This window comes from Quercus lobata, chromosome 2 (genome assembly GCF_001633185.2).
Source record: "Quercus lobata isolate SW786 chromosome 2, ValleyOak3.0 Primary Assembly, whole genome shotgun sequence".
Lineage (NCBI taxonomy): Eukaryota > Viridiplantae > Streptophyta > Magnoliopsida > Fagales > Fagaceae > Quercus > Quercus lobata.
In genome coordinates, this window is record NC_044905.1 from 359,436 (window position 1) to 413,375 (window position 53,940).

At 36.3% G+C, this 53,940-nt stretch overlaps 6 protein-coding genes across 8 annotated transcripts; 4 read left to right on the forward strand and 2 right to left on the reverse strand.

Annotated features, from left to right (window-relative positions):
• Positions 1 to 3,956: 3,956 nt before the first annotated feature.
• Positions 3,957 to 8,163, forward strand: LOC115968800 (PHD finger protein ALFIN-LIKE 4). The gene is made up of 5 exons (XM_031088309.1): positions 3,957 to 4,222; positions 4,309 to 4,341; positions 5,149 to 5,377; positions 7,292 to 7,424; positions 7,652 to 8,163. Exons 1-5 carry the CDS (start codon positions 4,126 to 4,128, stop codon positions 7,919 to 7,921), a joined length of 762 nt encoding a protein of 253 aa, XP_030944169.1. The 5' UTR covers positions 3,957 to 4,125; the 3' UTR covers positions 7,922 to 8,163.
• A 2,438-nt stretch (positions 8,164 to 10,601) lies between these two features.
• On the reverse strand, positions 10,602 to 12,780 carry LOC115968810 (solute carrier family 25 member 44-like). Its single transcript, XM_031088318.1, has one exon. It carries the CDS (start codon positions 11,942 to 11,944, stop codon positions 10,880 to 10,882), a length of 1,065 nt encoding a protein of 354 aa, XP_030944178.1. The 5' UTR covers positions 11,945 to 12,780; the 3' UTR covers positions 10,602 to 10,879.
• A 6,169-nt stretch (positions 12,781 to 18,949) lies between these two features.
• LOC115968844 (ankyrin repeat-containing protein BDA1-like) lies at positions 18,950 to 22,296 on the forward strand. Its single transcript, XM_031088364.1, has 2 exons — positions 18,950 to 19,813; positions 21,072 to 22,296. Exons 1-2 carry the CDS (start codon positions 19,181 to 19,183, stop codon positions 21,906 to 21,908), a joined length of 1,470 nt encoding a protein of 489 aa, XP_030944224.1. The 5' UTR covers positions 18,950 to 19,180; the 3' UTR covers positions 21,909 to 22,296.
• A 4,369-nt stretch (positions 22,297 to 26,665) lies between these two features.
• Positions 26,666 to 27,636, forward strand: LOC115968877 (17.3 kDa class II heat shock protein-like). Its single transcript, XM_031088411.1, has one exon. It carries the CDS (start codon positions 26,898 to 26,900, stop codon positions 27,375 to 27,377), a length of 480 nt encoding a protein of 159 aa, XP_030944271.1. The 5' UTR covers positions 26,666 to 26,897; the 3' UTR covers positions 27,378 to 27,636.
• Positions 27,564 to 33,364, reverse strand: LOC115968861 (probable 28S rRNA (cytosine-C(5))-methyltransferase). Of its 3 annotated transcripts, none has more exons than XM_031088382.1 (13): positions 33,037 to 33,363; positions 32,892 to 32,950; positions 32,763 to 32,813; positions 32,536 to 32,671; positions 32,239 to 32,324; positions 31,866 to 31,964; positions 31,618 to 31,671; positions 30,792 to 30,936; positions 30,478 to 30,539; positions 29,902 to 29,989; positions 29,022 to 29,105; positions 28,501 to 28,662; positions 27,564 to 28,343 (listed from the first exon to the last, which is right to left on the reverse strand). In XM_031088382.1, the coding sequence occupies exons 1-13, from the start codon at positions 33,242 to 33,244 to the stop codon at positions 28,045 to 28,047; spliced, it is 1,533 nt and encodes a 510-aa protein (XP_030944242.1). In that variant the 5' UTR covers positions 33,245 to 33,363; the 3' UTR covers positions 27,564 to 28,044. The 3 variants fall into 3 exon arrangements, with proteins under 3 accessions (XP_030944242.1, XP_030944249.1, XP_030944259.1); XM_031088399.1 differs by having other exon boundaries at positions 28,302 to 28,393; positions 33,037 to 33,364; XM_031088389.1 differs by lacking the exons at positions 30,478 to 30,539; positions 30,792 to 30,936 and having other exon boundaries at positions 33,037 to 33,364.
• Positions 33,365 to 43,633: 10,269 nt separating this feature from the next.
• LOC115977937 (probable WRKY transcription factor 50) lies at positions 43,634 to 45,363 on the forward strand. Its single transcript, XM_031099971.1, has 3 exons — positions 43,634 to 43,925; positions 44,100 to 44,241; positions 44,921 to 45,363. Exons 1-3 carry the CDS (start codon positions 43,700 to 43,702, stop codon positions 45,042 to 45,044), a joined length of 492 nt encoding a protein of 163 aa, XP_030955831.1. The 5' UTR covers positions 43,634 to 43,699; the 3' UTR covers positions 45,045 to 45,363.
• Positions 45,364 to 53,940: the final 8,577 nt, after the last annotated feature.

Sequence of the window (53,940 nt, forward strand, 5' to 3'; positions counted from 1 at the left end):
CTTCCCGACTGTCTTAATAATAGAATTCCCCATGAGCATCCAGAACCTTTGATAGAACCCTGCATGAATCTCATCTGAGCTAGGGGCTTTAAAGGATTTTAAGGCCCAAAGACCATCCTTTATCTCTTGGGTTGAAACCGAGATAGCCAAACTTTGAGCTTCCTCATCCAAGAGCTTAACTTGCCAATTTGGGATATCCTAAGTCCTTTTCTAAGACTCCTCCATCTCCGTGGTGTACCAATTCACATACCAATTCTTAATGTGATCAGCCACCTCTCTCTCTTCATCAATAAGATTTCCCACATTATCTCTGACGCGGGTGATTCTATTCCTTCTTCTACGATTAATGACAGAGGCATGAAAGAAAGTAGTATTACACTTACCCAACACCAGCCAGTTCAGCCTAGACTTCATAGCCCAAAATTCATTAATAAGCTCTTTAACTTTCCCATGTTCTAATCTCAAGGCTCTCTCCAGCTCTAGGAAGGACTCACTAAGTCTTTCAGCTAAAGCTTTCTGAACCCCTTTTAGTCTCGCTTCAATTCTCTTCCTTCTATTAAACAAGTTCCCAAAAACTTCCTTATTCCACCTTTTCGCAAAAGCCGTGAAGGAGGTGACTACTATGTCTAAAGCCTGATCGTTCCTCCAGGCATCTCTAACAAGATTAGGGAAGTCAGGGTGAGAGAGCCATCCAGGTTGGAATCTGAACAATCTTACTAAACCTAACCCCATAGGTCTCTCTAAATTAAGAAGAATGAGGTTATGGTATGAGTTTACATGAGTAAGGTGCTCAATAGTAGCCTCTGAGTATAGAAGTCTCCAACCCACATTACAAAATCCTCGGTCCAATCTTTATTGGATAAGGTCTGAAAAATTCCTTAAATTAGACCAAGTAAAATTTGGCCCAACAAATCCCATATCCATCATGCCACACTCATTAAGGCACTCCTGAAAAAGCCTGGCTCTATAAGCATTAACTGGTCTTCCACCCAACTTCTCCGCACTACTGAGGACTTCGTTAAAGCCCCCAGCATGATCTAAGGTAGGTTATGAAGATCATTGACCAAGGTTAGATTATGCCATAACATCCATCTCTCAGCTAACCTAGGACTAGCATATATAGCATAAATAATCCAAGAGAGATTAGAAGAACTCACCTTGACAAGGGCATGAACTTCTTGTTCAGTAGAGGCAAGTTGTGTAATTTCCATTGCGTCAAAATTCCAAAGCAACCAGATTCCTCCAGCATAGCCTATTGTATCAGCATGGATTGCACCATCAAAAGGAAATCTATCCATTATCACTTTCGCCCTATCGCCTCCAACCCTGGTTTTAGTAATAATCAATATTGTTAGTGAGTAATCTCGAACCAAATCCATCACAGAGCTAACAAAATTTGGGCTGATGGCCCCGCAGTTCCACACTATAATATTCATTGTAACAGATTGATTAGGGGCGGGGCATCTATCTTGATAAGGCATTGTTCTCCCTTACGAGATCAAGCTCTATCCTATCTCTTTCAAACTGGCCTAAGTTTGCCCTTTCGATGTTGTAAGCACAGCGCCGTGTTTTTGGACACCCATCTCCCTCACTTGCGAGCTTATTAGGATCCAAAACTCCCTGACTGGCATACACATTTGGATCAATCTCGTGGTCCACATATTCTCGAACCAATTGGTTGCAATTGGTTACCCCTCCATTATTTTCCTCTCCTCTAAGTTCACTGGTTTGTCCAATGCGAACAAGACTAGCGTTGAAAAATCTTCCTGGTAGGTCCTCCATAGCATCATCTTTTCTTCCCACTCCATTGGTAAATCCATTTTGAATCTCCACTAGGGATTCGGCCATAAGTGCCACGCTGGATTCGTGAAAAGGAGGAATCCCAGCTCTTGACTCGTTGGAGTGAGGGGAAAGATATTCCTCTACTCTTCCTTCTAATCCTCGTCGAACCATCCCCGGACCTCTGTTGGCTTTGGCCTTATCTGATCTATCACCACATTAGGTATTACGACGACCTCCCCTTGGCATTTGATCACCCAACATTACGAGTTCATCCACATTACTAATCTGTAGTGTTCTTCCATACCCGCCTCCACTCTAGATCTTCAAGATAACTTGCTTAGATTTCGGTTGGGCTACACCCTGAGACAAGATTTTGATTTTTTTTCTTCTTTTGAGGTTGAATAGACTTGACCCTGCTGTGTTTGGTAAGCCCTGTCGTTTGCAGATTTGACATATCATTGAGCACATTATCCTTCAGAACGTCGTGGTCACTAACCTTCAAACTCGTGTTACTGTTAAACCTACTCTCACCATTCCCAATCTGCCTTCCAACTGTGATTAAATCTCTAGTCTTTTCCTCATTGCCCTCAAGCCCCACATTATTCCCATTATACGAAAGTCTTGGGTCCCCAATGTGGCATGGCCTCCTAACTTTCCCATATTTGTTCTGGTTGGACTAACCAAACTGGAGGAACTATTCCCACCAACTCTAGTTGGTTCAACTGGCTTCATTCGTCTTGGACCTGCCTTCTTCTTGCAACAATGGAAGGGAATCTATTATTCATGTCCTGTGCGACTGTAGCTTTTCCAAATCGGTTTGGGACAAATTTATGATAGCTTTGGACATGCAAGATTTCTTTAGGCTTGACCTTGATGCGTGGCTAAAGCAAAACTTGAACTCTAAAACTCACAGAATAGATCTGATTCCTTCGAATGTTCTGTTTTCATTTGTGGTGTGGAATTTATGGATTCATAGAAATAATATTGCTTTCAAGGGAGTTAGGCCTAACCAGAATTTATGGTCTTCCACTACTTATGCTACTATTGAATGCATATTTTGTGTCGGTAAACCAGGCAAGGCAATGACGAGGGAAGTTAGGAGGGTCCATTGGATGAGGTCGAGTAATGGATGGGTGAAGTTAAATACGGATGGCTTGTCCTTGGGCAACCTGAGTAGAGCCGGTGGAGGTGGTCTGATCCATGATGCTAATAGAGGTTGGATAAAGGGCTTCACCCATAATATTGGGGTCTTTTCTAGCATGGAGGCCGAGCTTTGGGACCTTAGGGATGACCTATCATTGTGTTTATCTCTGAACATCCCTGTTGTTGAGATTGAGATAGATGCAAATGTTGTGTTTGAATGGATTACTAATGGTAATAGAACTAATCTTAACCTCTCCTCCCTTATTGTGGATTACAGGACTCTCTTCAGTCGCATTCCTCAAGTCAAGCTGCTTCATTGCTTCCGTGAAGCCAACAAGTACGCCGATGCGCTAGCTAGGAAAGGGCCTTTTAGCTAGCAGGACTTTGTGATTTTTGATAGTCTACCTGTGGACATTTCGATGTTTTTGTATTATGATAGTATTGGCATGTATTATAAGAGGATTCGTCCTCAAACTTCTCTCCTCAGTTAAGGGTTCTTAGGTTATGTTTGGATGCCGCTTATTTTGCTGAAAACTAAAAACTGAAAACATTATAGCAAAATAATTTTTAAATATGTGAATAGTACCATGGAACCTATTTTGATAAAAGTTTTGTTAAAAAAAGAGGTTTGTGGGTCCCGTGCACAGGACCCACTGGACAACCATAGAATGCGCTTCACAACCAAAAAAAGAAAAGAAAAACATAAGACACAAGACGCTGGCGTTATAAGCTGTATCCAAATGCTGCTTTAATATTATTCCTGGTTTACCCAAAAAAAAAAAAATCTACATATCCATTCATAATCATCATCAGGGTCCCACAAACCCACTATGTTACTATTATCTGTGGTGGGTCCTCCCTCTGCCGTGGCGAAATCTGAAGCTCAACCATTTGATTTGATAATCTGATCGAGCCCTTTATTACTAAAAAAAAGCCCAATTTCAATTTTCTAACTCCAAAAATAAAATATGCAAAAATATCCGGATCCACCCCAAGTATTATGAAATCCGGTTAAGTAGATAATTTCAAATCCGTAAGAGAGAGAGAGAGAGAGAGAGAGGTCAAATATTTTCACACCTTTCCCTCCTTTTTGGTACTCTCTCTCCTCTTTCTCAGTCTGATAAATTTTCGATCTTTTCTTTCTTTCTTTCCCTCTTCTCTTTCTGAAAGAAAAGAACGAAGGAAGTGTTTGGAAATTCGATGGACGGCGGTGCAGCTTACAACCCACGTACGGTAGAGGAAGTGTTTAGGGATTTCAAGGGCCGCAGAGCTGGCATGATTAAAGCCCTTACCACTGGTCTCTCTCTCTCTCTCTCTCTCAAATGTTTTCTCTTTTTCTTATTTCTCATATTGAATTCGTTTCTACTTTATTTGTTGGTGCAGATGTTGATGACTTTTATCAGCAGTGTGATCCTGGTTAGTTAGGGTTCTCTCTCTCTCTCTCTGAAATTTTGTAAATTTATAGTAGCACTCATAATTTAATTATAGATCTACTCCCTCCTCATTCAACCAAATCTTTTCTTTTGATAATTCAATAGTTACAATGGATTTGAACCTTTAAAGTACCAAGGCTACATAATTTTCTTCTTTTTTATACCAACCAACCAACCAACAATACCTTCCTTCATTTTCTACTATTCAATTTATGTTTTTCACACAATTATCTATCAATCATATACATACTATATTAGTATTACTAAGATTAAGACTAAGAGATGCTTTACTTGTTCAACCCTCTAAATTTAAATTACCATTATGTTATTTAAAATTAATTTGGAGGATTGTCGAATTATATGGCACTCCAACTTTAAAGTTAATCAAACTCTGTCTTTAATTATATTTTCAACTTCAACAACTATGTTTATACAAATAAATATAGCCACTCTGGATTTTTATCCAACCATAGCTTTGAAGTTTAATGGAAGTTGGATAAAATAAAATATGTTTACTTGAATTTCTTTGGGTACTGAGGATGAATCTTTGGAACTCCACTCCTCCCATATTAATGAATGATAGTCATATGTTACTTTTAACTAATAAGACTCTTACAAAGCAATGCTGCATACTGTAGGTATTTTGAGTGCCATACAGATACAGTACACCCATGCTGTGCACACCGCCCTGGTTACCTATATATATATATTTTAGCAATCATTTCATTCTCTGGCTCTGGCTGGTAACATAATAATAAGTGAATATATGAAAAACCTTGTTTCTTTACAGAGAAAGAAAATCTTTGCCTCTATGGATATCCTGGTGAGCAGTGGGAAGTCAATTTACCTGCTGAAGAGGTGCCTCCAGAGCTTCCAGAGCCTGCACTAGGTATTAACTTTGCCAGAGATGGGATGCAAGAGAAGGACTGGTTATCCTTGGTTGCTGTCCACAGTGATGCTTGGTTACTTTCTGTGGCCTTTTATTTTGGTGCTAGGTTTGGATTTGATAAAGCCGATAGGTATGTGTTTCTCTTCATCCTCTTTCAGATGCTTTTTTTGACTTTAAAAGACAACTTTTATTTGTTAATAAGTTATTAGGATGTTTAATTTGGAAGTAAAATCTAGTCAGTCCCCCAAGGAACTTGAAACCTTGTTCTCACCTTTTATCCCACTCCCCAAGTAAGCTACCAAAAATTTAAAAAAAAAAAAAAAAATGTCGGTCTTTATTTTTATTCAATTTTTTACTTCATACTATTGAGTCGTAACGTGTGTTTGGATTGGGATGAAAAATTAAAATTATTTTACTATTCAGTTTATTTTTGCTACTATTCATAGTTTCCACTGCACATTTTAGTACTATTCATAGGTCCTACTGTACTATTTCAACTAATTTTTATCTTTATCTACAGTACTTTTACCAATAAGTTTTCAATTTCAGCAAAATAAACGATATCCAAACACACCTGTAGTTTTATTATTTTTGTAATATATATATATATATATATATTTGAACGTTCATTAATGCGTCCTTTAATAGTTGATTTTATGATTTAATCTCTTGTTTTGTGTCACATAGAATGGTTAACTAGGGATTATGCTGTTTTAGTAATGTAGTATGTAAGCATTATAATCTGACAAATATCTGTACTTTGTGAATCTCAAATGCTATAATTGGACAAGAAAACTACTTACTGTAGCCCTCAAAACACTTGATTTTGCTGCTTCTTAAGTCCCCAAAAAAAAAAAAAAAAAAAAAATTTGCTGCATCTAGGTTATCTATACTACTATTTTAGGGGCTTCTCTTGTTTGGGACCCTTATTTCCTTGGTTCAAAAAAAACCTTATACCCCTATGTTTAAGTAGAGACAAAATTAAAATATAATCCGGTCAAAATACAGCTATAATTTTCACTAAAACATTGCCTAAAAAATAAGGCTACTCTCATTTTGATTTTCAAATTGCTTTATCCACTTATAAATTAGATTCTCAAAAAATATATATATATATATATATAAAATAAAAACAGAGGTTTTTTTTTTTTGGCTAAAAAAAAGCCTCATCGCACACGTGAAGTGTGTATGATGAGGCTAGTTACCTTGAAAGATTAGTCACAGCTTGTTGCAACTGATTGATCTAGTTCTGTTTGGAAAGAGTAAAGCCGGTTAAGACCTCATACAATTAGTCCCTTTCTTTTCCATTTTTTATTAAACATGTTTGATTTATTTTTCTGCCTGAATTTTTGCTCTGAAAATGTTGCAATAAGTGTTAACAAGATCTATAATGTTAAATGTTTTTCCTAAAACTAATTTAGGGAAGGTAGATGCTGATTGGAAAATAAATTGCAAATACAATGTAGCAATATCTGCTCTAATTTGTTTTTCAGCTCATTGGGACCCACCTTTTGATTATCCTTTATGTTCAAGTAGGATTACCTTTTAATTAAAAAATAAAATAACATAAATTTTTATTCTTGTCCTTTGCTTTCTACATTGCCTGACTGAATTTCCTTATTCACTTGAATTTAGTGAAGTTATTTACCTGCATATATCTTATGAGAAAGAAATTTATTTTTGCTGAAAATTTAATGCAGTTTTTTTTTCCTCCTCCTTTCTTTAACATAAACTATAAAGAGAGTCAATGTCTAGATTCGATTTAATGAATCTCTAGTCATGCTTGCAGCAGTTGTATCATGTTGACGGCAATACTGTATTTCATCAAGGTTGAAGGCCAGAAAAGGGGGACTGGTCTTATAAATTTCTCTATGCTCCAGGATGGGGAGCTTAGTCTTGCTAACATTGGTTTGCTCTGAAGTTCGCTAACTATGGCCCCAACTGCATTTTCTTGTGACCTTTTTTGGTTTCACCATTTTAGTGGTTGCTGCCTTTGAGGCTTTGTTATTTCATTATATAATAGATTGTTGTTATTTTGGTGCAGGAAACGCCTTTTTAATATGATAAATGATCTACCAACAATATTTGAGGTTGTGACAGGGACAGTCAAGAAACAAGTGAAGGAGAAGTCGTCAGTTTCAAATCACAGCAGCAACAAATCTAAATCGAACTCTAAGGTATGACACAACTTTGACATGCCCATTTTTTCATTGTCATTATGTAAGCCAAATAACGGGATGGGCGAATACTGTTTGGTGTGCTTCTATTTATCTGGAAAATTTCACATACATTATTGCAAGGAAAATAATAATTAATTTCCATATGCATACAGATTTTGCAGAACAATTACCTAGCAGCCTTCCTGTTCTAATTTATAATTCTTTTGTTGCTTTGGCATATGCAGCGAGGTTCTGAATCTCAGGCCAAGTATTCAAAGACAGTTCAGTCAAAGGATGAGGACGAGGAAGGTTTGGAAGAGGAAGATGATGAGGAGCATGGAGAGACATTGTGCGGGGCTTGTGGAGAGAATTATGCAGCTGATGAGTTCTGGATTTGCTGTGATATCTGTGAGAAGTGGTTCCATGGGAAGTGTGTTAAGATCACCCCAGCAAGGGCTGAGCATATTAAGCAGTATAAATGCCCATCTTGCAGCAATAAGAGAGCCCGACCTTGATGCTGGGTGTATCTTCACTACTAGTTTACTGTTAATTTAGTAGGTCAGGTTAATTCTTAGTCTTCTGTTTTAGGAAAGCTATCTTGAATATGATGTGTAGGCTGCGAATGTGCTGTTTAATTGATTATAAATTAGGGTATTTTTACTCGGTTGGGATTTAATTTTCCCCATGCCACCATGGAAAGACTTTGTTATGTATTTGCTTGAATTTACTTATGTTTATTGGATAATTAAGTTCTTTACTTTCTTTTTTTTTTTTATGTGAAAACACAAGGCAGACACAAAGAACAGAACAGAGCAACACCAAGAACAGAACAACAGCAGGCAGAAAAACAAATAACAGCAGCTACGCACAACCCTCCTTCAAGATAATATGCTCCACAAAGCTTGGACACACACCTTTCCAAACTTGCGTAACACTTTCATTTAGCTTATGTTGTGACTTGTAAATGTAATGTAGGATATTATTCTGTTTCTTAAAACCTAGCAGAAGGGGGAGGAAAGAAAAACTCAATCTCATGGATATGGCAAAGGTATAAGTCTATTCAGATCCTTTGTGCGGTTCTATTGGGAACCTCGGCTCCAATTCCAAGTCGTAGCCCGGCCCCACAAATGACAAATGGTCCTCTCTCACGTTTTCCGCATAAAGTTAGGAGCATCCGGCTTTAGAATAGCACACTGTTTCTGTTAGCAAAACGGCCCATAGAAATTCATAATAATGGCTGAGGCGTAAGTAATAAGACGTAAATCATTGCTCTCTAATTTTATATACTTTTGTCCGCCTATGTGACTTGCTTTCTCTCTCTCTCTCTCTCTCTCTCATCCACATCCAAGAGTCAACAAGGATGCTAGAATCACTTCTCTGAGGGCTATGAATTTTACTGGTCTTGAGGAGCTAAATTTGACTAAAACCTCAAGTCAATATATAAACTTGGTATAAGATTTTGATAGGAAAAATGCACACACTCTATGGGCTCTAGTTTAGCAGCTTTTATTTGATGTCAAAGCCAAATCAATCTCATTAATCTACATCTCTCAGCAAATAAAAAAAATAAAAAGTTTGTAATGCTGATGCACAAATTTGTAAGTTCTCTTTATACATGCTTGCACATGCAGGCTGCAACAGTGCGCCTCACGCACTAGAATATCTGTAGTTTGATGCCGAAATTAATTCCCCCAACAAAGAGAAGAGTATACAATATGTTACAAAGAGCTGTTTAATATGCTTTTGTCAAATACCTAAAGTTCAAGTAATTGAGATTTTACATTCTATTGATCTAATATCATGTATGTTTGTGAGAGTTAATGCCTTATGAGGTGGCTTGTTATTCTCTAGTAGCACATGCAAGAACTTGCTGTGCTGTCATGAGATGTGCTACACACTTGTACCTATATCAACAAAGTTTTACTAAATATCATACTAGAGAAAAAAATACAAAGAGATAATATTAAATTGGACACATTGACACTTACTAATTTTTTTTCAATGGAAGATACACAGCACTTAATCTTTTACACCAATTGAAATTCAATTTTCATCACACTTTGTAAGTTTAAATAAAAATTGTCTACTAAATTGTGTTCAAAAAATATTTCATGGCTCCAACTCTAAGTAGTAGATCCATACTTTCAAATAATGTCTTATTTTTTCATGACACTAAATCTCTAATGCTTACATCGTTCCACTAATCTTTTTTTTTCCCCCCTAATCGCTTTGACTCTTTCATTGTTTCAAATTCTATGTTTTGATAATGAACTTTGAGGCTTTTTAGCAATGAAGTGTTAAAAATTAATTAAAAAATTGAATGGGAGATCAATAGATGAACGATTGTGCTTCCAAAGCTCCTTATAATTTTGCCCCCCCTGAATTGAAATCCTGGCTCCGCCACTGGTTACTAAAGAGAGAGAGAGAGAGAGAGAGAGAGAGAGAGAGAGAGAAACCAAAAGTGTAATACATCCATGGATTCCTTAATGCTACATGACAAGAATATGCCCCTTTTTTGTAGATCAAAGGAAATGCTTTTCACATTTTTTAGCAAAGCAAAATATCTGAAATTGGTGCCTGAGAAGTTGAGCTTTAGAAAGGATTTCATTTTTTTCTCCTGTAAGCTAAATTGAGAAAAATAAAATCTTTTTTTTTTTTTTTTTTTTAATGATCCAAACTGAAATTTAAATTAAGTGTTAGTTTTGATACTTTGTGATTGTGAATGGGCTGCGTTTTTTGTGAGAGTTTCGTGCAATGTTTACAGAACCTGCAAATTATTATTTCAGCAAATTTTTCTTTAAAACTGAATTCTATGACACTATTTACATATTTAAAAATTATTTTACTATAATATTTTCAGTAATAAGTACTATCTAAACATTCATAAGACAATCTCAAAGAAAGCAAAATGTGAAACAACAAGGGCTGAGCCACAGCCTATTTATGTACAAAAGATCCAATCTACTGTTATTAATAATATGTCCGAATGAAGTTTGTCTTTTGTTAGTTGTAAATATTGTGTTGGGGGAGTAGAGCTCTGAATGCAGCAGCTCATTCTGCTGCTCTTAAAGCTGGTTCCTGTTGTAATAACTGTAATCTGCCCCTTGCTATCCTGGAAGCTTGTAGGCTAGATTGTTATTCTGTTTCGGTTAATGAAGTTCCAGTTTACCTTAAAAAACAAAAAAAGCAATCATCTTTTTTAACAAAGTTGGTTCTTGGATTGGAGAGATAAAGAGGAAACGATTCCATTTACACTATTCATAGGAGGAATTTGGGGAATTAGAAAAGCTTACAGTGAACAGGAATAATTTCCAATCTCCACCCTAATGAAGAAAGCCCTAAAACAGAGTGGCAAAAAAGAGGAGAGAGAGGAATTTACATATAATCAGCATATTGGGAAGCAGCCAATCTTAGCTTAACTATAGCCAACGGAAAAAAAAATCCATTTGTAAAATTCAATCTAACAGCTGTATCTAGTCACGAAGTAAATCTCTGTTCTCTTCTTGCCTCTTGGTAGACATCCGTTTCAAAAACTCATAGGTAGTGATCATAGTTGTTGCAGACAAAGACATTGAAGCCCACCTTGGAGCCAAACCCCTATAGCAAGCTCTAAACCCACCTTCCTTGACCAAGTTCCTAACTGTTTGCACAACTGTAAGTGGCCTTCTCCGCCCATTTTCCTCTCCATCCAAAACCTGCAATCTTGTCTTAACTGTATCAAGCGGCATAGTAATTATAGCCGAAACCCCACTAGCCATAACAGCACACAACCCTTGCACTGCCACCGTTGCTCTTGAATCCGGCCTAAAATTACACCCATTCCCATTGACCAAAGCATCCTCCTTTTTACCCATGTAGCAACCAAAACCACCCCAAATTAGCCTATGTGCCACAGAGTAAGAAGCCCACCAAACCGCATTGGAAGGTGCATAAGTCAGTATGGAAATCCCAAATCCCCTATACAATCCTTTTAGCCCATCTGCACGCACAATCTTCCGACACGCATCAATACCATTGTTATATTTGTTTGAGACATTGGGGATTATGTTCTTGCTGCTAGAGTCACAACCCTGCACCATTAGTCTTTGGCTCACAACATCAATTGGGGTCCAAACCAATTGAGCAGCCATGGCAGAGCTCAATCCAGCTGCAGCATTAGCAATAGCCGTGGCCGTGGTATCGGAGAAGCCTAATCGAACAGTGGCAGTCCCAACATTACTCTTGGTGACCTCAAGTGCAGTCATGTAAAGCGCTCGAGCTGGGATGGTACCCATCAAGGAGGTACCAAATCCTCTGTAGAAGCCTCTTAAGCCCTCGTGGCGCATGATGGCAAAGGACATCTTAAAGCAAGAAATGGGAGTGGGAGAAACCTGTTGCCGGGTTTTCAAAACGACTATTGGATAAAGAGCAGCCGATACACCAGAAAACAAAGCGGCACCCAGAAAGAAAAACTTTGATTTGTCAAGCATATGCCAATCAATATCAGCTGGAATATGAATTTCTGCAGCTGAATCATCCTCGGTTGCACTCAAGCTCATCTTCGCCACTTTGCTTTTTTTTCCTTTTTTTTTTTTTTTTTAATGAAATATATTTACTCCAAAATCTCTCTCTCTCTCTCTCTCACACACACACCCAAACACAAAGTTTCTTTCTTTTTGGTCAAGACGAATAATTTTCAACTGGGTCTGACAAAAGTTTGATTACACTACTTCAGAGAACATAAACAAGAAGAAAAATTGAAAATAAAGCAGTAAAGTTTGGTTTTTGGAGTGAGGAGGGAAACAGCATACAGATTGGTATAAAAAAAGAAGAAGATTAAAAGATAAGATTAAGGTGGACTTACTATTTATGGTGGGTGTAGTGATCGATCGAGAAGCTACTTATGATAAGGTTATGGGGGTATTTGGGTTTTTTTTCATTTTACGCAAGGAGATTTGAGAACGAGCGTGGATTACCAAAAGTGGGTCGAACATTTGAAGCTAGAAGAAGTCGACTCCGAAGTGGTAGTTGTTCTTAATAGAGATTGATGGGCTCTGATCATGTTTTCTTACGCTTCAACACTGAGAAAATCACACTCTTTGATGAAAGGAAACCCTTCAGATCCAAGGTAAATGAGAGAAAGAGAGAGCAGGGTATATGAATTATCTATCAAAAAGACAAAGAGGGAAGAAAGACAAAGTGAAGCAGATGAATATTAAATAGAGAGAATAGAGCAGAGAGTAGAGAGTAGAGAGTAGAGAGACCTTTAAAAAGATATTAGTGACAGAAAGAGAAAGATAGGACAGGAAGATTATGGATTTTAGCGAGGGTTTTGCGGATCGAGGTGATCAACACGTGGCATAATCATGTTGATCACTTTTTCATTGTTCTGATCCTCTTTTTATTCCTATGGACTGCGTTGTTGTTCTTGTACTTTGCTCCCTCTGTTTTTCGGCACAAAGTTTTCTTTTTGATGAACACTCATAGTCGTGTTCGTTTGGCTTGCGTTTTGGATTCACGCGTCTGCGACTGGTTTTTTTTTTTTCACTGGTGTCTCTTGCACGGTTTATATGACATAAACCATGTATTTAGATAAATAAATAGTAAGAAATTATTATTTTTAGTTTTCAGTAAAATAAAAGGTATTTAAATAAATAGTTTGCATCATGTTTGCATGTTTATATTTTTGCTTTTTTTTTACGAGCATCTTTTGCACTGTTCATAAGATATGAAAAATTACTGTGTTTTTAACAGTAAACAGTAATTTAGAAATTATTTTTTTATTATTTTCAGTAATAAGTTTTTAGTTTTTAGCAAAATAAGTTGTATCCAAACACACACATATTCTTTTTTTTTTTGTAGAATATTTAAGACATATGATTATATATGATTTAAAATATACACTAATATTTATCTTTAAGTTGTTACTATGGATGAGGGGTGGCTCTATTGTTGCATTTTGTGTTGATTGTGCTTTCTTTCTCATTCTCAAAGTCTCATTCTAAAATAAATTACTACTTTTCAAAAAGTAAAAATAAAAATAAAATTTTAATGTTAAAATAGCCTCTTCCTTTTTTTTAATAAAACTAATATGTTTGGCTTTTAGAATTGGTCCATGACTTTGTTTGAATTTGATTCAAATTTGTTGTTGTATTTGCATCAATGTTGAAGAATTGCAAGCTAAAGAAGCTTATTCGAGTGGGATTAAGGCTCACCCAAGCGGGATACTAAAGTTGGCTCTAGTGATAAAGCATGCTCAATAGAATCACTTAAATATTTGAAGGCTCACTTGTCCCTTGCTTGAAGCTCACTCAAGTAAGGTTGCGAAAGACAAAAACCTTGTTTTATCTTTAACCTGAAATTGTACACTTAGAAGGTGTTTGATTAGAAGAAAAAAGTGATGTTTTGTGTATTCATTTTCAATTTTTTGTGGAATCCAAAAAAAAAAAAAAAAAAAAAAGGGTTGGGTATGCAAATTTGTATTCAGTATTCATTTTTAGAATCCAAAAAATGCGGATTTGAATACAAAATATGAAAACAACTTTTAAGCATTTTCATTTTCAGCAAAAATGAACATAATGTAATTTTTGTAATAAACTTGAAATTTGTGACCCCACGCTTAGCTGTATTTCACTCCACCAATGACTCTCTCCCTCCGCCTTTCCCTTCTCTTTGGTCCCGTGCTGCCATACTTGGGTGGGGCCCGCTTACATCTCACTCATGGGCCCCACGCACCTTCATAACTTATACATAATCTTGCCATCAAGGCCTCGGACCCTGATGCATTGGGGTGTGTTATCTGATTTTGCGACAGACGCTTCTTTTCTTTTCTTCTTTCATGCGAGCAACTCTCTTAGATCAGGTTCTGGGTCACTCTAGACATCTTCCCACTTAGGCACGAAGGTACCTCGTGGCTTTGAAACTGAGCTTTCCCCAAATGGAGCCCATTGATCGTAAAACATGGTTTCCACTAGGTGAGCTTCTGCTTGCTTGAATGGCGAGGGGTTTGCAGCTATACGTATCATCCTGCCATTTAATCTTCCTTTCACACATTGGTGATAAGTGAACTGGACCAATCGGTGTTTGTGCAACCAAGGCCTTCCCAAAAGCAAATGATAGGATACTTCTGTTCTAACCACATGGAAACGAGCTAAAGAAGCTATATGACCTACTTTCAACCATAGTTGGATGTGGCCTGCGGTGTACTTGCTTCTTCCACTGAACTCTGTTACTTCCATTGGGCATCCTTGAATCTTTCTTTCTGAAATTCCTGCTGCTTGTAAGGTGTTCAATATAATGAGGTTTACAGAAGCATCTGTATATACCAAGACCCTCTTGATGGGGATTTGGTTTATGGATGCTGCCAAATAGAGAGGCCTCCTATGATCTGGGTGTCCCACCTTCATATTCTCATTGCTAAACATGATCTCAGTTGATTCCTGTAAGAAGGCTTTGTCATCTGGGATTTCTACTGATGAGCACTCTACTCCTACCCTAGAGGCGATACTCACTAGAGCCTCTATGGCTATCTTTCCTTTGCTGTGAGTCCCAACTGGTCAAACAAATTTTTGAATTTGGCACTTTGCTGTAGAATGGTAATCGTTGCAGTAGGCAGGGCCAAGTTCTCCTCCTCGTCCTCCCCTGGGTTTGCGCATATTACCACTGCTGCTACACCCTTTCCCTTGTGATTTGGGAGTGGGTTTCTTTGGACCTCTTGCTAGGTTAACTCCAGTGTCCCTTCTTTAATCCTGCGGTGCACCAATCTGCGGAGTGCCCAGCATTCTGTGATGGGATGTTGTACATAATTGTGTAGGCGGTAGAAACAAGGGTCTTTTCTTTCTTCCTTAGTAAGTTCTCTGGAAACCTGGTTGGGTTTAAAGATTCTGTCTATTATCAATTTGTCTAGCAGCACATCCAGCTCCTTAGGAGTACATGGTATGGATGGGGGCGTATCATATTCCCTCCCTTTGGTTTTCCTTCTCCACTCTCCAATGGACACCGCCATAGCCTGCGATGCGTTTCTTTTGTCTGAACTTAGTTTTACAGACTGGGTCGTCTTCCTGGCTTTCTGCAACAGTTGTGCAAACTGGGAAATTTCTAGATTTTCCAAGACTGCTTTGAATTCCCAAATCATGTTAGTCATACACATTTCTACTAAGGTTCTTTCTTCATAATGGTTATAGCAGTCAAGTGCTATGTCCCTGAACCTCTTAATGTATTCCATCAAATCTTCACCATTCCTTTTCTTGGTCGCTTGCAGGGTTACAAGTATCACTGTTTCCTCTCCGTGGAAGTACTTAGTGCAAAATACATCCACCATGTCATCCCAAGTTGGGATCGATCCTAGTTTTAGGCCAATGTACCAGGTATATGCCCGATCACACAATGACTTTGAAAATTCTTGAAGACATAAGTCTTCGTCTGCGGCGTAAGGACCAAAGGTATCAATAAACTTGCTCACATGCTCAACTGCACTTCCCTTCTTGCCATTATATTGTGCAAAGGCCCTCGGCTCATATCTCTCGGAGTATGGTTTGCTGACTCTCTCTTGTTCCAGGAGAGCTGCTACTTCAGCCATAATAATGAAACGTTATTCTGTATTCTGCGGGACACCTCCTACTAGTGTCTCTTCTCTGTCTGCCGTATGCTCTGGGTCATGCTGACTTCCTTTTTCCTTTGTCTTGTCTGCTTTTAGTTTACGAATTTCTTCCATCATTTGTTGCTGCGAGTGCTGCAGTGATTGCAATACTTCAATAAAAGTACTGACATTGTCCACGGGAATTCTTGGCTGTGGCTGAGGATCAGCCCCCGTTCTGTTGGCACCTTCCGTTTGGTTAGGCTGCTATTGGTGAGGCGTTGTTGGCCTGGACTCTGCTTGCGAGGGCACGACACTCATATTTCATGTCGTTCTGGATTTTGATGGCATTGTTTGCGAGGAGTTCTGTTTTTTCATCCCTATCTGTTTCCCAACTCCTCAGTGGAGTCGCCAATTGTAAAGTGGTGGGGTTGTGCTAGTAGTGTTAGGCTGCTTCCTGCTGCACTAGGCCCAAGTTTTCTGGATAAGGGAGTTGGGACCAATCCAGCTGCAGCTCAATTTGGTCCGGCTTGTGCGTAAACTTTGTCTGGTTTGCCAGGAACGTGCTTGCGACAGACAAAGCTGTTTCAGACAAGTTGTGGCAGACATAATAATAAGTATAATAAAAAATAAAATATTTGGCTACTTAGTAGGAAATGACCAAATGATCCCCAAACACAATCACAGTAATAATAATCACTTTTACCGAAAGAAAAGAATAGAACGAGAGGGAGCAAATAGTAATATGTATGAGTTAATCAGAAGATGAAGAAATCAACTAAAATCTGGTTCGCAGGAGCAAAACCAGAGAGGAAAGAACGTTCCTTCTCAACGCAATTAATTTCTCAGGAAAAATCCTACCGTGGAGATTAATTGCCCTGAGAATAACGGACCTGAATGGTTGATGCACAGAGGCCCCTTTTGGTTTTAATAGAGAGCAGGATTTCGTGAGGGAGAGAAGGAATCAATCTACCGGTGTATGCTTGCCATTCTAATTCTCACTTTTTTTTCTTTCTGGTTGTTTTCTTTCTTTCCTTCCCACTCATTTCTTTTATATTTCTTGGTATCTCTTTTCGAATTCCTATTTCTTAGTTATGATTTCCGTTGTTACTCTATTTTTTGTTCACGGCAAGATCCTCTTTTTATAGTGCCTGTCATGACTGGATTTTACTGTTTTAGCCCTTAACCTTTTTTGTCTGGTCTGGGTATACTAGCCGACTACCACTGGTTCGTCTGTGTGCCACCCCCCCATCACCAGACAAAGAATGATATTTTGTTTGTTTGTTTGCCGTGACACTCTTTCCTACTATGGTCTAGGTTCTTTCTCTCTCCCTATCCCTCATGGCATGTACCTAGTGGTTCTAACTCAGCTTACTTCTTTTGAGTAGTAAGTCATCCCAGCAGGACACTTCCCCGAAAGAACCTGAGCCAGAATCTCAAAAATAGATTTTTCCCCTCTCCCCACCACCAAACTATGCCCTCTAAATCTCTGACCCCCGACCTCACCATACCTTGTATTGGTTAGGTACAGGCTGGCGGTGCCTGGGCCTTGCGCGTGCCTTCCTTTCATATGTGTCCAAAAGCTGCCTGTTGGTCATTTGCCTGCCGTGGTCTGGAGGCTTGCCTACATAGCCTGCCGTCTGTTTTCTTTGACCTTTTATGTGAGCTGCTTTTTAATTTCCCGCTCCCCTAAGGAGCTGGGCTTTATTTGATACTGGGTTTTACATTTCTTTCGGCCCATTTCTTGATTACCCTCATTTTTTGCCATATTACTTTGTCACTCCTGCTGCAATGACTCAATCTTGCTGGGCCTCTTTGGGTCAGCCATTTACTCTTTCCCCCAGTGGCTTGGTATGGCCATTGGTTTTCCTACTTATGGGCTCCTGCGTCCCTTTGGGCATCCTTAGCCCACTTGCTTTCTTTGGGCTTCCTTGACCCTTTTACTAACTCTGCATTCCCATGAACTTTTATTAACTTCATTGGGCTTCCCTGGCTCAATTACCTTATTCTCATCCTTGGGGTTCATGGGCCTGCTATTAACCCCTTATTTTCTTTGTTTGCATTACTTTGAGCCTGCGGTAGCCCTTTCTCACTTTTCTACATCATATATTGTCCATGGGCATGCTATTTCTCTCTTTCCGGGTTTCTTTAAGCCCACTTGCCTCTTTAAGGCCCATTTGTTTATCTCATGGGCCTGTGATCCATTATTTCTGCTACTTGAGTCTAATAGTTTTGCCATCTGTTTGCTAATTCTTTGCTGCCCTTGTCGTTGGGCTTTCTTCTTCCTACTTGGGTTCTCACAAATGACCCTCAACAAGGAGAAAATACTTCAATGAGGTACCTTGAGGTTCATTGTATAAAATTTTTAAAAGTTATCATAACTTTTGAATAAAGTTGTGGTGTGCCTTTGTGTTAAAACTTCTTTTCCTCTCTTTTGTGTGTGTTTGTTTTTGAAAAACAAAAAATATTTTGAGGGTGCGCTAGAGGTTTTGGTTCATTAAGCAGACGTGTTGTTCATAAAACGATTTATATCGAAGAAGTTATTGTGGTGACATCAACAAGTTGCCTACTAGGTTGTAGACTATAGTCACAAAGGTTTTGTGAATAATTTGTAAACTAAATCAATTACTAGTTTGATATTTCGGTGGAATAATTAATATATGGGAATCTAAAGCAATAGTTTAATATCATGGCAAGAGGCTGGGTTTGGAAGTGGCACAGTGGGGCATGGAGTGCTCCATTGGTTGGGCCTTGGAGTATATATATTATAGGACTATAGTCCTTTATTATTTTTTTAGGACCTAAACAAAACAAAAGGCTAAAAAATGGAAATTGCCAACGTAAAGCCCATTATCTGGTATTTGGTTTCAGATTCGCTGAAGAACAAGGCCCCATGGCCATGAATTATAGACTACAGCGTGAACTAATTAAACAATTAATGCATCTTATTAAATACATGAATAATAAAGTGATAAACACGTTAACCAAAAAAAACGAAGAAGTGATAAACACGTACGTGGCAGGCCGGACTTTGACCAAAAACTCAACTAAACTGAGAGTCTAAAACGGAGGCCGAGGACTTCACCTACAGACGACAGTTACAGAAAGAAAGAAAGAATTACGTACAAACAAAACAAATGTACTAATTATAATTTGTTTCTGTCCTTTCATTTAATTTCCCCTTGCTTTACCAAAATCCAAAAAAGGAGAAAAGAAGAGAATGAAGCTAGTGAATCTGTTGGACGATGAGATAGAAGTGGAGAAGAAACAAAGGGTCAAAGCAATCCACGATAGCCTTCAAGAAGCTGCCATCAATGGCTCAGCTCCATCTCTCCTTCAAATACTCCAACAACACCCTCAAATCCTCAACACTCTCTCTCACTCTCACTCAGACACACCCTTACACCTCGCTTCTCTTCTGGGTCACTCTGCTTTTGCCAAACTACTACTCAATCACAACCCCGACCTCACATCTCACTTGAACCAACAAGGTTCCTCACCTCTACACTTGGCTGCAGCTAAAGGGTACGTCGATATTGTGAAAGACTTGCTCCTGCTCAACCCGGACATGTGTTTGGTCTGGGATCGTCAGGGCAGGACTCCTTTGCATCTTGCTGCCATCAAGGGACGAATTGGGGTTCTGGCTGAATTTGTCCGAGCCAAACCCGAGGCCACTCGGGTCTTCACCAGTACTGGGGACAGTGCGCTCCACCTGTGTGTCAAGTTTAATAGGCCGTTGGAGGCTTTGAAAGTTTTTGTTGAATGTGTTGGGGGAGATGATGAGTTTGTGAATTGGAGGGATTCTCATGGTAACACTGTCTTACATCTTGCTGTTACTAACAAACAATTACAGGTATGTTTGCTCTTTTTTATTTTTTACATCGTCCTGTACTTTCACTTTGTCATCAAAATTGATTCAATTATTGGTGGGTGTCTCGTAGGCATATGGTACTATCAACTATCAAAAAAAGAAATACAATACTATAGGGTTTATGATTGAACATTATTTTTAGAAGTAGGTGTGAGATTCAAAGATTATTTAGCCATCACAAATTTAAGACGAATGCTCCAGACATAATATTTTTTACAAGTACTGAGTTGGCAAGTTAGCCTATTATTTAAGTATTTAACCATATGGTGTGTCTGTGTGGCAACTAACTGTGTAGGAATGCTTTTGAGAACTTTCTTTGTCACCAAATTCAGAACAAGAAGTTGCCCCCTTCACCTGTAGCGAGTGTACAATGTTTTAAACTTGTGTAATGTGAATGTGCTTAAAAGTTGAGTTCTCTTGGAGTCCTTTTCTCTGGCTCCAACCTGCCTTCATTCATTTTATTTATACTTTAGACCGACCATTCAATGTTTCTAGGTTTTTTTCTTGAAACTCATTTGTTCGAGTTTCACATTCAGCTAGTTTTCCTCTTTCATGACAAATTAGGGAGATTAACTCTAATACCAGACGGACTAATCAAAACAGTTCAGATTAGTCTGACGTACCAATTACCATAAATAGATTCGACTTAGGAGCTGTATGTTAGATCCTCTTCTTATGCTAACCAGAAAGTAATCAATAACACACCACAATCACCTCCATATAAAAATTAACCATGTTGTACCACCACCTGAACTGAGCAGTTGCAGCACAATCACCTATCACACTAACTAGGTTGTGGTTCATCTCACCCCATTTCATAATAATGCCTTGAGTGGAATCTGTCATCATTCATGTATCCTCGCTGCATTCTTATCACTCCTTTCCATGTGGATGCCTTTAGTGCAATTTACTATAATGCTTAGTGGCAGCATTTTTCTCCCACTATTTCATTTCAATGCCTCTTTTGCTCCAGCCTATGTGGAGTTGCTTGATCTTTCTAATCATGGTACTGTCCCAATTCATGGTCATAATATTATGACTTCCAGCAACCACATTTTCTAGATCATGTAAACTCTTTAGTTTTTAACTAACAATGATGTTGTATCAAATTAGTATGTCATGTGGTTTCAAGAGAGGTTGCTATCTTTTACTCAATTGAAAGTAGAAAATAAGAACATTTTATTAAAAAAAAACAATTTACATATTTATATTTGAAAATTGAATGTTTCAATTGTTGCAGATCATAAAATTTTTGCTCAACCGCACAAAGATAGAAGTAAATGCCCAAAATGCAAATGGCTTCACTGCGTTAGACGCCATATTCCATGGGCCAACAGATATAAGAGATATGGAAATTAAGGAGTCCTTAAGAAAAGCTGGTGCTTCAAGGATCAATGAGACACCATCAAGTACCAATGATCCTGATATAGTTGAAGTTTCCCCCTTAACCCGGCCACTAGCCTGGCAAGAAAATGGTGCCAAACAACCAGTTAAGAAGCATAAAAACATCGATTGGTTGGGTAGGAAAAGAAGCGCATTAATGGTTGTGGCGTCACTACTTGCAACAGTGGCCTTTCAAGCATCAATATCCCCACCTGGTGGTGTTTGGCAAGATGACTATTTAGTCGATTCTGATGGCAACCCTGTGGAAAAGCCACATAATGTGGGCAAGGCAGTGATGGCTTATTTCATCGGAGATGGTTATGAACAATTTATGGTTTATAACACCATAGCTTTCCTTGCATCATTGAGCATAATATTGCTGCTTGTTAGTGGATTGCCTATAAAGCGACGCAGATGGATGTGGATTCAGATGGTGACTATGTGGATTGCAATCACTGCACTAACTAGTACATATTTTCTTGGATTGATACACATGACACCAGACCGTGTTAAGGGGACTCTGTATCAAGTGATGAAAGTTTCTGTACTCATGTGGCTGGCTTTGATGGGGCTGGTGTTTATTGGTAATGCCATTCGGATGATCTTATGGTTTCTTAGAAAGTTTGGATACATTAAGGAGAAAGTGAAAGAGGCTTCAATTTATATTGAGGATGATGAGAATGATGAACTTTGATAAGGAGATGATAATACAGATCGAAGCGTAGTTAATATTGTTGTAAAGGTGGCATTTTATGTTTTCAATCAAGGAAATTTTCATGCTGTTTGTTATGAAGAACCCTGTGATCAGAAAATAGTGTTGAACTCTTCAAATCAATATTAGCATTGCCAACACCAATTGGGAGTAACTCCTTTGATGTAGATTTTCGTGTGTGCATCTTTTTTGTTACTATGTACAAGAGAATATTATCATTTATCAGAGTAGTTTGTTTCATGGACCCTGAAAGATGTTTCATATGAAAAAGGAAGGAAGGATAACTCTAGTAGCTAGCACTACATCACCTCGGTCCTTGGAGGAAGCTTGTTCGACAATCAATTGTACAATCCTTAATGGTTGTGGTGTTTTGAGGCAAAAGGGTGGCTTTACACACACACACACACACACATATATATATATATATATATATATTGTTCACTAGTGTTCATTTAGGTGATTATGAAGCGGTCTATTCCATTCCCATATTTCTAGTCGAGTATTAATTAAATTTTGTCATGCGAGAAATTGTGGCAATTAATTAAGAAGTAAGATCTTTCTATTATCCTAGACTAGATTTGGGTTAAGATAATTGATTTATCCCAGGAACTGGGAAAAGAGGAGAGAGGATTAGAATTTTCCATGGCCGGCCCTAGGCCTAGGCCTAGGCCATTGCCAAGACCCCCTACTAGAGAAAGTCCCCAAATTTGGGGGAATTTTTTTTTTTTTTTTTAATAAATACTTTTGGGAGACATTAAAAAAAATTTAGTTTACATTTTTTTTTTCACTATTAAAAAGTCCCAAAGAATTAAGTAATGTTAAAAATAGAGAAAATACTAATTTAAATAAATAGGTCTTACCCCGACCCTTACCCTTACACCCCACAAACATTTATACTTCTGAAGTGATCACTGCGCTAAAGGTGCGTAGTGATCTACATAACTTTATAATTTGATGTGACAATAAATATGATAGGTGAACTTTAATAAACTATTGAATGCATTTTTAAATGAATTTTTGTGATTGGTGACATATTTTTGTAATTCTCATGTTGTAAATTTTATAATATCTCTAACATTTTTTAACCCTCATGTCATTGATCACATCTGTTACAATATCAGTTTGTAGTAAAATTTGTTGTAACTTCATCATTTTCTCCCAAAAAAAAAAAAATATTAAAAAGTAAAAAAATGATTATTTTTTTATAAAAATTATTATATAAAATGTTAGTTAAATATTATTTAAATGATAACATAAATGCCTCAGATTTCGCCTTAGGCCTCCCTGTCTACAACTATAAGGGGATGAGTAGCATCTCTGATTAGGGATGTCAAATGGGTGGGTTTGGAGTGGGCATAGGTGGGTTTGGGGTATGCATAATTGAGTTGGGTATATAAAACTCATTTATCCAATTAAAACCCATTTAACTAATTACTTCTAACCCAAACTCAACCCAACCCAATTATTATCGGTAAACTCCAACCCGCCCAATTACCCAATTATCAAAATTACCAAAATGCCCCTAAAGTGAAAAACTCAAAATTCTACGTTCAATCTTTTCCAACTAATTTTCTTGGCAAACAAATAGCAAAAAGAGATTGTGAATCTCATCCCTGAACGTATCGTCCAGTCGGATCTTTCTCCATAGCCTCACCAACCTCGGCTTCCGATTTTGAAACTACATCGAAATCCATAGCTAAAGTAAAGAGAGAGAGAGAGAGAGAGAGAGAGAGAGAGAGATTGTTTTTAAGAGGGAAAAAGAAAACAAATCGCAAACCCTATCAAAGAAGTTGTTTGATTTTGACGTTGATCAGAGAACGAAGAAGTTGTTCCGAGAAGGCTTCATAGGCAATGGAGTATGAATTGAATGTCGATCGGAACTGGAATCAGCATCCGATGATTAAACGTTGCATTGTGGAGTTGGATTCCATGGTAGAGCGGAGTTGGATTCCATGGTAGAGCGTAGAAGAAGAAGAGGAATTTTTGAGGTTGGAAAAGCTATACGAGATCGATTCGGAGAGGAGAGTGAGGTAGAGGAGTGAGGCGAGTAAGAGTGAGAATGAGAGTTGGGCGGTGGAACCACGCGCAAGTGGGTTTTGTTGGGTTGGTTTGCTTAGGTGGGTTTAGGAATCTAGGTTTTTTATTTTTATTTTGGATGGGAAGGGTTGGGTTGAATTTGGGTTAATTGTTTTTGGGTTAAATGGGACTCAATGAGTTTTTAGTTAAAACTCAATAAGTTGATGCGTATTTAATCAAAATAATAATTAAGTGGGTTTAGGTTCAATTAAAGTAGATAAATTTAGGCGGACCGTGGACAAATAGATTTGGGCTTATTTTACCCCCCTATCTCAGATCCATCTCTCCCTTTTGTTTTAAAGTAGGCGGCTTCTGTTTATGTTTGTACGAGTCCTTTCAAGTTTGTTTTGAAGTAATCTAGATGTGTCCACCACTCATTATCCTACTACTATTATTGTCTTGGTCTCTGTCTCAGTGTGTTTTACTTTAATTCATTCCCTTCCCTTCACGCTAAAAGGAAAAAATAATTTAATAAAAAGTATTAACTTACTGATTCCTCGTTGTGGAGTATGAAGTTCTGAACTTTTCTTTTTCGGCCGGCCAGGGCCCGAGGAGTGGAATGGCAGAGATACAAAGACAAATTTTACTAGTACTGTACTAGTAAATTGTTAACCTTTGTGGGCCTTGCATATGCAGCCCAACAGATTGTGCTCGTTTCGGAAAGAGCATGCGTGCTACTGAATATGTTTATTTGAGCAACTGTATCCGTTCGTGTAAAATTTTTGTTTATTTTGCAAGAAAAAATATATTTTTTTCTATTTTATACACTTACTTTTACAAAATATTCACATCAATGTATCTATTTTATCATCTATTTTATTTAAATAATAATATTTCTTTAATTTTTTATTATATCAAACAAACCATTACTCACATGGCTCCACCCACCTCTTTCTTTCTTTGTTGTGAGAAGAAGACAAATGAGAGAGCAAGATGAAGGGGGGAGAGAAAAAAAGAATAAAAAAATCATTTGCACATGAACAATAACCGTGCATATATGCACGGTTATTATAGCAGTTTTGTATATTTGCACATTTTTACAAGTACTGATGTGAGTGTTTTTTAGGTTAAAATTTGCAAAATTGAGCACTTTTTGTATTTTTCAAATTTTTGGAACCACTGATGTCGTTGCTCTAGTTAGAGCACTCACATATGGAAAAATTGCAAAATTTTACACAATATAGTATAAAATAGACTTGCAATAGTGCTTGCAAACTTTTGCATATATACAAACTTGCAATAATAACCGTGCATATATGCACGATTACTGTAGCTTTCTATATATTATTTTAATATTATCTTATATATTATTTTATGTTATAAAAACCTATTTCACTCTTTTCTCTCTCTCTCCTCTAACATGAGCAACACCTTTTTATTCTTTTCCCTGTGTTCATTCCTGAACTCAAGACTCATTTTCTCTCTTCGTTCCGCCTCTCTCAGCTTTTGCTCTTGCTCATTCTCTTCACCACAGGAAAAAATGTGATCAGTAATGGTAGTATGATGGTTAGAGACACCAATCTGTCGGCGGTCACAGAAGCCATTATTCTGGTCGTTTGGCCATTGGTGCTGGTGGTATGGTAGGTGGTGACACCAATCCGGTGGCGTTTGTCAGAGCCACTATTTCAACAATCCACCCAACGGTGATGGTGGTACAATAATCGGAGACACCAATCCAATGGCAGTCGCCAAAGCCACTATTTTGGCAGTATGGTGGGCGGCAAGACCAATCCGGCAGCGTTTGTCAGAGCTATTATTTCGGCAATTCGTCCATCGGACCTCCAGCACAAGTGGCTCCATTGGCCAAGCCACCGGTGTTGGTAATTTACTTAAAATATATGCTTACATTAAAAAAAAGTATGACCATTAGAGAAAATAATAAAAATTTAAGGAAGAATGAATATTTTATTGAAATATCTTCTAAAATAAATAAATTGATGTGAGTGTTTTGGAAATGTGGTTGTGTAAAATAGAAAAAGTACTTATGCTAAAATAGACAGAAATATTTTATACGAACTGATGCGATTGCTCTTAAATTAGATTAGTAATAGTAAACTTCCATCACAAAATTTCGAATAGGGAATTAACTACCAAGTTGGATTTGCTAGTAACTTGAAGATAATTATCTCATCAAAAAAAAAAAAAAAACTTGAAGATAATTATCTAAGCTGACTTCTTGTTTGTATAATATATTTTTTCCCTAACAACTAAGAAATCAGGCTTGGCGAGTATCACTTTCACTTGATAGTTTTTACTTTTGTATTTAGAGCTCGTACATATTATATATGTGGGTGCATTTTTTATTTTTATTTTATAAAATTTGATTATTTTGCAAGTGAAAGAAATTAACTCGTGACATTTTTATTTTTATTTTTATTTTTGAAATTAAAATCGTGGCATGTTGAGTAGAGTGGATTAACATTAGTTAACACATAAAGGGGAAGCATATTATGTAAGACATTTTTATTTAAAACGTTAATGGCAGCCTTATACTTAAAATTAGGAAGTTTTTTACTATTTGTTTGGGTAATTTAATGACCATCCGTTTCTTTTGAAATTAAAAAATATATATATGGGAGTAATTTTAATGAGTCAATGAAATAAAGACAGCAGTCTGTCTCCTCTCCTACATATATTAATTAATCAGAGAAGAAAATCGAAGTTTCCACAAAGTTCTGGACTGGCGTAGAGCCTAGCTTCTATACATGCGAACCTCCTGGAAGCTACCAGCTATGCTTTTATGCTATATCCCTCTAGAACTTTCTCTCCATTCTTCTTCTTCACCTATAAAAATGCCATCACCACCACCTCCTCTTTCAAACCAAAAAATTAAAATTATCTAGTTCCAAAACACAATTTTAGCATCCTTTTCTTCTTCAATCAAGAAATTAAAATATGGATTTGAGAATCATGGGTTTGGAATCATCCCCACTGTTGTCAACCCTGCAGCAGATGATGGAGCTGAGCGACGACAAGTCTTCTTCGGCATCCTTGAACGGCCCGAGTCGCACGTACGTCCGCGACGCCAAGGCGATGGCGGCCACTCCGGCAGATGTGAAGGAGTACCCCAACTCCTACGTGTTCGTGGTGGACATGCCTGGGTTGAAGTCTGGGGACATTAAGGTGCAGGTGGAGGACGACAATGTGCTTTTGATAAGTGGCGAGAGGAAGAGGGAGGAAGAGAAAGAGGGGACCAAGTACCTGAGGATGGAGAGGAGGATTGGCAAGCTCATGAGGAAGTTTGTGCTCCCTGACAATGCCAACACAGAAGCTATCTCTGCGGTATGCCAGGATGGTGTGCTCACTGTTACTGTCAACAAGTTGCCACCTCCAGAACCCAAGAAGCCCAAGACTATCGAGGTTAAGATTGCTTAATTATTACTCCATCATAATGGGACTTCTTCGTCTGTCTATCATATCATATCATATGGGAGAATAAATCAATCCAGTCTCTGTTTGTTTGCTTTTGTTTAGATGTGTGTCTTGTTATGCTTGTATTTGTGCTTACATTCTGTTGTTAGGAATGAATGAAGCATGTGTGCTATGTTATCTTCTTCTGTATTTTTTTTTTTTTTTTGGCTGAAATATGTACTGTTATCTTCTTGTAATGAGAATTGCATGAGTTTTTCAGCAAGTAAGAGCTTTTCTAGACTCTCCTATTTAATTTCTCTGATGAAGAGCTATACATCTGTTTGTAGCAAACGGTTCCCAATTTTTTTCTTCTTCACAATGGAACCGCCTAACCCCACATTGGTTAGTATGACATGAAATTCTAATCAACAGGCAAAGGAACCCAGTTCTAAAACTAAGAGCAACATAAAATCTTAATCCATTAGGTGCCAGAGCAACATATTTGAGCTAATATTCTTGCTGAGCACAATCACAGCAGATTTGCAGTAGCAAAATGAGTACTACAAATTCAGGAAGCGGGGCTGTGTGTATCAAAAAATTCGCTGGGATAGAAATTCATACTAGTTGTCTGCGACTATACCTCATCTTTAGAAAAGATAATTAAACCAAAAACTTGGATAATTTTCAAAATTCAAAAGCAATCAGTAGTCATTGGTCTATACGAGCCACCAGTATTGAAGTTGTCTCTTTTTCGCCTACTCTGTTTTGCATGCAACCACATCAGAAACAATTTAGTATGGGCAAAGTTTATTACAATTCTTTTCTTCCCATTTCTAAATCTACTGGTGCAGCCGTCTCTGGCAAGAGATTTGGAATTATTTCTGCAGGTTGCTTGCTTTTCGGAGTGATTTTTGTCGTCTCTCTTTGTAAATAAGGCAATGAAAAAGCCTTCTCCATCCTCAACAGGATCGGTTCGCAAAAGATGTTGAACTGCAAACATAAGAACCAAGCAGTGTGAAGATATTGGCCATCTCTGCGCTCTATCAAATACATTATCAGATTTCATTTTCTGGATAGAAGTCAGCTTATAGGGCATTAATATGCCATCTTAGTAAACAAATTGGCATTAAAACAGAACAGCACTTACAGCCTTCAAAAACTGGGAGGCCACGGCGCTGCCATTGGGGGAAGGGAGTTGCCAGTTGAAAACCATATGATGCAGCAAGAGGAAGAACAGATTTTACGACATCTTCATTTTCAATTTGGTGTATGGAACATGTGCTGTAAACCACTCTCTCAACTGCAGGAACTGCCAGCAGAATAATCGTTATTCAGAACGCCTTTTAAAAATACATTTAGAGTACTGTAAAACATGGGTCAAACAGCATTATTGTGCGGAGTATCCTCCTCAAAGGGAGGGAAAAGAAGAAACAAAGAATATTGTTTCATAATCTAGCAGATTTACAAGAATTAATGCTTGTTCACTGATTAAGAGGTCAAATCTCAGGGCTAAGATTTCGTGAGAAAGCAATTTGTTACGAAAACCTCAGAGAGTCCCGACATTTATTTGGATGAGTATATGCAGTGACCTAATGGAGCATATGCAGTGGCCTAACTACAAAACTTTGGGAAAGGAGAGCAAAGATATAAGCTTTGAGTGAAACTTACAAGATAATGCATGCATGAGCACTTTTCTCTGGAAAGCCGCAAGCTTGTTCAATCTTTCAGTATGAGTAACATCAGATGCATGACCTGCAGATTTAAATTAGCAGTTACCGATTAAAAATAGAGGGTAGCAGTGTGCTCCATAGTTTTAACAACCGGATCAAACTGACCAGTTTGACCGGATTGAATGTGAACCAGGACCATATCAGACTCATCCACGTTCAATAGCAAAAATGGTTAAAAAACGATCACAACCGGTCAAGCTGGTGGTTCAACCACCAGAACCAGTTTCGATCATATAAGAAAACACAGTAGAATAATAGATTATCTTTGAAAATGTAAATATCACTTATTTTAAAATCATTATTGCCACATAAAGGATATATTGACACATTTAACAAATCGGTTATATGAATGAATAACTAAAGCTGTAAAAAGTCATTTAAATAAATTAAAAAAACCAAATTTCCATTTTTTTTTATTGGTAAGTTACACAAGCACTTCATTGAGTTTTGAATCTATGATCTCATCTTTCGTTTATTCTTATAAAATAACAAAGTGTCACTTGAGCTAGATTCATTGGCCAAATTTCCAATTAATTTTTTTTAGATGAAACAAAATTTCCATTTAAAAAAAAAAAAAAAAAAACAGAAATAGCAAGTTTATCTAACATTACATCCCAATTGATTGGACAAAGTTTCCAAGAAGTTTTCCTGTTCAAAGTCTTAGCTATGACAATGATGTTTCTAACAGCCAACTATTAGCACCTTACATTTATCTTTTTGGATTAGTAAATGGGTCTTAAATCACCTAAGCTAAAATGAGTCCAAAAGAGTTTATACATCACACAATCAAAAAAATCCAAAGAGGCTAATAAAAGTACCTGCAGCATTAGATGGGAGCAGATGGTCCAATCTCACAGAGGCTGTCCCAGAACCAGAGCATGAAGGATCCAAAAGAATCGCACGAACCTACAATGTTGAATTGCTAGTCAGCAAAAACATAAATAGAAGATAGTGTGATTTTGTAGATTCAGTAAAGGGAATTTTGGGAAATTTCAGGACAAAATCTGGCCAGAATTTTTTTAGTCAAAACCAAGTTGAGCATTAGAGGTGAAAACCAACTTATTCGTGGTTAACAAAAGCAGCAATATAGGTAGTAACTTTGTCAGAGTCCAAGCCTGCTGTTTACAGAAGCATAAACCAACCAGATGCCAAGATGTCTGGGTTTCCAAAATGGCCCTAAAATTTCAAAAACCAGCCAGAGCTTTTGTTGATGATACAAACTTCAATTAAGAGACCGGATTAGGTTCCAAGTTTCAGTTATGACTAAGAATTCAAACAACTAAAGGTGAAGACCTTCCCCACCCCCTTTTTTTTTGTTTGATACGTGACATTCACGATAGGTCATGTGGAACCTAAAGACCATAACTGTGAAGACACAGCACATTATACTTTACCTTGGAAAAGGACGGATCATTTGGATTGCAGTTTAAGAAATCTCCATGCAGAACTTCTATATCTAAAATCCAGGTTAAGGAATAGCATTTTGTGCTTAGATGAGTGGAAATGGATGAGAAACTGACCCCAAAAAAAGAAGAAGCTTATAAACATAGCAGAATAATAGATTAAAAATGAATCACAATGATCACGAATAGACATAAGAGTTGGTAGATTGCTGATTGTGAACAATTTTGAAACAGATAAGAAATATCAAATAAATAAAGCAAAATAGAATGCCACTTTAAAGATGAGAAAGATCATAAAAGGATACTAGAGGCACCAGAGAGTTTAATGGTCTCTTTTAGACGTATAACCCTTTCCTTATTCAGCTCACATGCTATAATCTTCCCCTTTCCTCTCATTAGAGCGGCAAGGTGGACAGTTTTGTTTCCAGGGGCTGAGCATGCATCAAGAACCTTTAAAGAAAATATAATTATACATTGACTAAACCATCACATCAATAATAAAATACAATGTCTCATTTTCTCAACCTCACCGGCTAAAGCATGTATAGCAGTGCAGGTGTATAGAAAATGGTGAAAACTACTTCTCAAACAGTTATTTGCCATAAAAGTGTTAGTTTTCTGGTTTTCACTAGCATCTTCCTATATAAAAATTTAATTCATGCACATATTTCTCAAGTAAAGAAGGCATACCAAACTAAAACCACAAGGAGGGATAAAAACAAAATTCCACTTGCATTAAAAGTTGAAAATCATGATTCAGAATCCAAAATAAGCTAACCTCCACTCACTGACTTTCTTAAAAAAACAAAAATTTATGCAAATGACTAGTATTAACTGATATACTCTAAATGGTAAACTTGTTTCTTTCTTTTCATTATTTTTCAAGGTAAGCAACACACTTGTTTTCAGATCATGTCCTTATGTATTTCATGGCTTCTCAATTGAAAAGGAAAAAGAAAAAGAAAATGCTGAAGAAATTTGAAGTTGTGGATTCCTAATTTGAATGTAAACAGTCAACGATGGATTCCATCAACATATTAAAACCAAAGCAAGAGAGAGATAAGATAAGTCGATAGCTTGAGTGAAAAACTCAATCATCATTCACCAATATAAATGAGAAGCATTACTCACCTCCCATCCTGGTTTAGGATCAAGAGCTGCTGCCACCATAGAACTTGCCTTCCCCTGTGCAAAAAGATCACAATTTCAGTAAAAAAAATGTTAAATTAGAACCGCTGCCCAGGTCATGGAAATTTTTTCAGGGGTAAGGAAGCATGATAATTATTTTTCCATGAAATAAGAATCCAAATCACATGAAGGTGCTTTTAATTTTATTTTTAAATAAAATCTTAATACCAGACTTGAACAAACTCTCTTACTTGCATAAAGACACTTCCATTCGTGACCAGAGGATGATTATGCAAGTCAGTACTTGGTGGGAGTATCAACAAGTCAGGAACCATGTTATCCTTTTTAACCTGTTTAACACACAAATCAAAAGTGATGAAGAAAAACACAACACAGTGAAACTCTAAAAAAATAATTATCCCAGCAATAAAAACAAAACATATATTATTGCATCAAAAACATAGTAATTGTTGAACAAGTAAGGCCATCACGGTTACTATCAAAGAATTTTGGAGTTGATTGTATCCTGTGTTGTTTCTTCAGTTTTAAGTATGTAACATTGGTTGACAAGTGCAAAACATACTGTATATCATAATCCACGAATGTAAAGATTGCAGAAAGTACCATGTTTTGTTGCCCTAATTCAAGTAAGGCTGAATCAACATCCATTTTCAGAGTATTGACACGAACATAACGAGGCTTTGAAATTTCTGCATCATAAATTAGCAAACCTGGTTTAGAGATATTTTCTTTACAAGTAATATGGCATCTGAGTGGCTAAAATGAAACGGGCAGATAACTGATTAAGTGGCATAACAAGTTGATGTGAAGCTGGAGCATGAGAGAAGATCAAACCGTTAAAACACATGCTTAACTTAAAACATAAAATGAAGTATATCACTATCAGGGACACACACACACCAGGAATTCGATAAAGATCCACCAAATCTTGAGGGGTCTTCACTTTTTTCTTAACTAACAGGCGTGCTAGAGCTGTTTGTAAAGCATCTTTCTGGTGCATCAGAAATTTCTCGGCATCCCCAACTAATGAAACTGCCTGGGTGAGAAGAGTTGGCACAAATATAAGGTGATGATGATATGCACATTTGTTAATCTATTGAAGTCAATGGGAGTAAGAGTGAGAGTACCTGGCCAAAAAGAATGTCATATGTGATAATGTAAATTAAGTCCTGTTGCCTCTGCAACACCAAACAGTAAAAGTAAAATTAGAGAGATGAGATGATAGAACATATGCTCATTAATTGAATTGATACCACCTTCCATTTGGCATTGAGAATGGTAGCAGCATCCAAAACATCCTTAATAATAGGAAGATCTGAAAAACAAAATAATACTATAAGTGATGATTTAATTCCAAGGAATTAGGAAGTTGGGAGAGAATGAATTAAACATAAAACATACGCTTGAGTGTTTGGCAGACGAGAGCGAAGGTGGCCTTCTTGTTTCTGATACAAGGCCTATATATCAGAGATTTTATGGAGCCCACTGCTTGGCGACGAGCATCGCCTTGGAGGACACTTCCTAATACCTTCGCTGCCTCTCTCCTTGCGAAGTACGCCGACCGCTCCCCGTTGCTCAGCCGCGTCTTCCCACGCCCTACCGCCGCCATCGCTTTCCACTTCCCTGCCTTTCCTTTTGGGGTTTTCGGCTTGCCTGCTTTACAACTTTTCCGTTTAATTCCCAAACGACGACGTTCCTCTTTTACGCTTTAAACCAATCCAAATAAAAACCAATCCCCTCACCCAATAACAAAGCTGTTTTCATTTTTCACTTTTCACGTTTCTTTTTTTCTTTTTTTCTTTTTTTTTTCCAGGAGCCGTTGTTGACCAAGTCTTTCATGAACAGTATATTCACAAATTTCACTTTTCAGTCACTTTTTCATTAAGAATGAATTCGACAGTACTATTTACATATTTAAAAATTATTTTGCTCCAATGTTTTCAGTTTTTAGTTTCAGCAAAATAAGTTCTATCCTAACAGACCCTTTATTCTTTTCAGTGAGCATTTGGTTTGCACATCTCTTCCCCTGCACTATTCATGGAAAATGAACAATGCATTTAGGCTAATAAACAATAACCATAGTATGAACAGTATTTTTTTTTTAATTGTTTTCTGTAAAATACACGGTATCTAAGCGAGTGACAATAAGAACAACATGTCCCATATAATTTTTTAATTTTTTTTCAAAAGAGTTAGGATATGTTTGGTAATAGTTTTTATTTTCTATTTTTAACAACTTGTTTTTGGAAATATAAAGAAATTTTTTTTTTTTTTGTATTTTTGAAATCAAAAATATATTTGATTAGTTGAAATTAAAAAGATAGTTTTTTTTGAAGAAAAAAATAGAAAATATTAAAATATGTTGTTATAGGATTTGAATTCTAATGCTAACTTATTAAATGAGACAGATTCATTAAATTAAATACGTGTTTTTATTGACTTTTGAAAATTAGAAACTGAAAACAGCATTTTACATGTTTTCAGTTTCCTTCACAAATTGAATTTTGAGAACAGATTTTGTTTTCTGTTCATTTTGGGTTGTCAAACAAGTTTTTTAGTCTCAAAAATAAAAAATTATTTTTGAAAATAGAAAATAAGGAGAAAAAACTATTACCAACCATACATTTATCTTCTCTATATGTAAATCTCTAAATATCTCTATATATTATCTTCTCTATATATTAAAAGGATTTAAAAAGTTAGTTATGACTTCAAAAAATATCACAAATACCCCTAATCTGATTAGATAATCCTTATTTTTTAAAAATAAAAAATGGGATTAAAATTGGAATTCAACAAAATTCAAAAAAAAAAAAAAACTATAGAGAAACTTTTTTTTCTAAAAATTAGCATACTCTCTATTTAAATATATCTCAAGCAAGTTTAATACATTTTTTCTCTAAAAATTAGCACACATTAAATCACGCATGTGATGAAACTCTAATTTAATTAACTTATCTTTATTTCTTAAAAATAAAGAAGGGGTTAAAATCGTAAATCAAAGAAAATTAATAACAAAAAGTTAAAAATTCTCCACAATCCCCACCTTCTTCTTAAAAAAAACCATCCCACCTTCTATCAAAAAAAAAAAAAAAAACTCACTCATAAATCAATTGTGACTTCATTAATAAAAAAAGAATTCTTCTTTCATCTGTTCCTCTCTTCCGCTTTATAGGTTTGTGGTCCCTAAAACTGCAAATCCACAATATTCCTTCAGTTTCTTTTTTATTTTTTTTTGTTTCATATACTAAATTCTTCTCAATGGTCAAGCATTTCCTATCAAAATTGGTAAGCTTCTAAACAAAAATTATATTATACTTTCTCAACTACATATATTTTGAAATGGATAATTCTATGATTTTTGAAAAAAAAAAAAAGGTTATAAATATAAAATTATGAGACTAAACCTCAAAAAAAAAAAAAAAAAAAAAAGGCCTATCGCATGCACGAAGCATGTGTGATGAGGCTAGTCTTTATATATCTCTATACATTTTTCTATCAAAACCTCAAAAAAAAAAAAAAAAGGATTTAGAAAGTTAGTTATAGTTTCAAAAAATGTCAAAAATACGCCTAATCTAATTAGATAATCTTTATTCTTAAAAAATAAAAAATATGGTTAAAATTTTAATTCAACAAAATTCAAAATTCAAAAAAAAAAAAAAAAACTAGTAGAGAAACTTTTTTTCTAAAAATTAGCACATTCTCTATTTAAATATATCTCACTCATGTTTAATACATTTTCCCCCCTAAAAACTAGCACACACTAAACCCAGCAGTTTACTCAATTGTCATGTCTGGTTCCTCGGACCACAAATTTTGGGTAAATTAATACTCCTTATCATTTGTCTAAGTATTAAACAGAACCTTGGTTATGCCTGACTCCTTGGACCACATATCTTGGGTAAATTAGTACTTTTTATCATTTGTTTAGTATTAAACAAAATTTTAGTCATATTTGGTTCCTTAGACCACCTACTATAGGTAAAGTAACACCTATTTTTGTTTTGGTGTGCTATCAAGTGGATGATCAGGTAAAATTGTAAGTAAATACATGGTACACCATTATTTAATGTTAAGAGGAAGAGTCTAAAGCATATTTGGCAATGCAAGCAGTTTGTTTCAAGCATGGCAGGTATGTTTTTGAAGCTAAAATTACTCCTTATTACAGATTATAGGCTTGGAAGATTTAGTCTGTCCTATGATTGATGGTGTAAAGGGTAGCAACTATACCACAACTTGTACGGATAATTGTTGAAATTAAGGGTGTGGGTATATCCCAAGTTGGATGAAGCTATGTCTCATTTGTATGTCAATTAAGTGCAAGGTAATGCAATTGTTATATTTGAATTTACACAAGTACCAGGAATTTAAAATAAAGCTCATAATTGTCATTAAATTGAGCCTCAAAAAAGGCAAAATGATTACAACTTTGAAAATTTAAACAGTCATTACAAAAAAAAAAAAAAAAAAAAAAAAAACTAAAAGGAAAAACTGCTACAAAGTGTGTCTAAGCATTACTTGATCTTCAGTGGGGGGTTTTCCTTCCCTGTGGCCTTGGGGGGATTAGCAGTTTCAGCAGTAGTAGAGGCCAGACATTTGCCCTTGGGATCATCCTTAGCAGGTACAGGGAGGGTAGCAAGAACAATCTCTAAGTGTTGAGAAGTCTCTTTACCCTTAGAAGGATCTTTAGGTGCAACTAGAGGCTTGGTGGTATCAGGAACCACTCCCTTGGATGGGCCTTTTTCTTTTTCTTTTTCAGTGGCCTTGACTTGTTCTGCTTCCTTAGGAGGACTGGTAGGGGAAGGGGGGATCTTAGTCGGGCTGCCCTTGTCTTCATTTTCCTTATTGGAGACAATGGCAACCTGAGGGCCTGAAAAGCTTGAAGGGCCATATGCACGAATTACTAGGGGATAGTAGACATTCTTTGCTCTCCTAAGGGCAGAGGAGGCCTCAACCCCAGTCTGGTTGAGAGCCTCTTTCCACACTTGGAGGCAGTATGTCCTACCCACCCCTGAGATCTTAGCCTTGAGCACCTCTTTGGTCTTTGCTACTCCCACATCGTAGCCATCCTACTCGGCTTAGTCCTTGGCCTTTTTGGCCTCTTCAAGTTTCTTCTTCAGACTCGTGATTTGCTCCTTGGCTGTTAATAGCTGGTCCTTGACCTGGAGAAGCTGCTTACGTTGACTCTCCACTTGTCTCTCAGCTCCTTGCAAGGCAGCCTTGGCGCTTTTCTTGTACCTGTTAGCCTCCTGTAGCTTTGTGGTTAGCTCTTGAATTTTCTTTTCTGCCACGTCGAAAGCATCCACAACTGCGATGCGCCTCCCTTCCTCTTCCTTCATTTGCCTATAGGAGAAGTTTATCATCTCCTCAACCCTACATATGGCTTGAACAACTTGCCAAAGGAAGAAGTATAATTGTAAAAAAAAAAAAAAAAAAAAAAAAAAGAAAGGAAGGAGAAAAGGAGAAAAGGAGTGTAATTTCAAACGAAAGAAAGTTGGTTAAAGGACTTACCATTGCAAAATCCCTCTTCAAGCTAAGGAACACTTCATGCTTCCTTATTGACCTAAGGTTGGCTATATCAGAAGGCAGAAGTAGCGCTTGCTCCACAGCGTTGGCCACGTATCCAGCCTTGCTCTGCTGGAAGTCCCTGATAGAGGCATCACTGGGAAGAGAAGCTCCATCTAGCACTATTGAAGGGGTCTAGGCTGGGACTTCAATATGATGGTCACCCCTCCTATCTATGATAGCTCCCTCACTAGAGGATCTAGTTTCTGTAACTCGGGCATGCTTGCCCCCTTGCTGGGGCTCAGCTTCCTTGGATGGAAGATTCCTTCTCTCTTCCAACACCTCCTTTCCCTTTGGGTCTCGCTTCCTCTTTTTGTCAGCGAGATTAAGTTAGGAGGTCTGGGTAGAAGGTAAGGCAGGGGGTTTGGGTTGAACTGCTTTCTTAGGCACGTTGCCTCCAGTGTGGGATTCTAGGAAGCCAAGAAGGCTTGTTCTCATCTTACGCTATAGCACCATGGCGTTTGGAACAGAAGGAGCTTATTGAGTATAACTTACTAAAGCTGGAGGGAGGTCACTGAGGTCAACAATAGGAGGTTCCGAAGATAAAAGTTGGTTAAAAATCTCAAAATCATCCCCGGACTTCGAGATTTCAACTATGTCCTCTTCTTCTTCCTTAACAGTTGTTTAGGAAAGCACTGCTTGCTCCTCGACTACACGCAGGGAAGGCAGCTCTACTTGCTGTACACCTTCTGAAATAGGGCCAAGATGAGGAAACCAGGAACGACAATATTGATTTGGTGCAGGCGTGGGTCTCTCGCCTTGATCACACACTTGTATGCTTAGAAGCTAGATGAGAGCGGGGTGTAGCCGAGGATGAGGTGGGCCGCTCTTAATTGCCTGTCGGTGTGGACAAAGATTTCTGCCTTGAGTATCTTCGTCAAATCAGGTTCATTAACAAGGCCAAAGTTTGGAATAGCGAAATGCTTATCTGCAAATTCATCAAAAACCAAAAGTATTGTTAGAAAACATCACATACAAAAGGAAAGGTAAATTACAGGTACAATGAAAATGTTGAGCAAATAAAATGTTAGTATGAAAGGAAGGCATATTGTTAGAGTAATGGACCTAAACTTAAGTACCCCACCTGGTGTACCCTCTTGTGTTGAGCAGTGGAGTCCATCATGCCACTCCCCTTAGACGATTAAATAATCCTTGTCCATAACCTTGTTGGACTCAGGGAGGCATGATATGAGCCTAATTAAGGGTTCTTTAGTTTTTAAACAATGTCCCTACCCTGTTAGTTTATGGCGGTTGTAAACTCAGTTAACATTGTGATGGGTGAGGTTCACACCCATCTTCTCATTGAGGGCGTCAACACTACCTAGGATCCTAAGCATATTTGGGACACATTGGGTGGGGGCTAATCTATGGGTTATCAGATAATCCCTAGTGACTCGGCCCATGAGGATTCTTATCTCTCCCTCTATGAAGGAAATCATGGGGATTACTACTTCTCCCTCCTACCTTTTAGTGTGCCACTCCCTTTGTTTACAGTACCAATTAGAAATCCCTTAGGGAATTCGGTATTAAGCCTTAAAACTCTCTATAACTTTTGGGGTGTCTACTAGGTAAGCGAATCTACTCATATGAAATGAAGGTGGGAGGTTACAAAGAGACAAGGTAGAATTAGAGGAGCCGGGGAAGGAAGGGCTCTAAAATGAAAAGAGACGGAAGAAAAGGAGAAAATACTAAAGATGACTTACAAAAAGGAAGAAAAGCTCCTTGGACTAGCTCTTGAGTTTTGAGAGTGCAAAAAGTGAAGCAGTCGAAGCTTTTAGGTGTTATATATATGAGAGGGAAATAAGCGAGAAAGTTCCCGCTCCAATCCCCATAAAATCTCTAGCCATTTGATCTCCATTGCGCTGTAGAATGTGGGGAGCATGGAGCTGCAGAAATTAAATGCAAGTGTGTCCCGGATGTCGAGACGTCAGGAGCATGCTTCGAGTAGTTGAAAAGACGTTTGCACAGACAGAGATGATGTATGGTAAGATTAGGGTAATTGCAATAATATTGAAGTCCCTATTTTTTCCTCCAAGAAGCAAAAGATGAGAATTTTGAGGGGCTATTATAGGGAAAATAGGGTCAGAAATGTATATTGGGCCATGGGCCCTGTCCAAGGACACTTAGTAGTTCGAGGACAAAGGAACATTGATGTAGAAATGCGGGCTAGAAAATAGTGGAAAGTGACTGGTCCTAAGAGTTTGGGAAGGTGGTCTGAGGATAAATTCCTCCTCGGCTATGACAGTGCAGAGGTCAGAAGGGTTGACCTCCCATTAGCGTTTCGGGCAATTCTACTGTTAAGGATAAGTATTAGGAAGGAATGAGACATGGGGAAGATGAGAAATATCTGAGAAAAGGCTGCTACTACCATATTAAATGCTATGTAGCTAACTCTTTGGTTGTATTAATGTAAAAGTGATGCCTAAATAGTGATGTTCAACCTTACAGCTACCTCTAAAAAAGTTTCAGGAAGGTGTTGATGGGACAAGGACAGGAACCAGCCATCAAATCCACATGTGAAGGGTTGAGATAGAGAAAAGAGAGGTAATATAAAGGAGAGGAATCCCATTACATGGAGGGGATGGAAAAAAAAGAAAACACCGTAGCACAAAGAACTGTAACTATAACCAAATCTAAGAGAAATATAGAGATCCAAGTATTACTCTACTCAAACACTACCGAGGAAGAATTTCTTTTCACAAACTTGTTTTTTCATTGTTTTTCTTGCTTTCTCAAATACCTTTGGTCCATTATGAGTGTTATCCGATTCATTGAATCCTATTTGTTAGCCCACTCTCTACAAATTTATTGAATTGGGCTTTTTGGGCCTTAAGCCATCTTCTTGGTGGGCTAAGGATTCAAGGCCCTCCCTTACCGTTATAATGTAATTAAAAACTAATTTAGGTTTTAATTGAGTTTTATCTTTAATATATTATACTATGTGCTAGTTTGGATAGCACTTAAGTGCTGCGTTTGCGTTTTCACTCCTTTTTTTTTTTTCTTTTCAGCCGCAACAGTTGACCAGGTCTTCTGTGAACAGTGCACTTGTGTACTGTTCACGAGTCCCACAAACTCCACTTTTTATCAACTTTTTCATTAAAAATGAGTCCCACAGTACTATTCACACATTTAAAAATTATTTTGCTATAATGTTTTTAGTTTTCAATTTTCATTTCAACAAAATAAGTTCTATCCAAACAGACACTTTATGATTTTATGATTTTACGAAACCTTGTGTTGGTGATAAACTGATAAAGTGATAATACGTCAGCTGAAATGGTGTGCCTTAGGTATTGTCATCAATTATGTTCCTCAGTCCTCCGTGTTCAACGCAGACTAGAAAAAGACAAGGGGCTTCTCAAAAAAAAAAAAAAAAAAGACAAGAAGGGAAAAATAAAATGGTCCGGAGTAGAAAATTTATCTAGAAAACCCATTAACATAAGCATACACTGTGGGATGAGGCTTCGAAGAAAAAGGTTTAATCTGTTGGATTAGAGGAATATTGGACTACGACTTGGCAGATGCCAAATAAAGGCTATAATGCCAGGCAGTTTGGAATTAGACTTAATATAATAATTAACCATACCATTTTGATTTTGATTTTTTTTTTTTTTTTTGAGAAAGATACTATTTTGATTTTAATCCTTTATATAGTAATATAATATAGGGAAATCCTAACAAATACCCTTTGAGTAATGGTTAATAATTAATTTAAAGAAATGTTTTATGGGAGAAAAAAAAATTACTGTTTTAACAGTTTTTTCAATTTTTCATAAAAATTGTGTCAAAACTTTTTTAAAATGAATTATTAATCATTACTCTAAAGGCATCTGTTAGTATGACCCTATAATATATTATATACTATCTTTTAGTTATTGAACCTATAAAAAGTAATATCATTAATTAGAGTCATTAAACCAGCTTAACAATTTCAAAGTTTAATTGATTGTCAGCGGAGGCCATTCGGTCAGAGGACCATCCATGATGGAAAAGGCGAAAGCAATGGAAGAAGTTGCCTACTTTTGAACTTATTTTTCTACTCAGCCAAAAAAAAAAAAAAAAAAAAGAAGTTGCCTTAAAACTTCGGAGGTAAGAAATGGACTGTCCTTGTTTGCTGTTGACCTATAATGAGCTTAGATCAGTCTCAGTTCCATTGTATAGTATTATATATATAGTAATATATCCATAATGTAGGAAGAATATTAGTAAATGGAAAAAGTTTACCACTAAACCAGTTCGGAGGAAACTTCCTTTAACTTAGTATGTAGTAATTTATAAGACTATACAAATGTACTTTTAGTCACATGACATTTTTAGGTTGCGTTTGGTATGACTTAAAAAACCAATTTATTCTATTATTTAGCTTATTTTTGCTACTGTAGGAATGACAGGCTCAGAAGTGTATGTTGGGCCGTGGGCCCTGTCTGAGAAGACTTATTAGTCCGAGGACAAGTAAACGTTGGTATAGAAGTGCGGGCTAGTGAATGGAGGAAGGTGAGTGGTCATGAGAGTTTAGGAAGGTGGTCCGAGGATAAATTCCTCCTCGACTTTGACGGTGCAGAGATCAGAAGGGTTGACCTGCCATCAAGAGCAACGTTTCAGGTAGTTCCACTGTTAAGGATTAAACATCAGGAAGGAATGAGACAAGGGGAAGGTAAGAAATATCTGAGGAAAAGCTGTTTCCATTGCATTAAATGTTCTGTAGCTAACTCTCTGACCGCATTAATCTGGATGTGATGCCTGAATAGTGTTGTTCAGCCTTACAGCTACCTCTAAAAGTTTCAGGAAGGTGTTGATGGGATAAGGACAAGAACTAGCCATTTGATCTACACGTGGAGGGCTGAAATAGAGTAAATGAGGGTAATATAAAGGAGAAGAATCCCATTATAGAGGGGGATTTGATAATAAAGAAAAAAAAATTGTAGCACTAAGAACTGTAATTGTAACCAAGTCTAAGAGAAATATATATACCCAAGAATTACTCTCCTTGGACATTGTCGAGGAAAATTTTTTTGGCACAAACTTATTTTTCATTGTTATTCTTGCTTTTTCACCATCTTTGGTTCATTGTGAGTATTGTCCAATTCATTGAAACCTAGTTTTTAGCTTACTCTCTACAAATTTACTGTATTGGGCTCTTTGGGCCTTAATCCATTTACCTTTTGGGCTAAGAATCCAAAACCCGCCCTTACAATTACTATTTATGAGTTTTATTACACTTTTTGGTACTATTCATGAGTTCTACTGTACTATTTCAATTAACTTTTACTTTTATTTACAGTATTTTCAGAAAAAGGTTTTCAATTTCAACTAAATAAGTTGTTTTTAAACGGACAATTAATAAGCTATTTATTTTGTTTAAATAATACAAGTAAATAGTCTTATAAATTGATTGGGGAAGATCAAAATAAATACATCATTTAAGAGGAAATGAGTAAGCCACATGCCGCCTTAAAAGCAAAATTGTAGTGATGTGGGACAAAATCCTTAGGACCCTTTAAAGGATTTTTATTTTCTTTTGATCAATAAAGAGGAGAGTAGTATAGTTAAAATTCGGCTTAGGAAGCTATATTTTTATGTTTGCATTTTAAGGCCAACAAACTATATGTTAAAAATAAAACAAAGAAACGATTTTATGTTTGCTTTTTAAGGCCAACACACTTTTTAGAAAAGAAAAAAAAAATTCTAATAGTAGTTCTACATTAAGGATCCAATTTGTCTAAAGTGAAAGATTTCACATTGACAATTGACTATATATTCTAGCTTTCACATATACTGCAGTAAATTAATTCTGTAACCGGAAGAGATCATATGTTATATCTTGTAAAATATATATATGCAGAACGAGATGAGAAACGAAGAAGAAGAAGAAATGTGTGCATGTACACGCTTCCTGTTGAAGTCAAAATCTCCAAAACAAACATGTGCATTTTGTTACTACGTGTTTGTGTCGTGTGTGTGTATATATATATGAATTCAAGTTTGTCACCTCACCTGACCCTCCTGCAGCGGCGCATGTAAGATAATGTGGGCAATGAAACAAGGTATCACAGCTTAATTAAATCTTTTATTTTTGATAATCCACAGCTTAATTAAATCAGTATCAGTATCACTATCACATTTGACTTGTACGTATTCTTCTCCGTTGTGAAGGGGTTGGTCCAAGGACTCCAAGCACGAGACTCTGCACCTAAATTCACACAATCATAGCTTTATAAGTCTACAAAGTCTACCCCAAGTCATCCTCACCATGCCCCACTCTGGTCTTCACCAAAGGTTTCATTTTTTTTTTGGTTATGTGGCACTTCTCTACTCAGCATTAGCTTTGAAGCTTCCTACCCTCTCATAGGAAGCTGACGATGAACCCACCTCCTGAATCATTAACCATGGAGCTCGCCTAGCTAGCTAGGTGCTTATATATCCCAATTTCAGTTTTTATAACTACAATAAATCAAAAACAAATGCTTTCAAGCTTTTGTGTTTATTTTGACACATCAATATGTCTAATAACAATTTTAAACCACCTGCAGACTTGCCTGAGAGCAGAGAGTATGTCGATCAGTCCAATTTTGAGTTTTCCGAGTATTTAACATTTGATGATTGGCTTGATGAGGAGGATCCAACATCTAATGCTTCTGGGTCTACTCATCAAAATCCAGTTCATCAAGCTAATGAAGTGAGTGTGTTTGGTGGGAGTGAAAGCCACGTTGAAGGGTCTAGCAGCAGTAAGCAAAATTTTTTATAAAGTCAATTTTTTTTCTTTTTCTTTTTTAGTACAAATATGGCTCTACACGCCACTGTCATTGAATATAAACATTATTATTCTTCATTCATTATTTCATTGAATATCATCTTGAGCTCTGGTCTATGTATGGATGTATCTTAATTACCATATATAGGAGAAGCTGGAAGTGGACGGGAGAGAAGGGAAGTTAAAGAAAGGTTCGCCTTTAAAACAATATCAGAGGTTGAAATACTGGATGATGGATTTAAGTGGAGGAAGTATGGGAAGAAGATGGTGAAGAACAGCCCAAACCCGAGGTAATAGCTACTACATATTGATAAAGTCAAGGGTTCTCTAACAACCATTTTAACATCCTAGTAATTATAACTTTTTTTTTTTGGGGATAGAATCCTAGTTAGAACTTAATTTGAATAACAATTGCTAGCTAGAATATATTACTTTATATAAATTTAAAAATGGATTTGCTTATATATATATATATATATATATATATAAAGGATTTGAACATCGATAATTTTCTTTCAAGAAAAACACTAGTGATGTTCTAAATTTGAAATAATATCCTATATCTAATTATTTCCCATCCATATATTAAAAAAACTAAAGTTCATCCATAAAATTTTATCAATAGAAACAAATTAAACTTATCATTTTATACTTTGTTCAAGTAAATTAAACTAACAAAAAGATTATACTTCTTTCCAAATATTTCCAATCAATTAATAAACCCTGGTACTCTCGTTTAATTTAGTTTTATCTATACTAGGCTCGAGTTTTCCAAGCTAGCTAGGTATGCATCAAATCAAATATGATACGTTTTACATTATGTTAGACATATAAATAAACAAAGTTGGTGCATGAAAGGCCCCTAAATTGTGAGATATATTTATGTAAGATGATATCTTAATCTTATTATTATATATATAAGGCTATAATGAACACATATATTTATATTCTGTGATTATATTTATATAGGAATTACTATAGGTGTTCCATTGACGGATGCCCTGTGAAGAAGAGAGTTGAGAGAGACAGAGACGATCCAAGGTATGTAATAACAACATACGAAGGCGTCCATAACCACGAAAGTTCTACTTAATTAGCTCTGTAAAAGAAGTGTAGAGTACTATTGCTGGAACTGGAAGAAGACTCACATTAATTACATATATTGGTACATCCAGTCAACACTAAATATCTGTATTGTGGTTTCATTGCTAACTCTTTGTTATATTTATATTTTTGTAAGCTAAGGGTACCATATATGTCAGTGTCAGGCGAGTGATGTGGGCCATACTTTTTTTTATTTTTCTTTTTCTTTTTCTTTTTTGAGAATGATATGGGCCATACTTTGTACCATGATTATCTGCTCATGTACAATCAAGTATTTAATAATAAATTATAATATGTTAGAACCTTGACGTTGAAATCTAAATTTGGTGAATTACCTTAACAACTCACGTAGAAAAGGGGACTCCAGCACTGCAGCATTTTTCTACTCTTCCTATTAGTAGTAGTTGCAGTTGTTTTTTTTTTTTTTTTTTTTTTTTTTTTTTTTAAGAAAAAAAATTAAGCCAAATATACAAAATAGTAGTTAGTGTTTATTATTATTATTATTATTATTATTATTATTATTATTATTCCAATAGAAAGTTAATATTTAGAATTGTTTGTGTTAGTGTATTGATATTAACATGCTAGCTAGGGACTATTCAACTAAAAAGTTAAACCATTGATTAACCGCGCAATCTCTCTCTATCTATCTATATCTATATATATATTAATAGCCAAAACTTAGAGAAATTTCAATTAAATTTTCAATTATACACCATATGTTCCATTTAATTTTTAATTTTGTACCAAATGAATTATTGACTGTAAACATCAAAGTGTCCAAATCCGAGTAGATTCTTAATTGGACTTCAATTGAAGTCCAATTTTCTGCTATGTGTCCATCTAATTAAATTTTTCATTTTTGTGGCGAATGATTATTAGGTGCAAAAATCGAAAAAAATTTAAAACTAATTAAATTCTAAATCATATATATATATATATATATATATTAATAGGCAAAACTGAGAGAAAATCCAATTAGATTTCAAATTGGAGTTCAATTAGAGTCTAATTTTGCGCCACGTGTATTATCTAATTTTAAATTTTAAATTTTTGTGCCAAATTAGTTAATTCAGTGTAAAAATTTAGAATTTAATTTTGCGCCACATGTCTCATATATACAGGGGAAATTATACTTTACCACCCTAAACTATACCTCATGTTACACTTTACACGCTAAACTTTTTTAATGTACTTTTTGCACCCTGAACTATGACTTTTATTACACTTTGTACCCCAATGTTAAATTTGCTATTAACTTGGATGGAAAAATATGACATCATGTGAGAAGACCTAATTGACCATCTTCTCAATGCTTTAAAAACAAAAGATAAGTTACACTTTACTATCATAAACTATACTTCTTATTATACTTTATACCCTAAATTTTGAATTTTCATCCAAGTTAATAGCAAACTTAACGGTAGGGTACAAAGTGTTAAAAGAGTCATAATTAAGGGTGCAAAACGTGCATTCGAAAAGTTTAAAATGCAAAATGTAACATAAGGTATAATTTAGGATAGTGTTAGGGTACCTTTTTTTACACTTAATTTTATTTGAGTACCACCTATTTATTTCCAAACACGACTAATAAGTTATTGGGTTTTCCTAAATATTTTTTACTCTATTATTATGTTAATCACAAATGTTTCATATCTCATGTGGGTCCGGGAAATCTACAATCCGACCCAAACTCTATCTGGGCCCAGGGCCCGTGCCGAGGAGGTCTTTTGCTGAGGACGAATAATCGATGGTCGGGATGTCAAGGGGAACGGCTGAGAAACTACCTTGTCCTCGGCACTCCAGAACTTCAATGGGAAGACCAACATCTTGGTGAAGGCTATCCCCAAACAGCCCCCTGAAGGGGACGTGAGTGGAATGGGGCCCACAGGGAAGCGGGGTGTAAAATTGGATCAAGGAAAATGCGACCCCTCCGCATTAAATGCACCTGCCAACGTCCAGGTCCGATTAATGAGAAAAGACGTTTGGACGGTGTAAATTTCGATCTTCGCAACTAGTAGAAAGTAAGAGGGGACGGTTGATGGGATGGATGCAGAAATAAGCACCTGCCTGACCAACAAGTGGAGGGACTAGGATCAACCAAGACGGACTATATAATAAAAAGGTAGGTGCACCAAGAAAGAGGCTGGGAAAAATGGCCAAAAACCAGAGCCTCCCAGCCCACCTCCAGGAGAAAGACTCCAGGGGTGAAGACAACTTAACCAGGTGTGAACACCACGAAAAACCCACCGCCTAGTGACCAAGGCCTAGCCTTTCAAATACACGCTCTACAAATCATATTGTCTGGGCCTTTTTACGTGCGAACCCAATACTGTTACGGTTCGTTACAAAATCGTGTCCTTACATCTCATTATCTAAATTGGGTTATGATATAAAATAATACAAAAAAACTCAAAAACTCATATTTTATCCAATTTTATTATCATTATTTAGCTAAACCCGAAACCGGCCATATGAACTCAATAAACACATCCTATTCTATTTAAAACCCAAGAATACATATGCTTGACAATATTTGAAAAGCTCATGATTCAAATCCATGGCAAAACAATTTTATCAATGGAATTCAAATCCATAATCAAAGCCCATGGTTTAAACCCATGGCAATTTATTTATCCAAAACCCAATTCACATTAACAATATCAAAACTCAATTCTTATTGGCAATATCAAAACCCAATTTTTATTGGCAACATAAATCTCAATTCTCATTGGCAATATCAAAGTCCAGTTTTCACTAGCAATATTTAAAACCCAATTCTCATTGGCAATATCAAAGCTCAGTTCTCGTTGGCAATATTTAAAACCCAATTTTCATTGGCAACATCAAAACCCAATTCTCATTGGTAATATCAAAACCCAATTCTTATTGGCAACATCAAAACCCAATTCTCATTGGCAATATCAAAAGTTCAACTTAAGTTGGCATTATTAAAAGCCCAAGCTAACTACTTGACATTATTCTATCAAAAGTTTAAGATTATTAATACTTGGTAAAATACTATATCATAATTATTTCACTTAAAAGTCCAATAATGAATATTTATTATAAAGTTCATGGATTCATTTTATTTCTACTAACAACTAAAGCCCATGAGGAGTAAAAAACCTATGGCAAAGCATATCTTTAATGCCCATTTTGTAGGCTCAAGAATCTCATGAAGTAGGGAACAAGCCCAAGCAAAGAAAAGGCCATGTGGCCCAACTAAAAGTGTTGAAATGGAGCAAAGTTCCAGCCCAAAAAGGTCCCCAGCAAGAGGCTTGAAAGTGGGCAACCAGCCCTTATTCATCCCTAACCAAAAAACAACTAGAGACCTCTACAAGAGAACCAAGCCTTTGAAGATGAACTAAGGACTGTCCCATCAGTTTTCTGCCACCCTCTACCTGACGTGAACAATACCCGAGGGCTGTCATATCAGCTGAAGTTTAAAGGATGATGGAACTCCATCATCTTCCTCAAGACTGTATCTCCAACGGAAGGAAAGCTGAAACCAAGTTATCCAAACCTCAACAAATTGATGCTATAAATGTTAAAAAATTTCAAGACATGATTCATGTGCCAAGCCCATGAATTCCAAAGGGAAAAATTTAGGAACATGTGGTTTGGAGGGTATAAAGGGATCTCCAGCGGAACTCTCTGAAGTGGACTTAGAGTTTGACACCTGGCTTGGGGTGCTGAATCTTACTTTTTGGGGGACCAAATCTCAGTTGTAGCATTAGGATTTGTTCCTGATACACGCCTTAATCCCATTGATTAGGCTCAGTCCCAGAAATCCTGGCATTTAATGCAAAGCACTCTAAAATCCCATCATTACCCAAAGAAGCAAGGTAGCCCCTAAAGTAAATCTCCTAGTTTTGACCAAAAATCCCAGGAAGATTAACCTTGATTCACTACCTCTGATTAGTCATACGTTTGTTGGATTCTTGTTAATTAATACTTCTCTAAAGTTCCATAAAAAAAAAACATACACACCTCAGCCCATAGGGGGATAGCCACCCTCTCTGAAACTTTTGGTTTGTTTACTACTTTGCTCGTGGTTTAACTTCCCTCAAGCTCACCACTCATCATCTTTAGCCCACACTCATTTAATCTCAAATACTTTTTTCCCCCTTTCACACAATCACAGCCCATAAATGTCTCTCAACTAGTCATAAACAGCCCACCACTCATAAAAAGCCTTAATCTTAGTATTAATCCCATCTCACTCACTCAAAATGGCTCACATTCACCTCATTCATGCCTTATAAATACACACTCACCAAAATCTTAATTACTTGCTGCACTGAGCTGAGATATCTCTCTCCGTTCATTCCATCCTATTCTTCCTCTTTTATTTGTAACTATATAGCCTTTAATCCTTATTTATTATTACTATGATGAAAGCCATAATGTTCTGGATACTATGAAAGTTTTCCCTTATATTGACTTAATAATAATAAGGAAAACATATGATTTTTACCATGTAAATACACTTATTAACCTATAATTACTCTACCGCTAGAGATAATACTGTACCGCTAAAAATTTTATTTGAACTATGATGCTGTAAGATGACTAATAATATAACAAACTAACAACAGTAACGTGTTTATTGTGCTTTATTGTTGTTTTCTTGTTAGGGTGCAGCATCTATCTTTTGCTTGGGCGGACTTACACAACACCGAAAGTCTTTGGGCTTTATTTCAAGGGCCCATCAACAGATAGTAAAGTGAATTTTCCCATATATATATTAGATTCAAAATTGAATTTTATTTTTGTTAACTTTCCATACAAATTAAATTGTTTAGATTTTTGCTGTTATTTTTTCTTTGAACTAATGAGCATATTTTTTATACTATTTCTATTAAGATATTTTGTATGCTAGGATCTTGAACATAACAAATTGTAATTGAGTTGAACAATATCATGCATCTATCCTCATTCAATTTAGGAGATGCTATTGGACCAATTTACTCTTTTATTTTCTATTGTATTTAGTAGAATTTCACGGACAATGATTGTGAATTGATATTATATATGTAGTATCCAATAGTGATTTTCAAAATTATGTACATAGTAGCAGTGTAATGAAAAACTTGGCGTAACCAATATTATAAAAATTGCAAGAAAAAACTATTTTAGTACTTCCAAATGTCCTGATCAAAATAATATCCTATATGTTTTATAACTCAAGGTCCCAAGCTAACATCAGTAGAACCACTACAATTCATCATTCTTGTGCGTAAACATGAGTTACATACTAGTATATATAATGAGAAACCATTACATATTTTAGAAATGTATAATTTTAAAAAAACATATGCTAATATCATGTATAATTTGAACATCTTCTAAAAAAAATCAATTAGAGTTCAATTTTACACCACGTGTCTATCTAATTTTTAATTTTTGTGGCAAATGAATTATTGGATGCCAAAAATGAAGAGTCTAAATCCAATAATATATATATATATATATATATATATATAAAATGAGAAACTATTACATATTTTAGAAATATATGGTTTAAAAACGTGTAAGATAATACCATATATAATTTGAACCTCTTTTTTGAAAAAAAAAAATATAATTTGAATAGTAAAATTGCGATTATTTTTAATTGTACCCGGGCTTCATACTTGTGTAATATTATGATAGAAACATATGTTTCGTCCCCACAATTTGAGCCAATTCCTATTTTAATTCCTGAAAAAAGTTTAAACTATTAAGTTTAATTAGTACACTTTTTAACTTATGGTTTTTATATCCTCCATTGGGTTACCCAAATCGCTCCAATATTTCATAATGTTTTTGTTAAAAAGTTTATCAAAATAACTTTTCAATCTCTTTTTAATTTGCTCTTCTTCTACTAACACTCTTTGAACTTTATTTTTGATGCACCGGACATCATTCAAGTCTCTTGTTATTATTTCCATTGTCTTAGAAAGTTCATAAAGATGATTTTCTCCCTCCTCCTCCTGTTTTAGTAATCCATCATTTCACTTAATATTACATATGACATCTAATCTATAATGATTGTTTCTTACACTAAAACACAAATTAATAAAACAATCATTTTACAGATATAACTTTTTTCCACAATAAATTCTTTAATGTTGAGGCCACAAGTGACACTCAGGGACCTACCACTTGTAACCACCACTTATAATCGACTAGTTAAGCAATTAATTATAAAATTTGTTGGGAAAAAAAAGGGTGTCCATAGTGTTATTGGTCATTAATTTCTTTTCTTATGTAGGAGAAACTCAGTTTCAAATCCTGATTTGAAGAACCAAAAAAGAAAAAGATAAGATAAGAAAAGAAAAACTAATCGAGTTACCCGGAAATCACAAATATCAGACTAAAAATATTAGTTTATGGCAAATTGTGCCACTGTAGTCTGTATAGACATAAGACTACTCGGTCAACTTAGAAAGATTGCCGAGAAAAGCTTTTATCCCACCATGCCTGGCCCTTTTAAAGAAAAGGTCGGTGGATCCACGGCCCATATTAACATTCCAATATAGGATTTAACCTAGAAAAAGTCAATCAGAGAGATAGAATAGAAATCCAATGAATTTGTAAAATTGCATGAAGTTTCAATTAATATCTTCTAAAAAAAAGTTTCAATTAATATAAAAGAGAGTAAATCAAACTTACTTTCATTACGCTTTATAAAGTAAAGAAATCTTGTCCTATTTTCTATAAATTACATTTCCTCTTCTAAGAGATTTTGATTTGTATAATTGATACTCTTCGCAACCATTTACATGTTATTATAAGAATAATGCTAGATACAAAATATTTTACCAGATTTCTTCGCAACCATTTTATTTTTTTATTTTTTAAATAGAAGTCTCAAGAAGATAGAGGGAATTTTTGACATTTTACCAAACATTAAGTTTGTAAGGACCGGATTTGAGTCCGTAGCCCAAAGGGTGGATGGACTTAGACCCAAGAAGCCCAATACAATGAATTTGTAGAGAGTGGGTTGGAAAAACTAGGTTTTAATGAATTAGACAACAAATAAAATAGGTTTGATGACAAGAAAATGAAAATAGACAAGTTCAAACTAAAGAAAATCGTCCTCGGTTCAGTCCGAGAAGATCAGTTTTTATATCTTGATTCACAAATGTGATTACAAGTGCAGTTCTTGATTGCTACAATGTTTTTCTCTAAATTTACCGATCTCCTCCTCATTAGGGGTCTTATACATTATATACCTCCCTTCGAATGATCCTGTCTCCACTTGTCAGTCGTCCAAGCCACTACTTGAGTGCTTGTCTCATCGGACACCCTCATAGGTCTTTTGTGAGTTGGGGTGGCTAAGGCAATACTGTTCAGGGGTTTTCTTTACATAAATGCGGCTAGAGAATTAGCTACAGAGCATTCAATACAGTGATAGCAACTTTTCCCTAGATATTTCTCAGCTTCCATCTTGTCTTGTACGCTCATAATATATATCTTTATCAACAGAACTTTCTGGAACGTCACTCTGGATAATAGAACTTTCCTTCTGACCCCTTCTTCGCTTAGCTGAGGAGATACTCCTCCACAGCCTACCTCTTCCGACCTTTACAGTTATAGATTACTTATGAAGTTCAAAGTCTTACTCCTTCCTCATTGTTGATCTGTTCTCAGACCATTGTACCTCCTCGGATAAGGCCCAAGGCCTAATATATACTTGGGCCTGCGTCCCCACAAAGTTAAATCCGTAAACATAATTTACCCTACATAAAAATGTAAGTTTTTTATTCAAATCCATATATATATTATATGCCAATTTTTATTTAAAGATAGCGCTAACTATTCTTTTTTTGATGAACATAGCTAACTATTCATGTAATATGATCGATCACATGCACATTATATTCATGATGACCACAATAGATTTTTTCATCGTATACGTATATGTATGGCACCGTGGTACCTAGATCCATTTGGGCCTTGAATTCAGGCCCAGCAGTGTGGCCCACATCCCCAACCTCTTTTTACCCAAAACCCCAGCCCGAACCTGCACAAACTGCAGGCCCAAGTTTCATCACCTGACCCTTGCTCGACAAACCATTCCTGAACAGTAAAGAAAGAATAACGTCCAAACATACCATCCATAGCATGCCCGGTAGCGCCCAAGGAACACCGTTGCCAGGCATGCCTGCCTGAGTTGGAACTAAGTTCCAAGGCCACATTCGCCACATTCCATTCCCACCTAACCGTCCACTTACAACTGATGATATTGGACCTTCAATTGTACTAACAATGGTAGTACTCATGATCTCTCCACTAATCTAGAGCTATAAATATGAGAAGATGGGAAAAGGAAAGGGTTGTTGAAAGGTTCTCAAGAAAATAGAGAGTAGAGAAAAAGAGTGATTCACAGAGAGAGAGAGAGAGAGGAGCAACTACATTGAGTCTCTGTGCCGAGAACAACCCGAAGTAGAAAATCCTAAGCTCACATTACAAATAAGTTGTGAGCCCAAATGAGATTAGACCCAACAGTCTCACTTCCGGCGCGTACAGTATATGAATCTTATCATTCTCAAAGCCCTAAAACCATTTTCAGTATATTTTTCAAAGGCTTGATATGTAGCTAGTTGTGTATTACACTTTGTAAAACACGCTTATGGTTGTATATGAATTGATTTATTTATACAAAATTAAAGCTTAATTCGGAAAATAATTTGTTTATGTTTGTTTATTTAATAAACAATTCAAGTTCAAGTTCACGTTTATAGTTAAAAAAATACACAAATCAAGCTCAAATGTGATAATGTGTTTATGTATGAGATTCAATTTGAGCATATATTTATATGCATACATGTTTAAAAATATATTTTGGATTTGATTGTATAAATTAGTAAATAAATTTATAATATATTAAGTTT

Coding starts and splice junctions, on each gene's coding strand:
- LOC115968800 (XM_031088309.1), top strand. CDS start 4,126: ATGGACGGCGGTGCAGCTTACAACCCACGTACGGTAGAGGAAGTGTTT. Junction 4,223..4,308: donor GATTAAAGCCCTTACCACTG/GTCTCTCTCTCT, acceptor TTGTTGGTGCAG/ATGTTGATGACTTTTATCAG. Junction 5,378..7,291: donor GGATTTGATAAAGCCGATAG/GTATGTGTTTCT, acceptor ATTTTGGTGCAG/GAAACGCCTTTTTAATATGA.
- LOC115968810 (XM_031088318.1), bottom strand. CDS start 11,944: ATGAGCTTGAGTGCAACCGAGGATGATTCAGCTGCAGAAATTCATATT.
- LOC115968844 (XM_031088364.1), top strand. CDS start 19,181: ATGAAGCTAGTGAATCTGTTGGACGATGAGATAGAAGTGGAGAAGAAA. Junction 19,814..21,071: donor TTACTAACAAACAATTACAG/GTATGTTTGCTC, acceptor CAATTGTTGCAG/ATCATAAAATTTTTGCTCAA.
- LOC115968877 (XM_031088411.1), top strand. CDS start 26,898: ATGGATTTGAGAATCATGGGTTTGGAATCATCCCCACTGTTGTCAACC.
- LOC115968861 (XM_031088382.1), bottom strand. CDS start 33,244: ATGGCGGCGGTAGGGCGTGGGAAGACGCGGCTGAGCAACGGGGAGCGG. Junction 31,672..31,865: donor ATGGAAGTGTCTTTATGCAA/GTAAGAGAGTTT, acceptor CTTTTTGCACAG/GGGAAGGCAAGTTCTATGGT. Junction 30,937..31,617: donor ATCCTAAACCAGGATGGGAG/GTGAGTAATGCT, acceptor TTTTCTTTAAAG/GTTCTTGATGCATGCTCAGC.
- LOC115977937 (XM_031099971.1), top strand. CDS start 43,700: ATGTCTAATAACAATTTTAAACCACCTGCAGACTTGCCTGAGAGCAGA. Junction 43,926..44,099: donor CGTTGAAGGGTCTAGCAGCA/GTAAGCAAAATT, acceptor TACCATATATAG/GAGAAGCTGGAAGTGGACGG. Junction 44,242..44,920: donor AAGAACAGCCCAAACCCGAG/GTAATAGCTACT, acceptor ATATTTATATAG/GAATTACTATAGGTGTTCCA.